Consider the following 72,089-nt stretch of genomic DNA (forward strand, 5'->3'; position numbering starts at 1 on the left):
CTGACTGCCTTTCAATGCTTCTTCTGACTGTTTTTCGCAAGCTCTGCCCACGCATCCCCAACGCTCCAATAATGATAAAGTTGATCGTGCTATAAATCCTCTGCATCCTACTTCCACTCGACAAAACCTAGCGTTCCATCCTCGCTGTTCAGTTTCTGCTGCCAAGTCTGCATATCTCAGCTTTTTCTTTTCTCTACTCCTCTACTGAATCCTTCCAAGGCACGGTCAATTCTATAAAGTAAACTAACCGCTGACTGCAATACCATAATACTAGGTCAGGCCTCAAGTTCTCTATCTCTCGTGGAACAACAAATTTTTCTCCCATTTACCTGCATCTCCCAATCAGTAGCTCCATTTAGGTGGCCTTAGGTGACATTTCTCAAACTCTCTGACAAATTGAATGGCTGCACCCTCCTGGTGTAAAAAAATACCACATGTAATTCACTTTTCTCTATCTTGGCTGATTGAATCTGGTGCCATATCATGCTTGTCTGTTCTATACATCCGGAAAACCCTGGGATTCTGCACTGTGGTGTCTGTTACCGGGCCGAGATTTATTTCACATCACAAATAGATCAATACAGTCCATATTAATTAAGCAATTCCTTTCAAGGTAGTTTGTTAGCCTCTGTGCCACTACACTAAATACAATCTTACCCACCTTACCTAAAAGTAATAATACGTCAGAAATGTGGGTATTTACATTTACATGTGGGTATATACATAGTTCATAATTAATGTCCAATATCAATAATAACCGGACAAAACTTTAGTATGATGGGGAGGTGTTTAATTTAATTCACAAGAACACAATTCCTCTGTGGAGAGAATTAATGTTTGTCCTCCACTGTTATCAAGAGTGCTCTTTTACAGTTTTATTGGTTGGAAAATGTGTGAAAATGTATCGTCTCTCAGCCATTCCACTATTATTACTATGTTCTACCCTATTATTATTATTACTATTTTTAGGATAATCTCTTCTGTCTCTACCTCCCCTCCCCCATGCTGCTATGACACCTGCATTTCCCCAAGTGGATTAATAAAGGAACACTTGACTTGATAAGATGGTTATCTGTTGTAGTGGTACTAAACAGTCTGAGTCCATCTGCGCTACATTATGGCTGCTGCTCTGGAAAGTTTCATTAAAAAAGCGTTGAAATTCAGGAGGATGAAAGACGATGTTCCGAGAGGTGACACCGGTCACAGATCTTGGAAGAGGATAAATCCCATTCATAGCTTTGCCCTTGGATCCAGCAGTCCAAGATCAAGTACATTCCTGGTTTATAACCCGACCGATAATGGATTTTTAAAAAAAGTAAAAAATAAATTGGATATCAATATATCGGCTGATATTCACACACATTTCTAGCAGGTATCCCTCAATGTTGGTTATTGAAGAGGTGCGACAAAGACGTGTACTGGAGGCAGGATGCTTTACAGGTCAACAAACTTTATTGTCAATAATTACTTGTTGAATCAATGCACAGGAGACATCACACTTCAACAGTAAACTTCACTGGAAATGTAATTATTATAAATAATAAATAACACTGTTTCTAATGACCTCAAACACCTTTTTCTGCATTATGTTCTCGTGAATTTATTTTTGCATAATGGACAACATGCACACTGACACAATATATCTGTGATAAGACAATATCACTCACTAGTTTATAACTGGAAAAGGGTGCTTGCAGATTTTAAGAATGGGTTTCTGTGCTAGATCGAGAGAGAGAGAGAGAGAGAGAGAGAGAGAGAGAGAGAGAGAGAGGAGAGAGAGAGGAGAGAGAGAGAGAGAGAGGAGAGAGAGAGAGAGAGAGAGAGAGAGAGAGAGAGAAGAGAGAGAGAGAGAGAGAGAGAGAGAGAGAGAGAGAGAGAGAGAGAGAGAGAAGAGAGAGAGAGAGAGAGAGAGAGAGAGAGAGAGAGAGAGAGAGAGAGAGAGAGAGAGAGAGAGAGAGAGAGAGAGAGAGAGTTCTCTGCCAGTATTGTGTGCCCCAAGGGCCAACAGGTCACGATCCTGCCAACCAGCCCACCATGTAACCTGCCAACTCTATTTGATCACACACCACACATGCATGCATGCACATACATATGCAGGGGTGTAGCTCCAGATTCTGCGCCCCATGAAAAAATTTATTTGTAGGCCCCCAGTGAATGCGAAACGCATAATATGGTTTTCACCTATACATTCGGATCAGCAGTTCAGCACCTGCACTGTTGGTGGGTGAGCCTAGTAAAGGATGTCGCATTGCGTTCATCTTCAATGAATGGACCAATGCAATAGTCTACCAAAGCCCCCCCTCTCTCTCTATATATCTCACACACACACACACAGACACACAGACACACACACACACACAGACACAGACACACACACACACACTTCAGAAAGAAACATAGTATCAATGAGAGCATCAATAATACACCTGAGTGACACCTGAGTAAAAAAAAAAAAAAGAAAAAAAAAGAAAAAAACTGGGACCCCCCCCCCAGTGCTGGGCCCTTGGAATCATCCTAAGCTACCCCCCCCCCCCAGCTACGCCCCTGCACATATGCATACACATGGGATTCCATTTACCACAGACAAGTATGCACACACGTCACAGACATACAGCCCCTCTATTATGTGAGCATGGTTGATGTTTGCTAATTAAAGAAATCACTTCTCTTAGAGTGTGTGTGTCTGAAGACGAGGTCTCAGTCTGGTTAATGAATTGATCCTGTGGCTGGCTGATAGTATGTCTACACACACTGTCTGATCAATAACAACACCACTTCTCACAGGACTCACACAATCAGCCTGCATTAAGGAACACTGACACAGAAATGATGCAGTTATGCTTCACTATTTATCTTTTTTTCATTCATTTACTTGAATTTTACAGTATCACAAAAAGTTTAAAGTCGGGGTAAAGTGAAAATAAATGTGTTCTGAGTTTGTCACCCCACAGAAAAATTTGTTATTAACCACCCAGCCAAATGTTTATGATTAAAACATTAATAACTATTATAAATCCCAGCTCCAAAATCAGCTCATCTGGCTGCACAGACCATTTCTCAGGATTGATGGGGCGCGGTCAGATCACACTTTTGACAGCTCCCTTTCAGCTTGTGCCATTTAAATTTTACATTCAATCACTAAAATATTTTGCTATAAACTTCCAAATCTATCAAATGGACCATACGTGGTTAGAAAGCTTGTCTAATTGACTAGCAAAGTAGGTTACTACCCAAATCTGTGTTTTTATGTTACTATACCTCCAGAGTATGGAGTATGGTGCTAACGATTATGTATATAACTTAGTTATATGAGTACTGGCTGAGCGTCCTGCTCTTCGCCATACCGAGATATACCTCATCTCATGTACCTACTGTACACCATCAACGAATAAAACAAATATACCGAGATATGGGGTAGAGCGGACGCGAGGCCCGACAGATGCACCCCCTGAGGACCCGTAAGCCCACATCAATGGGTTGGGGAGTCCCGTCACCCCATCCTTCCTAATGAAGAGGGGACGCAGTCAACTCCACCGAGTGCGAACAAGAAGGAACTAGAACCCCTTGAACACACAGCACAGGCGGAACCACGTGTGACACAACACACTGTGGCCCATACCCACACACCCCTGCTACCCCACCAAAGGACGGGAAGCAGGAGAGGCCACAGACCTCAGAACTGCCTGGGAGACAGAACGCCCGGTCATGTCCATGAGGTAAAACCTTACGAAGGGACCCGGGGAGGACCATGAAGCTGCAGCACAGATGTCCTCCACCGAGGCCCCACCCAGCAGAGCGGCAGAGGCCGCCACCCCACGAGTGGAGTGCGCCCTGACGCCCCCAGGGGGATCCAGCCCGGCCAACGTGTAGCAGAGGGCAATACCCTCGCACAACCAATGGGACAGGCGCTGTTTCGATAGTGACTTACCGGCACGAGAACCACCGTAACAGACAAAAAGCTGATCGGTAGCTCTGAGGCCCTGAGTACGGCTGAGGTAAATCCCCAAGCACGGACCGGACATGACAGGTGAAGGCCCGCCTCCAACTCACTACGTGAGGAGGTGGATGAAACGCCTGAACCACAATATCCCTGGAGCGGAAGGAACTCCGGATATTTCTAGGCACGAAGGCAGGATTAGGCCACAGAGTGGCACCGGAATCGGAACGAAAGACAGGCACTCTGGTCGTACCGAGAGAGCACAAAGCACACCCACGCGTTCAGCGGAGGTGACGGCCAGCAAGAACGCGGTCTTGAACGACAGCTGTTCCAACGGCGCTTGCTCAAGAGGCTCAAACGGGGCCAAGGACAACCGACGAGGACCAATTGAAGATCCCAACTCGGAGTCAAAGAGCGTTTTAATGGCTTAACACGTCGGGCGCCAAGCAGGAAACGCTTCACAAGAGGGTGGCTGAACAAAACATCACCCTCAAATCCCTCATGATAAGAGGATATAGCTGCTGCATATACCCTCACCATCGAAGCCGACAGTTTATCAAGGAGAGACTGGAGGTAACAAGGACAGTATCCAGGGGGCAGGACACCGGTCCCTGCCCCCCGCCTTACACCACTCTTGGAACATACGCCATCTACCCGCGTAAGCGCGACAGTGGAGGGAGCATGCGCATTCCGGATGGTATCAACCACAGAAGGGTCCATCCTCTCCAGACTTACCCTCTCACCAGCCAAACCATCAGACGTTGGCACAACACCGGGTGCTGAACAGCGACCCGTGGGCTTGAGTGAGGGCCTTCGCTGACCAAGGAAATAGGCCATGGCGGAGCTACCAGTAGCTGGATCAGGACCGGGAACCACACAGCTGCGCCCCGGTCCGGCGCAATCAGGATCAAGGACCTGCGCTCCTCAACGTACCCGCCCCAACAACTGACCTAACAGATGTATGGGGAAAGAATCCCAGGCGGCACGGCATCGGTCCCAGACCTGCCTGGCTATGTCCGGACGTAATCCCCACCCGTCAGGATGAGGACCGCCCCGCGACATTACACCTGTACCCACATTCACCCTGCCGGGGATGTGGGGAGCCCTCAGGCCGCGCAGATGGAGGACGCCCATAGCCAGCCGCCCGCCGCCCAGTGCAGACGGGGGGAGCGTACTCCTCCCTGTCTGTCGATATACGACACTGACGTCGTATTGTCCGTCCTGATCAACACCGTTTGAGGACCAGAAGGACTGCTTTCAATACCAACACATTGAACGTAGTGCAGACCGGGCAGCATGGTTTGCCAGCTGCCCCCTACTGCGTTGGCCCGACGCGTCTCCAGCGAGTGAGGCGTCGGTGAAAAACATGACGTGTGACAGCCTACTGCCCATGGGGACCCCCCTGGTGAGGAATCCCCCAGGGCGAGGTCCCCCAGTACTGACACAGGAACCTTAGCCGCTCCCACTTGCCTCTCACCGGGTCTATTTCCATACTGGAAAACCCACCTCCGTAACCCCCTCCTGGGGTGAAGAGGAGGCCAAGAGGGACCACGGAATGAGCAGATGCCATCATACCGAGCAGGCGTATCACGGACAGCGCCGTAACAGTCCTAGGACGGAACCTCCCGAGCGTGTCGACAACACGCTCTGAGAGGGATGCCCATAGCACTCCAACTGTTGACTGGGAAGAGGAGTACTCTACTTCCAGTCTACAGCAAACCCCAGGCTGGTAGGAACCTGCCTGGTACGAGACCCGACGATCCACCTTGACCACGATCAATCTAGGTGACAAAAGCCCCCCCACTGAACACCCCTCCAGAACATGCTGAGGAGTTGTTCTGCAGCCGGACATGCAAGGCGTGAGGACCCCATGGGTTCCTACACACCGTAGCCCTGCAGTGATATTACTACCACCTAAATCACGCGCACCTCTTCTTTTCAGACCACTGCCGATCTCGCGGGAGTGGGAGGCACCAACATGATACCTGGCCTGGCGAAGGCGAGGTCGGGGAAGACCGCACTGTGTGCCCCAAAAAGGTTTCGAGCCCCCCTGCTGACAACACTTATAGTTGACAGACGTAACACCAGGCTCAACCAACACAGCTTATGATGTGGGAGCCGTTTGACAGCACAACATTCTCACGGACAGACCCAGGCTCAGCCATCAACTGGGTGTCAGCCCCTGTCCCCATGAGAAGCGAAAAGTGGGGCCGCACGCGCTTCAACGAAGGCACGCGGCCCGCAGCCAAAGGAAACAATCAGAGCCCCCTTTTTCCGCTGGTGTTGGGGGAGGGAGTGATCGGAGAGCGGGCTGCTCGCGGCAGGACGGCGACGGCTTGTATATTCCAAACCGAGCCCATCCAACAAGGCCGATCCCTCGGCCGCCAAGGCTGTCGGCCTTGTGGACACCTGTCGATTCAACGCCCATTATACCTCTGGCGGGGGAAAACATGGCCGCCTGTCGAGGGCCTCGTCATTGCCGCTGACGAGGCCGTGCTCTCTCTTCTTCTGGCTGCACGGTGTGAGGCGGTGTGGGGCCTAGGACAATACCGCCCGCGCTCCAGCGGAAGACAAAAATCCTCTGCGGAGAGGGGAGCCCTGAGCGGTTATAGCTTGCGGCTAGGTCAAAGCTAATAACGTCAACAACCTCGCGCGATGTGTCGACGTCGGCTGGCCCTCAAGGCCCCGCCACCAGACACCACTTTTTCATAGAAAAAACAGCAATTCGAACACAGTTACTAATCGCTGCCAATTCCATACCGTGGCGGTACAGGCTTTAGCAGCCCACCAGCCACTCGCCGGGCCAACCCACCTCATGGCGTCGGCCGGGCGTGGCACTGTTTCAACATGTCAAAAGCAAAGGACTGATGCCTTTTCAACACGGAGCACCAGTGGTGGTTGCAAACAGCAACCTCCACTGTGGTGTGCACCATGAAGGGGTTAATGAATAAATGAACTAACACCACGAACATACTGTAGAATGGGCAAACCCATGCACACGACGTTAAGGGGAGGCGGACCAGAGAGAACCAGTCCTGCATTCATTCATAATATTCACAACAGCACACCAGCCCTAGCCCTCAGCTCATTTACCCATGAAGGTAAACAAGCCCCCCCCCCCCGCACTACTCCCCCAGTAGACACCGATTGACCGTCAGCATGAATGGTTGAGAGGAGAGAAAAACTGTAGTATAGACAGACATTCAGCGAGACAGAATAGAAACAGTAGCCCAAAAATAGCATAGCGTTAGCCGCGCGCTTCAGGATAACGGGGAAACAACAACGTTTACCCAGATATCCCGCCGCTTGCGCCAATACACACTCGGTTGTCTCTCGGGACAACTCGAGCACATCACAAACACCAGCATTTGTCATGCCTAGTGACATCCCACAGCGGGGAACAGTAGAACATTGACCCAGCATTTATAGCATTTAGTATTAGCAGCGCGCTCCAGAACAGCCTGGGAAACGTCCACCTCTTAGAGGGACGTTACCCCAAACATCCTGCCCCTGGCGCAAAATACAACTCACAACAAGCAGCATTTACTAACACCAGCGATAATGCCTAGTGGCGTAAGTCCTACCTTGTGCGAGGTAGCTCGATAGCTACACCTCACACGCTGTCCCCTGTCTGCTGTCAACAAGACAGGGAAACTACCGAACTCGACGCTGAGATGCATCGAAAATGCATCCCGCTGCAGAGTCGCAGAACCGCCAGAACATGCCGCGAAGATTTTAGGGGTAGGCAAATCTTCGGTAAGCACTCAATATTATCTAAACTTTTCGAACAGCTAGTTGCATAGGGCGACTTGCATCCGCTATGATGGAAACGAAATTAGAGGAAGAGTGAGTGGTGGCCACGCCCAGTACTTTATAGAGTACGGCAGTAGGGGCAGGGCCTGATAGGTGCTGGGTCTATTTGTTTTATTCGTTGATGGTGTACAGTAGGTACATGAGATGAGGTATATCTCGGTATGGCGAAGAGCAGGACGCGATTCGCCTGTACGAAATATAACTGTTTTAGCATTTTCTAGCACTTTTAAGCTACTATCAACTCTCTGAGAGAACCATGCTAATGTAGTCTAGTTTGTATATAATGTTAGGGGAGGGGTTATGCTAATTATGGCTCCAGTGTCATCTAGCCATGATTTCATGCCCGCCCCTAAAAGATCATGAACACAAAAATGGTAGAAATCCACTCCACAATTCAGTATGACATAGTTCAGTTTTTTCACATGTTTTCAGGAAAAAAAATTCTAACATGTATAATGTTTTTATAAACAAGTAGCAGCACCCATTGACAACAATAGTTCATACATCAAAATGAACAGACTGTGGTCTGCTTGTACATATTAACGCCGTCATGACATCATTACACATCTCTCTGTGTGAAGCACCCAAAAAAGACAATTATATCTATATCTATATATAATATATAGCCTTATATAGGTCTACAAGGTGCTATTCCTTTATTGTTTCTTCATGTATAGTTTACACACTAGATATCAGTGTTTCTGTGTGTGTGTGTGTGTGTGTGTGTGTGTGCTTTGTGCGTGTATAATGTGAATTTCCATCATTGTGTGTATCTGCGTGACACACACTTGTCATGCAGCAGCCTTCTCATAGTGACATCAGCTCGTCCATGGACCAGTTACCATGGCAATGGCTTTGTCAGACCACACCAAATTGACCTGTGTGTGTGTGTGTGTGTGTGTGTGTGTGTGTGTGTGTGTGTGTGTGTGTGTGTGTGTGTGTGTGTGTGTGTGTGTGTGTGTGTGTGTGTGTGTGTGTGTGTGTGTGTGTGTGTGTGGTTCAAGGACAGAAGCGCTTGCATTGTCACCTGACACTGGATTACTGGCAGACACTTTTATCTACCACACACACACACAACACACACACACACACACACACACACACACACACACACACACAATGACATTGGCAGCGACACAAACACACACACACACACACACACAGTGTGTCTCCCACAGTGTCAACAGGTGGTGTGCATGTGTGCATATGTCCATTCATGTGTGTGTTTCTGCAAGCTTGCTTGTTTATGCATTTATGTACGTGTGTACTGTATGTACGTATATGAGTGTGTGTGTGTTTATTTGCTTACCTATGTGTAGTTTAGTGTGTGTGTGTGTGTGTGTGTGTGTGTGTGTGTGTGCGTGCGTGCGTGTGTGTGTGTCCCACGTGCCTCAGGACCAGTTGGCTTGGAACAGGTGAGCGGGCCTTCCCGCGGTCGGTCGACGGGGGCCTCGCTGTCCCCCGCAGGACGCGTTGATTAGTTTGGCCCAGGCTGGGCCAGGAGGCCTGCTGGGTGCTCAGTGGACTGAACCAAATGGACACACGGGGTGACGCAATGTTAGCACAGGCCTCGTTGTCTTTGTAGAACACAGGCCCCTGCTGACAACGGCACAAGGATATGAGGGGCTATAAGGACATAAGGGAGAGAGACAGAGAGAGGGAGAGAGGGAGGGAGGGAGGGAGGGAGAGAGGGAGATAAACGAGGGAGAGAGAAGAGACGGTGGGATGGGGAGGGAGGGGAGTGGGATGGAGGGAGAGAGAATGAGGGGGATAGAGGGAGGGAGAGATCAGAGAGAGGGGGGGGGAGGGAGGGAGGGAGGGAGGTAGATAGATAGATAGATAGATAGATAGATAGATAGATAGATAGATAGATAGAGAGGTATGAGGGAGCGAGCTGGAGGTAGAGAGAGGGCAAATAGAGGGGGCAGAGGGAGATGGGGAAGAGAGAAAGAGAGAGAGTGGGGAAGAGAGAGAGAGAAAGGGGGAGAGAGAAAATTGGGGAGAGAGACATATGGAGAGAGGGGAAGAGAGAGAGTAGGGAAGAGAGAGGGAGAGAGAGAAATGGGGACAGAGAGAGGGGAAGAGAGAGTGGAAGAAAGAAAGAGAGATAACATCTGAGAAAAGGAGAGAAGAAAGAAAGAAAGAAAGAAAGAAAGAAAGAAAGAAAGAAAGAAAGAAAGAAAGAAAGAAAGAAAGAAAGAAAGAGAAAGAAAGAAAGAAAGAAAGAAAGAAAGAAAGAAAGAAAGAAAGAAAGAAAGAAAGAAAGACAGAAAGACAGATGGAGAGGGTGAATACTGCAGAGAGAGGGGTGAAAAAAATAACAGCGGGAAGAGAAACAGGAGAGAGAGAGAGAATGAGGAGGAGAAGTAAAGATGGAGAGGTGGTGAGAAAGAAAGACGGAGAGATAGAGGATGGAGGAGAAGAAAGAGGTGGGGGATGAGAGAGAGAGAACGAGTGTCGGAGGGAGGGAGAGATCCTGCAGGCTCTGTGATGGATGAAGCATGGCTCAGGTGTGACGGCGCAACCAAATTAAATCACTGAGCAGACAGCAATGAACAAGAGACAAGGTTATCACTTTCTCCCTCCCTCCCTCCCTCTTTCTCCACTCGCTCTGTCCACTTTTTACACGTCATCGACTTCCCCTCCGGTCTCTCCCTCCTCTCTCTCTCTCTCTCTCTCTCTCTGGAATCAATGTAAAAAATTATATTGCGCTGATGCCATCAGTCAGTGTCTTTGTACGTCTGTCTGTCTTTCCATCTGACTCTCAGATTGTCTGCCTGTCTGACTCTCAGATTGTCTGCTTGCCTGCCTGTCTGCCTGCCTCTCTGTCTCTCTGTCTCTCTCTGTCTGTCTGTCTGTCTGCCTGCCTCTCTGTCTCTCTGTCTCTCTCTGTCTACAGCAGTGGTTGTCACCCTTTTTACCTCCAAGGCCCCTTGCATCTAAGGATATAATCCAGGTCCCCGGACATGCTAAAATGTCTGCCTGTCATTATCGTGGCTCCATCTGTAGACACTCCAATACAGTTAGTCCATTTTATTATATTTAAAGATGAATGCCCTATATTTAATACAAATGTTGATAAATATGTTTTTTCCACCATATTGTTAAATGAATGACTGTAAATGGCTTTTTTACCCCTCTTTATCCTAATTGAAAATGCAAGGATCTATGAATATGCAAAATGGCAACAAGTACTCATTGATATTTGACTCCAAGTTGACACACTTTATATTCTTGTTAATACTGGAGTGGAGACATGTACAGTTACAGTTTATAGATAGAATCACAGATGCACTAGACAATAAGCAATTTTCAATTGGTATATTTCTGAATCTATCCAAAGCATTTGATACTGTGGACCATAAAATACTTATATCAAAGCTTCAGAGGTATGGTTTGGCTGGCGACGTGATTAAATGGCTCAGTGACTATCTTTATAATAGGGAACAGTTTGTTTCCATTAATAGCGATGACTCTGACAGGGCAAAGCTAGTCTGTGGGGTTCCTCAGGGCTCTATACTTGGCCCCTTTTATTTTTGATTTATATAAATGATTTTGCTTGGGTATCTCCTAGACCTAGAGTATTCTCGATCTTGTTTGCTGATGACACCAACATTATAATGTCACATGATAATTTTGCAGTATTAATTAGGGAAGCCAATGATGGTTTATCTTGTGTCTCAGATTGGTTCCAGACTAATAAGCTATCGTTAAATGTAGAAAAATCTTTTTGTATTTTGTAATAAAGGTAAAAGTTATTCGAAAAAGGAGGCAAAGCTATTAATCAGTAACACCGAAATCAAACAAGTAACTTCAGCAAAGTTTTTAGGGATCTTAGTTAACTCAATTGGAAAAAACACATTGATCATGTTTGTAAAAAAGCAATGAAGTCAGTAGGTATAATTAGGAAGGTGTGTTCATTGATAAATAGAAGTGTTTTTTTTAATCCTGTATTATAGTCTTATCTTTCCTTACATATCTTATGGGCTAGCACTCATTCATCTCATCTTCAAAAAAGTATTTTACTTCAAAAAATATTTGTTAGACTGGCAACCCTCTCAGATCGATTTGAACCATCTGCTCCTCTTTTCAAGAAAATAAACATTCTTTACAGTTATGTATATTTGTGTACAAATGCATTTATTATCATAATCTACCAAATGGTTTTAATAGTTTTTTTTCTTTTAATTCAGATGTTCATTCATATGTTACACGTCAGTCCAGGGACCTGCATACCTTATTGTGGTACTTCACTTAGGCAGTTCTCAGTGAGGTATAGAGGTTCAATCTTTGGAATACAGCTGATCCTATGCTGAGGAAATCTCCATCTCTGCTTATTTTTAAAGCAAACTACAAAAAAATGCTCATATCCAAAAGTAGTAGATAGATAAATAGGTCATACATGTAGGTATGCATTTGGTTATATGGGTGGGTAGGTTTGTAGGCAGGTGGGTGGGTTGTTATATATTATTATGTACGCAGTATACAGTATATGCATGTATGTACTGTGTGTATGTATGTTTGTATTAACACATATCTTTTGAATGTATTCTGGTATTTTATAATATGTATATTTTTGTATTTTTGTATGTTTGATTTTATAAAACAGGGGAAGTTCTCGATAAGCCTCTAGGCTTCTAACTTCTCCTTCACAATGGTTATAACTTAATTATGTATTGTTTTTACTTTTGTTTAACTGTGTTAATAAAAAAAAATACAAATACAAATACAAAATACAAGATAAAGGTGTCAAGTTACCACATATTGGACCACAGCAGGTTTGACCTATTATTAAGTTTAATGACAAGAGCTCCACTGCACAAGACAATATCAGAATGTCTAATACAAATTCCCGTGGAACTGGTCATCCTCAGTCAAGTCAAGTCAAGAGTTTTATTTGTCACAGCATACAAGCATACAGTGAAATGTGGGGGGTCTTGCCCGCAACGATTGTGCAATAATACAATAATGCAATAATACAATAATAAGAATCCAATAGGATGAGATTAAGACATTTGTGCAATAATACAAGTAATAAGAATAAGACATAACAGGTATATGTACATGAAGTTTACAAAAAGCATGGTCAAGAGAGCACTCCCAAATATGCAGCGCATATGCACTGTCAAACGGTGCGCATGCACATCTCGTGCCACTGTCGGTCGTTTCGGGAACGAAATGAGATTGTAGTGTGGAAGCTGGCCAGCGGGGGGAGTGAGGAGGGGGGGCTATCGCTCTCGGGATGGAACAGAGCAACCGTTCCTAATGAGAAAACGCCACACATTCAACTCAGATTTCAGGGAGGTTCAGAGAAGCTCTCCCTCTCCAGGGGAAGAATGTGAAAAATACGCTCTGGTGATGCACAAACAACAATCTGTATAGTTAAAGTCATGCATCCAAGAAGAGTTAACCATTAAAAAAAACACGTTTTTGAGTGGAAGGGAACTTTTTCTGCGTGAAGTGTGTTCTCCCCCCAACAGGCCCAAGCCATGATCCAAACCCAACCACCAGAAACGGTAGGTTATGTAGATAACCTAGTTATACTAGTATTGGCTGAGCGTCCCGCTCTGAGCCTTATGAGATATACTATCTCCTATGATACCTAATGTATCTCCCACGAACAAAAAATACATGCACCACACCTGTATGGGGCTCCGCCCCCATGGTGGCACCGCCCATATAGCAGTGACTCTACTCACCACACATCCTTCCTCGCCAAAAAACCCGTCCCAGGAAAAGATTCCTCAAGAGGGAACTCAGGGCCGCGCAGAGCGGGACACTCAGCCAATACTAGTATAACTAGGTTATCTACATAACCTACCGTTATACGCCGTATTCGCTATCGCGTCCCGCTCTGAGCCTTATGAGATATGGGGAAGAGCGGACGCGAAGCCCGACAAATGTACCCCCTGAGGACCCGTAAGCCCACATCAAGGGGTGCGGGGAGCCTTGTCACCCCATCCTCCCTAATGAAGGGGGGGCGCAGTCAACTCCACCTGAATGCGAACAAGAGGGAAACTAGAACCCCTTGAACACACCGTACAGGCGGAACCACGTGTGACTCAACACACTGTGGCCCATACCCATACACTCCTGCTACCCGACCAAAGGACGGGAAGCAGAAAAGGCCACAGACCCCAGAACCGCCTGGGAGACAGAACCCCCGGTCATGTCCATGAGGTAAAACCTTACAAAGGAGCCTGGGGAGGACCATGAAGCTGCAGCACAGATGGCCTCCACCGAGGCCCCACCCAGGAGAGCGGTAGAGGCAGCCACCCCACGAGAGGAGTGCGCCCTGACGCCCCCAGGGGAATCCTGCCCAGCCAACGTGTAGCAGAGGGTAACACCCTCGCACAACCAATGGGACAGGCGCTGCTCCGACAGTGCCTTACCAGCACGAGCCCCACCGTAACAGACAAAAAGCTGGTCGGTAACCCTGAAGTCCTGAGTACGGCTGAGGTAAATCCCCAAGCACGGACTGGACATGACAGGTGAAGGCCCGCATCTAACTCACTAATGTGAGGAGGAGGACGAAACGCCTGAACCACAATATCCCGGGAGCGGAAGGAACTCCGGATATTCTTAGGCACGAAAGCAGGATTAGGTCGCAGAGTGACACCGCAATCGGCCCGAAAAGACAGGCACTCTGGACGTACCGAGAGAGCACAGAGCTCACCTACGCGTTTAGCGGAAGTGACAGCCAGTAGGAACGCGGTCTTGAAGGACAGCTGTCCCAACGGCGCCTGCTCGAGCGGCTCAAACGGGGCCAAGGACAACCGACCGAGGACCAATTGAAGATCCCAAGTCGGAGCCAAGGAGCGTTGCACCGGCTTAACGCGTCGAGCGCCAAGCAGGAACACTTCACAAGAGGGTGGCTGAACAAGACATCCCCTCAAACCCCTCATGATAGGAGAATATAGCTGCTGCATATACCCTCACCGTTGAAGCCGACAGTCCATCAAGGAGAGACTGGAGGTAACTAAGGACAGCATACAGGGGGCAGGAGACTGAGTCCCGGCCCCCCGCCTTACACCACACTTGGAACATACGTCATCTGCCCGTGTAAGCGCGACAGTGGAGGGAGCATGCACATTCCAGATGGTAACACCATCAGGATCAAGAACCTGCGCCCCTCAACGTACCCGTCCCAACAACTGACCTAACAGATGTATGGGGAAGAATCCCTGGCGGCACGGCATCGGTCCCAGACCTGCCTGGCCATGTCCAGACGTAATCCTCACCCGTCAGGATGAGGACCGCCCCGCGCAGGACACCTGCACCCACATTCTCCCTGCCGGGGATGTGGGGAGCCCTCAGGCCGCGCAGATGGAGGACGCCCATAGCCAGCCGCCCGCCGCCTGGTGCAGACAGGGGGAGCGTACTCCTCCCTGTCTGTCGATACACGACACTGACGTCGTATCGTCCGTCCTGATCAACACCATTTGTGGACCAGAAGGACCGCTTTCAATACCAACACATTGAACGTAGCGCAGACCGGGCAGCATGGTTTGCCAGCTGCCCCCTACTGTGTTGGCCCGACGCGTCACCAGCGAGGGAGGCGTCGGTGAAAACGCGACGTGAGACAGCGCCGTAACCGTCCTAGGACGGAACCTCCCGAGCGTGTTGACAACACGCTCTGAGATGGATGCCCATAGCCCTCCAACCGTTGACTGGGAAGAGGAGTACTCTACATCCAGTCTACAGCAACCCCAGGCTGGTAGAGACCTGCCTGGTACGAGACCTGACGATCCACCTTGACCGCAAAAGACCAGAACGTCATCAGGGCAGAACACTCCGTAACCCCGGACGACGCAGAGGCCCCAGTGCGGCCTCCACGCACTTGGTGAAGATGCGGGGAGCCAGAGAAAACCGAACGGCAGCCTCTGGTACTCATACACTAACCCTGCAAAGGAAGCGTAGGTAAGCCCTAGGATGGAAGATCGGGGATGCGCATACGCATCCTACAGGTCTATGGAGGAGAACCAGACCCCCACCTGACAGTGTCCAACAGGTAGGAGACGATCCAAAAAATGCTGAACCTTCCCATGGGACAGGTCCAGCCTGGGTCTTACACCCCTCCCTCCAGACTTCTCGGGCAGAGAACACCGGGAGGAGAACGCCACGACGATGGCTTGCTTCGTCCACAGAGATTGGATCTCGTTGACCAGAGCTGTCCCTGCTGGAGACCCTGACAACAGGGTCTGTACCAAACCTGAAAACGGGTGGGGTTGTGTAAACACAAGTCCCCGCCTCAGCGTTCTCTCCATCCACCTCGACATATGGTACTGCCGTAGTCATATGTGACGACACTCCCAACGCACCCGCCGTCACGTGGCGCAGGTCCGCCAGGAACTGTAGATAGTTGGCCCGGTCCCCCCGCTGTGCGTAGACAACCCTGGAACCGTGCGAGGAGCGCGTTCCGTGTCGGAACACCTGACCCTGACACCACCCACGAGGCAATCGCACCCAAGGGGGAACCCCGACAGAAAGGGCCGGTCTGATACGGGGGGCTTCCGATGAAAAAAGCCCCCCCACTGAACACCCCTCCAGAACATGCTGAAGGAGTTGTTCTGCAGCCGGACATGCAAGGTGTAAGGCCCCCATGGGTTCCTACACACCGTAGCCCTGCAGTGATATTACTACCACCCCAAATCATGTGAGCTGCGACCACTTGCCAATATTTCAGGAGTGGGAGGCACCAACATGATACCTGGCCTGGCGAAGGCGAGGCCGGGGAAGCCCGCACTGTGTGCCTCAAAAGGTTTCGAGCCCCCCTGCTGACAACACTTAAGTTGACAGACGTAACACCAGGCTCAACCAACACAGTTCAAGGTGTGGGAGCCGCTTGACAGCACAACATTCTCACGGACAGACCCAGGCTCAGCCATCAACTGGGTGTCAGCCCCTGTCCCCATGAGAAGCGAAAAGGGGGGCCGCCCGCGCATCAACGAAGGCACGCGGCCCGCAGCCAAAGGAAACAATCAGAGCCCACTTCTTCCGCTGGTGTTGGGGAAGGGAGTGATCGGAGAGCGGGCTGCTCGCGGCAGGGCGGTGACGGCTTGTTTGTTCAAGCCGAACCCATCCTACATGGCCGATCCCTCGGCCGCCAAGGCTGTCGGCCTTGTGGACACCTGTCGAATCAACGCCCAGGATACCTCTGGCGGGGGAAAAACATGGCCGCCTGTCGAGGGCCCCGTCATCGCCGCTGACGAGGCCGTGCTCTCTCTTCTTCTGGCTGCGCAGTGTGAGGCGGTGTAGGGCCTAGGACAATACCGCCCGCGCTCCAGCAGAAGACCAAAATCCCCTGCGGAGAGGGGAACCCTGAGCGGTTATAGCTTGCGGCTGGGTCAAAGCTAATAACGTCAACAACCTCGCGCGATGTGTCGACGTCGGCTGGCCCTCAAGGCCCCTCCACCAGACACCATTTTTTTAATAGAAAAAAACAGCAATTCGAACACAGTTCTAATCGTTGCCAATTCCATACCGTGGCGGTACAAGCCTTAACAGCCCACCAGCCACTCGCCAGGCCGACCCACCCATGGTGTCGGCCGGGCGGGGCATTGTTTAAAAATATCAAAAACAAAGGACTGATGTTAACACGGAGCACCAGTGGTGATTGCAAACAGCACCCTCCACTGTGGTGTGCACCATGAAAGGGTTAAATGAATAAAAGAGCTAAACCACAAAATACTGTAGAATGAGCAAACCCATACACACAAAGTTAAGGGGAGACGGACCAGTCCCGCCTTCATTCAAAATATTCACAACAGGACACCAGCCCTAGTTTAGCCCATTTACCAAAAAAGGCAAACAAAGCCCCCCCCCGCACTACTCCCCCAGTATACCGATTGACCGTCAGTATGAATGGTTGAGAGGAGAGAAAACTGTAGCAAGACAGACCTTCTCATAGCAGAGTGACAAAACGAAACAATAGCCCCCTACACAGGGCCGCCTCAGGGGGTGGGGGGCCTCGCGTCAAAAAACGCACAGGGCCTCACATTTCTCCCAGGCGGCCCTGCCCTTATACTACTGCAGCTTAGCGCGAGGCGATGTGGGACCCAAAACAACAATTGCCTGCGCACAGACACGCAACATGTTTACCATGTCGGCTGGACCCATAGCCCCACTACCCGACACCAACCCAGATGGGAACACCGTTCAACAAACCCCGCCGGAACACAAGGTAAAATACCTGGCTAGGCAACCTAGCCACGGCCTACCCTGTTGTCAACCCATTTACCCGAAAAAGGTAAATAGGACTCAGCAAAAAAAACCACAACAGCTACCGACTGACCTTCATTGATGAACCGGGCAAGAGGAGGGAGAGTGACAACATCTCACGGCGGAGACATTAAAACAGCATAGCAATTAGCAGTAGTAATAGCATGCGGCATTAGCGATAGCATGTAGCATAGCATTAGATGTTTTAGCAGCACGCCCAAGACAGCTTGGAAACCGTTCCCTGCAGAGAACGTTCACCAAACCATCCTGCCCCCGGCGCCAACACACAACATGGTTGTGTTAACAAAACAAACCAGCATTACTAACACTAATACCCATGCCTGAAGACACAGGGCCTACCTGAGTACAAGCTGGCCCGACAGCCAGTCTTGTACAGCTGAACCTCGATGTGCTGTCATCAAACGAGGAACATCAACACAGGCCCGTCGTGTCGCCGAAAACATGCGTCGAAGATGCCAGGGGCCAGCAACCTCCGGTAAGCTTTCAAACATTATGATCTTTTCATCCTACTAGTTATCGTACGGTGCACGCATCCAAGTACGCTGGGACGAAAATAGAGGAAGGATGTGTGGTGACTAGAGTCACTGCTATATGGGCGGTGCCACCATGGGGGCGGAGCCCCATACAGGTGTGGTGCATGTATTTTTTGTTCATGGGAGATACATTAGGTATCATAGGAGATAGTATATCTCATAAGGCTCAGAGCGGGACGCGATAGCGAATACGGCGTATAACTATGTTTCCATTCTCTAGTTGATCGACTAACACTAGGTCAATGTGTTCATTGGATTTGCCGTATTTTGTGGCTGTAAAAAGGTTTGCTTACGTTGGTAATGCTTGTGAACACTGGAGTAAAACAGATCTACAGTATATTGCAATATGAAGTTCTCTATTGTTCATCTACAGACCAAAGTCTTCAAGAATATGATGTGAATATACTTGACATTGATGTTAAAAAGAAAAATATTAAAATAACACATATTTGCGATTTCAAATAAAGATATGAATGAAGGAATGAAATGTGGAGGAAATACATACCTTCATCATTGATGGGACCCCCCCCCCCCCCCCCCCCTCCTCCTCCTCCCTCCCCTCCGGCATATCCAAGCGTGTTGACAGAGGACCGTCCACTAATGATGACTGTCCCTAACCTACGACCTTTCCCCTTTGAACCAGACAGAATGATACAACCTCCCTCTATACCATGTGGCAGTGTTGACATCCATCCTCCCCCCCTCCCCCACACTCCCTCCACCCCCCATGTTCCCGTGTCACAAACACAATGACTGGCTTGTTAGGCGCAACAATGGAGAAAGAATCGGTTGTAAGAGGTTGTGACTGGGAGCCTTAAAGAGATGGATGGGACAGATAGAGAAGGAGAAGGAGGAGGAGGAAGGAGGATAAGGAGAAGGAGGAGGAAGGAAGGAGAGAAAACGAGAATGCTAAACGTTGAAGGTGAAATAAATCAGGTGAAAATCTTTTTTTTTCACTTCTTAGGAACTCAATCACTTGTCCCATAAACGCTTTACACCCATTCTGCAACTTTCAGATGGATGTTTTCTATGACACATACAGTATACATCCTGTAGATTTGTATGTCTCTCATGTGATCATCTTCCCTTCACGTTTCTGTTAAAACATTGTCGCCCCACTGCTCTGGCTTTGTTCATGTTTTGATTTGTGGATCATTAAAGATATATTTTCTTTCACTCTCAAGGTTGATAAACCGAGTTTTGATACAAGGACTGTGTTTCAAGGCTGTAAAAGATTAGTTTTAACATTTCTAAACATTGAAGACAGACCCCTAGTTTTAGTTGGGATGAGTCATGAAAAGAAAAGAAAAGTGTGTTTTCATGTACAAGTCATTAAATTGTAGATATACCTCACATTTATATGGTCACGTCAAAACTGGACTGGGGCTTTAAACTTGAGTTTATGGTGCTATTGGCTTGTGACTTCCATTCCAGAGTGTGGCTCAGTCCTCAAGGATATCTTAAACCCGCTTGACATGACATCAGGTTTTATGTGATGAGTAATCCCAGTGTAAGAACTATAAAAGCAACGCAAGACTGCAATGAAAACATCTGTGTAGAACAGGCTCCACAAGGAATGTAGTACCAAACCCAGCAGCATCATACCAATTTATTTTGTAATCATTGTATTTTCTATACCTTCTTTCTTTAACTCATTCCCCGCCAACAACGAGTTTACTCGTTATTGGGCGCCATGTGTTGAACGCCAATGTTATGCACCCCAGTAAGGGGACGCAACACAAGGCCACAGACAGGATAGGTGAGGGTGCAGTGACACAAAACCACAGAAACAATTAGCAAAATAATAGTATTTATTTCACAAAATCAAAACACAGCAACACAGAGCAAGGAGGACTTCCTAGTGGCACCAAATAAAATACAAAAGGAAATGAAAACCCAACCCACCCCCCCTTTACAGGCGCTGAACGCCCAAAAGTACAGGTGGTGGTGCTCACTCTAAAGCTGCGAGCCAGTCCGTGTTTTCCTTTTTACCCCCTTGAATGCCCAAATCCACTCCAATGTTAACGTTAATATCGCCTAATCTATGTTTTAAATTATGGCTATGTGTCTAATCTGCCCGTCGCTTATCAAAAACTCATTTCCCAGTCAACATTGTCAAAGCAGATTGTTTTTTTTATCGCTTCATTTCCGTTTGATAGCATTTTGAAAATCACTAGTTTTCGCGGAAAAAACAACCCATTCTATGATAATCCCTTTTACTGGAATATTCTAGAACGTTGTCATTTGTCGGCCTATTTATGAATCGTTTTCAAATAAACGCTAGATAATCGATAGTATATGTGTGCGCACGCACGCTCGTGCCGCGCGCTGATAATCGCTGCTCTTATTTCCTGATGGCTTTTACAGTCAAAACAGCCATATCACATATAGGGGAAATGCTTATATATCTGTGAAAACGAGTCTGATTATCCTAAGACTGATAACATAGATTCCTTACCTGAGATTAGATGGTATCCAAATGGATTATTCCGATTCCTGATCACCATTCGAAAAAATCAATCATTGTATTGATCAACCGTGTATACAGTAGAACACATAATCCCCGCTGCTCTTCAGGCTCCTGAGTGATGCCGGTCGATGCCGGCTGCGTGAGTGAGACGTAAAATGTGGAGTCAGAAATCCTTTCCCCCATTCACTTTCATTGAGTCCAATCCAAAAGGGTGATTTACCATCTGGGAGACGATAGGGGGCGCTTTTTTCACATCTGAGCGCCTGGGGTGACTGGATCTCCAACGGTAGGCTCGCTTGATGCAATATGATTTCAGATCGCTAATATAAAAAAAAAGAATAAAAAGAATATTCTCGTGAGTGGGCATTCAACCGGGGGGGTAATAACACAAGAAAACTCGTGGGTGGCATTCAAAGTGTTAACATCAGGTAGGGCTGTCCCTGACTAAGGATTTGGATAGTCGACTATGATTGGCCAAAATTTGACGTATAATATATATTTTTTTTTTTGTATCATTCCATTTGGGCTGTGGGATGCTTAATGTCTGAAGGAGTCGACTGAAGGCTTCTTGTCCTCTGCAAAAGCATGCAATTGGTCCACTGATGGAAATATCTTGATATTTGTCTAGTCTAGTGTGTTCATTAGATGGGCGAAATCCTCCTTCAGTGCCTCTGTGCCTGTTATCGTAGGCAGTTAGCCTCTGGTATGCGTGCCATTAGCGTTAGAGGCCTCTTTTCTTTTGGAAATAATGATTAAAAAAAAAAAAATGAAAATGTATAAATATTTTTATTTTAAATTTCTTTGTATTCGACTAAGAGGTTGGCAGTCGACTACGGCTCCTTTCGACCGATTAGTAGACTAATCGACTAATAGGGGTCAGCCCTAACATCAGGTCACCTACGTGATGCAAAATGTAGACCCAGGGTATCTTCCTGTCCTCAATGTCCCAGTGTGCGAAACAAAAGATTAATACACAAGAAAAGTAGTCACCATAGGCTGGGTGACACAAGGGAAACAAATATACAAAGGGTTAATACAGACATGTACACAAACTATAATGACCAGAGCTTTTACCAGCTTTACCAAATGTACCATGAACCGCTAAAGATATTTCCTATACTAACAAGAACCAGAGCTTTTACCAGCTCTACCAAATGTACCTCAAGAACCAGAGCTTTTACCTCTGAAGAGCCACTGCTCTATATCCTCAAGAACCAGAGCTTTTACCTCTGTAGAGCCACTGCTCTATATCCCCAAGAACCAGAGCTTTTACCTCTGAAGAGCCACTGCTCTATATCCCTCTAAAGAGCCACAGCTCTATACCAAACGACACAAAGACAATTATCACCAAAGACACAGAGAGACACCCACCACCACAATGAGCCAAAAGAGCTAACTAACACTGCCCACAATGGGATATATAAAGGGAGAGTGGATGTTGATTGTAGATCAGCTTCAGCTGCCGTTGCACTGGGGTGAGTTGCTGATTGACCAGCTAGCTGCTGGAAGCTGGAACTGGGAGACACCTGAGAAATAGATATGTAGGCACAAGAGGGACACAAAAGACAACAACAACCCAAAACATGCCTATATACAGATAACATAATATAACTCCCTAAATATATATATACATAAGGACACCGTCCGTAACAGCCAACAACGAGTAAACTCGTTATTTGATCCGTTCTTTTCAATTTTAATATTCTATTCAATGTCACGGACCTGTATGTTGCCGTTAAAAGGCATACTGGGACCCCGGTGCAGTACCGGCCAGATCCGGCTAGGTGGCAGTATTGAGAGTGCAGTAAACCCTGTTCCAGACCGTGTGGTACGTGTAAATCCCTCCGGGCGCTAAATTTAGACGGAGCAGAGTAAATCGCTTCATCCGACCACTTCGAAACGCATCTGGCACACTCGATCCATAAGTTGTGCAAAATTATGTCCGGGACCAGATGGACACCAATACTGGAAATCGCAATCAGATGATTGGAATATTCTTTTTGGAATACCCCCGACCAAAGGTAAGGACTATCTGACATTAATTTCAGCTTGATCCAACAATGTTTTCATATCGATCCAGCTGATCAGCGTCTGTAGTGTTCAACAAGAAAGTCATTACTGGCCATCAAAGCATAAGAAAACGACCCCCCCCCCCCCTTTCATGCATTCATGATGAAACATAATACCTATTATATACATTTGATTTGGAAATAGTAGCGTGTCCAGGCAAGAAACGCCAACGCTTATAGTAGAATACACGTAGCGCCCTATAAACCAGCTTTTCAGGAATTATCCCGGATCACTCCTAAACTATACTTATATTCACCACGGGATAACACGCGAACGTATGCCTGAAAAAATTATTTCTTTTTTGCATGTTCAACGGAAGAAAGTCACTGTCAAATGATTATATTGTCTCCATAGCTATAATATAGAATATAGATATAGCTCTATAAACAAGGTGATGCACTCCTATCTTTAAAGCGTGGCATAGATAGAACAGGACCAGGTTAATCCCTGGCACTGACACATCAATGAAAAAAATATATAATAATGAATTAATCATTTTATAAATGTTGGCGGGTCCAAAATAAATCTTGTTTTTTACATGTTGCCTGCATGTATCTCCTCTATGCTTCCCATTTCCCCACATAGAATACACCGGATTGGATAAGTTACATGGTGGTGCTCTAGTGCGACATCTAAACTGACTGTTATCTATAGCACCTTTAAACAAAGCATTGCAACCCAATATATAATGGTCTAAAGCTGTTGTTATCTTAAACAAAACATTGCAACCCAATATATAATGACCTAAAAACTGGAACAAGACCCGAACAAAACCCAATCTTCTTAGGATGCATGGCTCATGAATTATAAGGGGCAGTTCACCCAAAACACACAGAAAAAAACCCAGATACCCCTCCCCCGATAACATTGAGCACCACAAAAGAAGGCCCATTGACGTCCTTTGCATTGTGCTGACCGCATAGAACCTCGGCAGATCACACCATAGCACTCCAGGGCCCTATTCCCCGTACCTGGTTCAACTAAGTCGATCAAAAGTCCCATTATCCAGATTCAATTAACCCGATGTTTGAATCCAGGCTTTCCCTGTTCCTCGAACGCTGATTCAGTCTCGTTAATTCAAACAAGATTTGATACTCAGGATAATTCTCACCTGAAAAGACAGCAGGTGTCGATTGCAGAAATCCTGATTTTCTAACGGCATTGATTGATTGATTGATTGATTGAAAACTTTATTAATTAACAGATTGCAGAATGGGTACAATACAGTACGGCTCAATAGCCTCGCCGACAAGTTAAATGCATATCTATAGGCTAATTTTAAGTTCCTCATTACTCCAATAAATCAGATTATATTTCTTTAAATGTGCCTGCTGGCAGTAGGCTTAATAGAATGAATAATCGAATGAGATCTTGCTAGCGAAAATAATTAGTTCAACTGTTTCAGAATAAGTATAAAAACAAGCCCAAAGGGTATCTAATTGATACAAATTATATGATGAGGATATCTGTACTGTAGGCGCTCGGATTAGGTATCATGTACTATATAAATACATGGTTCCCAAAGTTTTCAAGGCGCGACCCCCCGAAATAACGTGTCAGAGAGGGAGTTGGAGGCTTGCAGTTTCACTATTAATCAGGTTTTAATCTGTTTCAGACATCATCCATACATGCATTGAATTGATTAACCTTTGGTTTATACCAGTGACACCTCATGTTCATCATCAGATAACAGTGCTTGAACAGATAAATGCATTTTCTCAAATTCATTCATCAAAACGTCAAAGGCTCATGCAATTTATCAAGTCATGTCGCGTCATCAAAATCCGTCAAACAGCGCATCTCCTCATATATTTTAAACCCAGTTACAATATCACAATAACGTGTGAGTGACAGTGATACAATTCAACAATCCACAGATTCACATTCCTCGTAATTCATATTCACAATCCACGCATATAAAGACACTTCAATTTATGCTTGAATGAAACACAATCCGGGCACTCCATTAAGCAAATATACATCCACAGCAAAGAATATGAAACTAATCAGAGCCAATAGCCCGATTCATTCATTAAAAATATCCCTGCGGGATTCACATTTGCAATACTCCGTTATTAAAATAACCACATAGTGTGTATCGCGATCGCGAGTGCTGTATCCGTATAACTATGATGTGCATTATTTAGGATAAAGTAAATCCATAGGCTGAATATGATTTATTATCAGCATTTTAGGTATATTATTTTACATTTCAAAAGCCCCCTCTAGAAAAACAAAGCACAAAAACATAATTCAGAATGGTATAATGGGATCTAGACTGTGAGAATTATTTCAGGAAGGGAGCTGGCATTTCTTTGCGAGGGCGTGGCCACGCAGGGAGCAGGTTCAAACTTTTTGATCTGTTGCCATAGTGATTTAGACAATGGCGCATCCGGGAACCGACAGGTCTAGCTTAAGTCCAGGGGCGTCATTTTGGTATGGCAAGGTATGGCACTCGCCATACCTTGGCGGCGGCCTGTGAAAAAATTATCTAATTTGCGTGACGCAGTGTATTCAACCCGCAATGTTGATCTCTGTCATAATTAGTACACCCTACCACCACCCAGCCTGTAGATGGCACTGCCGCGCTGTAGTTGAACGCCAGGTAGAGGCGGATGCTCTTTATGTAATAATAAACCACCAAGCGACTGACTAACGTTAACGCCGGAGCCTTCGCTGCCTAAACGTTTTCTAAAACCTTGTCCGAATTTCAGGTGGGGTTAAATTAAACAAACTGTATAAACGCCATAATACTGTTGATTCAAATTAATTAAGTCCATGTTATGTTGTGTCAATACGAACACGTTCTATATGTTATTTTAGTGAAGCTTAAGTGAAGTTTAAGGCAGCGGGAGTTGTATAGCTATATGTGTAACACTATATTTATCATTATGATCCACTCTAATAAAAAAAAATTGTTTACTACTTACATACTGTATTTGTCTCCTTTGTTCATTAATGTTACCTAAATGTCATATAAGTGAATTGTATAGAAACAACTCACCAAAAGTGCAGAACTGATTTGACAAAAAAAATTACCAAGGGGGGGAAACACCCCCTTGACCCCCCCCCTCCCTCCCCCTTGCCATACCTTGCCTTTTACTGAAATGACGCCACTGCTTAAGTCCAGTTATCCTGAAAATTATCCGGCTAACTCAGTTAGCCAGGTACGAGGAACAGGTAAGGGGGAAAATATCTTTGTTTGTTTTTGTGTATTTTGGGTGAACTGGCCCTTTAAATGCATCTTCTTATAAAATCCCTTCTCGTGAGTTTTAAGAGTGATTATAAGTAAGGGATAATCAACAAGTAGGTGTGTGTCTTTGGTATTAAGGCACAATGTGGAAGCGAAGGACAACCTGGTGCAAAGCGCTTAACACACACCTACAAGTTGATTATTCCACTTATATTTGACAAAGACAAAAGATATGTGCCACTTATTCCTATTTTCAACATTAAAATATAAAGAAATGTGTTATTTATGCTTTGCTCACTGCTGACTTTCATTATAGTCCCTCTGTAATACCTTAGCCTGTTAAGCCGTACGGTCCCCTTATAAGGGGACCCTGCTTTTCTTTATCATAAATCGATCAATAGAGATCGTATTAGATCCCCATGTGGGGTATCATTGCCACACTCATTGGCTACAACCCTGTCCAAACATTTTCAAGATTGCCTAATGATTGACGGAGCGAGAGCCCCGGGAGTCGGGGGTGGTATTGTGTACTTTGGCGCACGCCTCACATATCGCCATGTAACTCGAGAACCGCTGAACGGATCTTGTCACCTGAAAGGGCAATCGACAGGCAACAAATAGAGCTTTAATTCTATCTATATATTGTATAAAAACAAATGCACGCCCGAGCCGCTAGAGGTCGGCAAAGTGGCATCGCGAATCGTCCTCATGAGGGCCCACATGTGGGCCCTTGGATGTAAACGGTTTTAATGTTTTTCTTTTTTCTTTTTTTTTGCCAAGAGTAAAATACCATAACCCTATCAAAACAGCAGTCGAAGTGTATATTTTCATTTTTTACCAATGTTTTATACAATTGACCGAAAATAACAGATTTAACCCTGCCATTGGAAAGAGGAGCCTTTTCCCTATCCATATATGTATGATTTGGCCATAATAAGGTCAAGGTCAAGTTCAAGGTCAAATATGAATTTATAATTAAAATCGATTATCATTTATTACTGTATCTACAAATCCTTCTGTTTAATCATCTTCCCTTTATTCATTTGCTTAGATCTCAAGAATGTGCTGAATGAGCTCAGTGATCGAGCTCAGTTCCAGCACAATTGTAACATGGTGTTATTCACCGGCACAGATGCAAAAATAAATCATAATTTATATTCTCCTTTTTTTCATTACAATTTACTCAAACCTAGTAACAGACACAATATTTCTGACACTGAAAATACATACCCCCATGTCCCTAGATGTTCCTAGATACTGTACCAGTGTACCAAGAACATGCAAATTGGCCTTGTAGAAGTGGAGCAATCTTCCATTTACTTAGGCATGTACCTTTAGGCGAGATTTCTAAAAATAGGGCTACAGCTTAACAGGTTAGCAACTGACAACCACCTGTCACAATGAAAGCTAACTTTATGCTAGCAAGCCTTTCTGTCAATAACTTGGTTAACAAACAGTGAATATGATTTGACAGTATGTTTGAATAAAAGTTTAGCTTGCTTGCCAGACATCTCATTGTTCCCAATCCAATAACTTTTGTTCACGTCCAATATGCGTGGTCAGTCGTAGCCTCAAGTACAGTCATTGTTGCGAGTTGAATTGTGGCTATGCAAATCCTGGAAAAGAATGTCTCTCCACATGAATGAATTTGCTTTGCTAGCTTTTATCTTGGAAAAAGAATAATCGCCCAAAGGAATAATACTGTGTGCATAATTGCTAAATAACTTGTGTAACACAGCAGTGCAAAACAGTTCATGGTGTTTGATGCAAGTGCACATTCGGCCAGAGTACATTTGGCTGAATAACGAAATGAAGCACATCCTACCTGGTCAGCAACATTGTTGTAAACCTTGCCCCAGAGACAGTATACCAGAGTTAGTCTAATATACTATTGTATATTAACACTCTTTAGACAGATTGACTTATAGACTAGGCTACTAGGTTACATATATTTGTGCAATGATTTTTATCTCTGTGTACATCCCGTCTTTGGAATGCAACTCGCAACAAGGAATGTACTTGAGGCTACGACTTACAGGGATGCAGCTACCATGCATATTTGACGTGTAAGAAAAGTTATTGATTTGGGGACCATGAGATGTCTAGCTAGTGATGGGTTATAGGTTGGATAGCGATTGAATTTAGAACGGTGATTAATCTTGAGCTGAACTACGTGTGTATTAAACGGTTTTAATGCACACCTGCTGGAAAAGAGTATTCACCCAGGTCATGGTATGAGTTATGAATATACACTGGCTATGAATAAATAAAGATGTATTTGGTTGAATAATAGCAATGTTGGCACTAGGTCTCTTTCAATCAATCAGGCTGTGTTGCAGCTGAGCAAATCAGAACCTCATCTGAGCAACTCAATTCCAAACAACAGACCTTTCAGCCTTGGTCTTAAACACACACATATGCGCACGTGCGCACACACACACGTATACACATCCACGTGCGCCCACCCAGAGCTCATCATCAGCGGTCTCATTAGGCTGTTGATTGGGCTGTCCCAGCAGACAGTAGTATTTGCTCATAGTCTGGGTGCAGTGGGAGATGGTGAAAGTAATGACACTGATGTGTGCACGGGTGTGTTCTGGGTAATTAGTTTGATATGAGACCTGATGCGAAGTGAAGCATCAAAAGATTGAGACTTTACCTCCTCTTTTCCACCTTCACCTCCCTCCTCCGCTCCCAACTCAAAAACACTGGGCCTCATGCTAGAACCTGGTGTAGTTTATTCTCATGTTTTCTATTATTTTCTCTCTCCCCCTCTCTCTGTATCTCTCCCCCCCATCTCTCTCTCTCTCTCTCTCTCTCTCTCTCTCTCTCTTTCTCTTTCTCTTTCTCTCTCTCTTTCGCTCTCTCTCTCTTTCCTCTCATTACCTCCTTGATTAGGCCTTGTTTCAGCTATATTTGCATTCTATTCACACACACACACACACACACACACACACACACACACACACACACACACACACACACACACACACACACACACACACACACACACACACAGAGAGAGATACACATGCATACAAATACCACTGCATACAAGCACTATACATATCTGAATGCTTACTCTAACACATGAACACGTACGCCTACATACACTCAGCCCCCCCCCCCTCCCAAATCATACACACAAACACACACACTTACATTATTTGATTTGAATCCACTAACTATACAGGAGATACAGAGGATAAAGTTGTTTCAGAGGATCAATGTGTTTTTTTTGTACATTTATCGATTAAAAAGGGAAAAAGACACATGGGTGCTTGCACACACACACACACACACACACACACACACACACACACACACACACACACACACACACACACACACACACACAGGGCAGAAATGGTTCCATAGCAACCATCCCAAGGCAGTATTACTCACCCGTGACCCTGCATTCCCTCATTAGTTGGCTGTGACCTTTGAACTCAATACTCTATCTGAGACCCCGGCAGGTCAAAGCTCACCAAGCAGGTGGGCGGCTGTCAAGCAGGTGTTGTTTTCTAACCATAACCACAAACTTTACCCCAATGGACTCAGACAGACAAATGACCCATAACGTACCTCCGAACGTACCTCCGAACGTACCTCAGAACATACCTCAGAACGTACCTCCGAACGTACCTCAGAACATACCTCTGAACGTACCTCAGAACATACCTCTGAACATACCTCTGAACATACCTCAGAACATACCTTAGAACGTACCTCAGAACATACCTCAGAACGTACTTCAGAACATACCTCAGAACGTACCTCAGAACGCACCTCAGAACGTACTTCAGAACATACCTCAGAATGTAGCTCAGAACATACCTCAGAACGTACCTCAGAACGTACCTTAGAACGCACCTCAGAACATACATCAGAACATACCTGAAAACGTACCTCAGAACATACCTCAGAATGTACGTCAGAACGCACCTCAGAACATACCTCAGAACGTACGTCAGAACATACCTCAGAACATACCTCAGAACGTACCTCAGAATGTACCTCAGAACGTACCTCAGAATGTACCTTATGTGAATTGTTATTTTTGGAATACAACTGTAGCTGCCATAGCAATCTCACTGTTCATACTTCACACTGAAATACTGGTGAAGTAAACTCACAATTCAGACACTCGGGATAACGTATTAGTAAGTCCCCCAGCAGGGGGGTGTTTGGGGTCTAAAAATAAGATAAGATAAGATTCCTTTATTGATCCCCTTGGGAAAATTCAGGATGGGCAACATGGGGGAGAGGGGAGGAGAGGTAATAGTAGAATGTAATACAATTTGATCTTAAAATGAAAATATGAGGGAAAATAAACAGTGTAAACAATATAATTAACTCTGAATATAGAAATATGAGAAAAATAAACATTACAATAAATATAGGCAATAAAGAATTTGAATCTGAATATGTACCATGAGTAAGAGTACAAGCAAGCAGTATACACAAGGTGCAGTATACACAACAGGCATAGGTCTGTGGGTCCATAGTCCGGGCTGTTTTCACCCCTCCCCTTCTGAGAATTTTCTGATATTTTTCATTTTTTTACATAATATGAAACTACAGGTTCATAGCTTCAAAATAAGCCATCAATTGTAAAATTCTAGCAGATAGTTTTCAATCAATGTCCTATGAAACATTCTGGTAACATTCTAACCAAATCTCAGTTCAGGGCTTTGAAACAATGAAACACAATTCAGCTATTTGATGAAAGGACTACACGCCCAGAATTAAATTCACTCCACACCAATTAACACCTGAACAAAGGCCCAGCTTCCAGTCTGTTATTCCTTTGTTATTCCAATGACTGATGCTGCGGTTACACTAATGGCCAGTTTTCGTTTTGTTGTCAGGGTCAGTTTCGCTTTTCAGAACGCAACTTAATGGCAGGCAAGTTACATCGTTTTTGCCTCGTGAGCATACTGATGTATATACATGTAGTGCAATGCCAAAGCAGTAGGTGGCAGTAGGTGGCGAACATGAAGGCAATTTTCAACCAATCAGAAAAGTTGAATGTGCCAATACACTTCCTGCAAAAAATCAACAAGTCCACCATCTATAAATGCCTCGTGTGAGCCATTTAGCCAACGTAGCATTTATTTTTCAGCAAAGAAAGTGCAATAAAAGTGCAATAAACAAAACGGATACATTCACTGTGTGTTCTGCCTCATTTGTTGATGAAACAAAACTAACATCAACACAATTGACCACCAAGAGCGGATAGTTTAGTCTCACAAAAAGATCTCTGGTGTTGTTAGCTACATGCTAATGTGAATGGCATTCTCAATGTATATAGTTAGCATCGAGGCTATTAACGTAGTAACGTTAACGTTAGTAGAAATGGGTGAAAACTTTATTTAACAGATTGCAGAATAGGTACAATACAATACGGCTCAATATATTGTTAAGGGAATGCAGACTGTTGTAGCTTGGACTGGGCTCCTTATAACAATAACTTGACAACACGTTGGTAGCCACAGCTAACAGGGTCTGAAAGTAACGTTAGCTAGGTAGCTAACGTTAGCTCACGAGCGACGCTAGCCAGCCAGCACCAAACTGATGATATCAGACGTTGATATCAGGAGCTATCATTAGCTAGATAACATTAGACAACGCCTCATGTATTAAACAAAAGTGAATAGATGACTGGGCAATTTTGTTTAAAGGTCAACCTCCACGTTGTATTTTTGTTCAATAAACAATGTGGACTAGGCCAACAGTGGCTTTCATGAAGAAGGGAAAAAAAAGTATTGAAATTGACCCAGTTTTAGCGTTTTTATCAAACATTTTGTCTGCCCAACACAATCACCACGCACGTGCATATTTTAATCAATTGTTCATAACGTGCGTGTGTAATCGTCACAACAGGTGCAGGACAACAGGGGGCTCACCAGGGGGCGCTGAGAGTCACACAGCTAGTGGCAGGCAGAGAGCCTTGCTACCATAGATATGCTTGCTACTACTAGCCGAATGGAAATGTATCTGTTTCACCTCACTATTGCTCCGTGATTATAGCCATCCATCCATCTCTAAAGCTAACCACTATTTGTAAAAGCCACAACCACGTTACCATATTTGTAATAATGTAAATCATTGTGTCGTTGTACACATATTGTGTTTATAACGTTAGTAGCTAACATAGCTTAGCTTGGTAGCTATTGTGCTAACAACATATCCCGACATCCTGGCCGGCATCGCTGGCCGGCATGAACGGCCGACCCAAAATGGTTCTCTCCTCTCTGTACACCCAGTCCCCACGGATGCCCTGCGGGGGGGCCCATGGACGCGACGGCGGCAGCAGCCGCAGGGCGCCCGAGCCCGCAAAGGCTAGTGTTACATGATAGCTATGAGCTAACTAGCGCTGCGGGCTCCGGCGCCCTGCGGCCGCCGCTGCCGTCGAGCCCACAAGCTCCTCCGCGGGGACGGGGGCACACAAAGAGGAGAGAACCACCCGCAGGGATGGCGGGCTAATAGGCTAACGTCAGTGAGTGTAGTGGTCCCGACTGCGTGTAGCAGGGACGGCGGAGATATAGGCTAACTGTGATGCACCGAGTGAGCCACCATTGATCTAGTACTATGACCCGGACGGACATAAGGCATACGTTTCCTGGAGTGACGTCACGGCCGTGCTAGGTGCTAGCGTCTGATAAGCTTTTAGATTCGGCTCATTAATATGCACCTGTTGTCCTGTTGACCTGTTGTGACGTCGGCGTTTGATAAGCTTTTTTGATTCGCGCGTGCATGTTATTCGTGCGTGGACCTTTTTAACTCTTTCAGAGTGGCATTTCCGGTGTCAAATGGAAAAAAATAAATAATGAAATTATATACCAATGATGTAAACTACCCATAATTGATCAGTAGGGTTTAACCTAGAGGTTGGGCTTTAATGCTTGTTATGTTGAAAGAGGAGCTCTGAGCTGCTCATCCACTCGACTCTTGCGTGGTAAGGGTTTGTTGACATGACATGGGTTTGGGAGGGGGAGAATTTGGAACGTTGGTCTCTACTGCGCATGGGCATTGGGCAGAATGGCTCCGTATCCGGCTTGCACAGATTACATGGCACCATTGTCGGCGAGTTTTGGCGAGTATCCAAAATGAAAACACCTTTTCAGTGTTGCCAGTAGGACAACACGTTTTCCTGCCAAAGCGGGGTTTCTTTTTAACTTGGACAGCAAACGTAATCATTCAGCAACAAAAACGTTGCTCGATTCAGCAGTGTAACCATGGCCTGAATGTCTTTCTTTTGACGCAAGAGGCCCAGAGAGAGAGTTGTTGATAAAGCTAGGGTGTCATTAGAAATGTTATTTTCTATACCTTATATATTGTTATTTGTATAAGATATATAGTGAGGGGACCATAGCAACAGAGTGTTAACTATAGTGATGCACAAGAGAGAGAGAGAGAGAGAGAGAGAGAGAGAGAGAGAGAGAGAGAGAGAGAGAGAGAGATACCGCTATCAAGCTACAAAAGGTCCAATCAAAATTAGACCAATTCCTGTAAAGAAATTCCAACACAACAGCAAAAGCGTAACACGGGCGGTAGAAAACCTCAACAACATATTCGACATTACAGCCTCCTTATCCAACCTAAAGGCCTCAAATAGGAAAGCGAGAAAAAATAAAAATATGCATGACAAATGGTATGATAACGATTGTAAAAATCTCAGAAAAAGATTAAGGAACCTATCAAACCAAAAACACAGAGACCCAGACAACCAGAACACATGTCTCCAATACAGTGAAACACTGAAACACTACAAAAACACAGTCTGAAGAAAAAGGGACCAACACGTTAGAAACCAGCTACAAGAAATAGAGGAATCCATAAAAACAAACAACTTCTGGGAACACTGGAACAAACTAAATAAACAACACCACGACCCATCCAAAATGGAGATGTATGGGTAAACCACTTCTCCAATCTCTTTAGCCCAATACAAAATAATGAACAGCAAAAACACATACAAGATAAACTACAAAGCCTAGAGTCAACCATAAAAGACTACCAGAACCCGCTAGACTACTCAATTACACTACAAGAACTACAGGACAAAATAAAATCACTTAAAACCAAGAAGGCGTGCGGAGCGGATGGTATCCTAAATTAAATGATCAAATTCACAGACTCCAAATTCCAATTGGCTATACTAAAACTCCTTAACATTGTCCTTAGCTCCGGGATCTTCCCCAATATTTGGAACCAAGGACTCATACTGTAACACCGTTCCACAAAAAGGGAGACAAATCTGACCCAAACAATTACCGTGGGATCTGTGTCAACAGCAACCTTGGAAAAATCCTCTGCATGATCATCAACCACAGACTCATACATTTCCTCACAAACAACAATACCTTGAGCAAATCACAGATTGGCTTCCTACCAAATCACCGTACAACAGACCACATTCTCACCCTCAGCACCCTAATCAACAACCAAATAAATAAAAATAAAAGTAAAGTATACTCCTGTTTCGTTGACTTCCAAAAAGCATTTGACTCAATTTGGCATGAGGGTCTGCTGTACAAGCTGTTAGATAGTGGCATTGGAGGGAAAACCTACAACCTCATAAAGTCAATGTACACCAACAACACATGTGCTGTGAGGATTGAGGAAAACACACAGACTTCTTTCCTCAATGAACGCTGTGGGGTTAGACAGGGGTGCAGTTTGAGTCCAACCCTCTTCAACATATACATAAATGAACTGGCAAAAACATTGGAACAAACTGCAGCACCTGGCATCCCCCTAGCAAACACAGAAGTCAAATGCCTACTGTTTGCAGATGACCTGGTGCTGCTGTCCGCAACAAAAGAAGGGCTACAGCAGTACATTGATCTTCTGCACAAATTCTCCCAGACATGGGCACTGACAGTAAACCTAAACAAAACAAAAATTATGATATTCCAAAAAAGGCCCAGCCTACAACAACAAAAACACAAATTCCTCCTAGACATAATTTCCCTAGAACACACAAAAAACTACACCTATATCGGCCTAAACATCAGTGCTACAGGGAACTTTAACCAAGCTGTAAACGACCTGAGAGACAAAGCAAGAAGGGCTTTTTATGCCATAAAAAAGAACATCAAGTTAGACATTCCAATCAAAATCTGACTAAAAATATTAGACTCCGTCATAGAACCGATTTCCCTATATGGTTGCAAAGCCTGGGCTCACTTGCAAACCATGACTTCACCAAATGGGACAAACACCCAATTGAGACTCTGCATGCAGAATTTTGCAAATCCATTCTCTGCACCCAATGGAAAACACCAAATAATGCATGCAGAGCAGAACTAGGAAGATACCCACTAATCATCAAAATTCTAAAAAGAGCATTTCAATTCCACAATCACCTAAAAATTATTATTATTATTATTATAATTTTTTTATAAAAATAAAAATAAATAGAATGTTAACAATCACTTTCCATCACAGACCTAAAATCTAGTTTTGCTTACATGCTTACATATTTCACATTAGACACGTTTGTAGAATAGTGTAGACACGTGAATGTGTCTGACTTGTTGCAGGCTCTGCGGCTCTGCAGATATACTATTGGTTTCAATGACCCGTTTACTTTTGTGCAAAGCATCGTGGGAGGACTAACACTAGGGGGTGCTGGTTGGCGTCGGTCTGGTAGTCGGTAGAGAGATGTGAAGAAGACCGGTATTATCCACGAGGGGAGGGGGTACAGGTACGGGGTCTATTCGGCGCTATCCACGGGAGCGAGTGGACGTCTTGGCCAAGAGCATCCTACTTTTGAAAACCAAAAATGCAGCATCGGAGCAGAAGAAATAATGCTGTGTGCCGTAAGCTTATCAATACCAAGTATAGTGATTAGGTTATGCCAAGACGAAGAGGTTGAAGATGAAAGTTAAAGTGTTGCGTGTTAGAACGTTCAGTCGGGCTAGCCATGTTGGCTAGTAGCTTAGCTAAAGGCAGGGACAGCTAACTAGCGTTAGCTAACCTAGCTAGCTAGTTAGCTTTAGCTACGTTATCAAGTGCTAACGTGTGGTTCAGTCGGGCTAGCCATGTCGGCTAGTAGCTTAGCTAAAGGCAGGGACAGCTAACTAGCGTTAGCTAACCTAGCTAGCTAGTTAGCTTTAGCTACGTTATCGAGTGCTAACGTGTGGTTCAGTCGGGCTAGCCATGTCGGCTAGTAGCTTAGCTAAAGGCAGGGACAGCTAACTAGCATTAGCTAACCTAGCTAGCTAGTTAGCTTTAGCTACGTTATCGAGTGCTAACGTGTGGTTCAGTCGGGCTAGCCATGTCGGCTAGTAGTTTAGCTAAAGGCAGGGACAGCTAACTAGCGTTAGCTAACCTAGCTAGGTAGCTAGCGTCAGCTACGTTATCGAGTGCTAACGTGTGGCAGATAAACTAGGAACAGACTCCCAAGTTCATCCCAACGGGACTGGTGAACTTTGTCATCTCCACGGTAGGAAAATGCGTCGACGTCACATCGTCTCCTTCCTCTTGGACCTCAACATTGCCATTGATTCTGCGTTAGGGTGAGTTTTTAATGTGAAATATTCTGTTCCCGCCGTGGATCTCTCTCTCATTCTCTCGTTCTCTCTCTGTCTCTCTCTCGCTCTCTCTCTCTCTCTCACTCGGTGTGTTGCATGCAACAGGGTCTGCTCCGGTATCAATATTGAATGTGCAGTAGTAATGCTATGCACTGTTCTGCTGCCTGGACATTACTGCTCAACATGACCACTCCAGCTTTACAAGTTGCTCTCTGGGAACATTTCACACTGTGCTCGTGCAGTTTTTGACGTGTGTACACAGTAAATTCCGCAGAGTAAATTTTACTCAAACTGAGTACATTTGACTCAAACTGAGTAAAACTTTACTCAGTTTAAGTAAAATGTACTCAGTTTGAGTAAAATTTACTTTGCGAAATTTACTGTGTATTAAGCTTATAGAGTTATATTCAAATAAGGCAAAACTGCAAATCTGCATGTCGTGCTTGAAAAATTAACGTGGCTTTAAGCTTGTTTATCAGGTTCCAGGGGTGTTTTATGCATTTTTTACTGTTACTGCCAGGTGTACGACTTTTCACTTCAGATTACATCTGTTGCATTGCCACTAAGCCTCGGGCAGCGCTATTATTTAAGAATACGTTGACTGTATGCCTAGCCTCGGGCAGCACTATTATTTAAGAATACGTTGACTGTATGCCCAGCCTCGGGCAGCACTATTATTTAAGAATACGTTGACTGTATGCCTAGCCTCGGGCAGCACTATTATTTAAGAATACGTTGACTGTATGCCCAGCCTCGGGCAGCACTATTATTTAAGAATACGTTGACTGTATGCCCAGCCTCGGGCAGCGCTATTATTTAAGAATACATTGACTGTATGCCAAAAAAAAAAAAAAAAATCAATTAATATATATATATATTTTTACCTTTAAAAAAGGGCCTTGCGTTTAAATCTCACACAGGGCCTCGCATTTCTCCCAGACGGCACTGCCTGCAGGGGTGGTAGTGCAATACCCATAGTAAGCTCAGCTGAGCGCACCACTCTCTGTAGGGCCTTCTAGTCCTGTGCCTTGCTGTTTCCTACTGTACTGTAAAATCTACTGTACTTTATTATTTTCACCACAGTGCAACCGTTTTGAAAAGAATTTCAGATCTAATTGTTGCTGCATGCTAACAATAGGGAAGAGAAACTAACTGCGTTTCAATATTTGTCTAAAACTACAATTCCCATGATTCAAGGTTTTACAAAATGGTCGCCTCTCGCGGAATATACAGACATTTCTAAGAGGAAAATCTATCTAATACACACTTTAACCTATTCCTAAACTAATGTATTGATGATAATATAAATTCAAAATGCTGTTGTGACATGGTTATGATGTTTATACTTGAATACGTTTGAAAAAAAAATTGCTACTTTTATAGAACAGTCTGGAAAATATTGATTTATGACCAGATGTCATTTGTGGTCCACCGACGGATTGCACGGGTGGAAGAGGTTATGTAGTTCTGATACATGAATCACGTGTTTCCAGTTTGCAGAGTAGATTCTGCAATTGATGTTTGTCATTCCCGACCAGAAGGGTACAGGCAAGGCCGCCTCAGGGGGTGTGCGAGCAGTGCGGTCGCACAGGGCCTCGCGGGAAGGGGGGCCTCGCAAAAAAATAAAAATAAAAAAATAAAAATATTATTATTTTTTTATAATTTTTTTTATTTTCTTTTTCTTTTTTTTTCTTTTTTTTTGCGAGGCCCCCCTTCCTGCGAGGCCCTTTTTCATCACAGACCTAAAATCTAGTTTTTCTTACATGCTTATATATGTCACATTATACGTTTGTAGAATAGTGTTCCGGTTTCTGCGGCTCTGCTGCTCTGCAGATAGACACGTTTGTAGAATAGACTGAATAGTGTTCCGGTTTCTGCGGCTCTGCAGATAGACACGTTTTTAGAATAGTGTTCCGGGCTCTTCCCGGACCCACGAGGTACAGGATCTATTCAGTGCTATTCAGAGGAGCGAGTGGATGTCTTTTGAAAAGCAGCATGGAGCAGAAGAAATTACACCGTGTGCCATAAGCTTGTTATCAATACCAAGTATGATGGTTATGCCAACTTTGCCAAGACGAAGAGGATGTTCGGCAGATGGACTGAAGATGAAAGCTGTTGCATGTTAGAACCTTCAGTCAGGCTATAGCAGTGGTCACCAATCCGTCGATCGCGATCGACTGGTCGATCTTTGAGACCTTCCCTGTAGATCTTTCCCTGAAAAAAGAAATGTAATTTTTTTTTTCTTTTTTTTTTTTTAGATCTTTCCTGAGAGTCCACATTACAGTTCTACTTTTGTTTTGATGTGAAAAGTGATGCTGCATAAGATTACTGCACTTAGCACTGACTGAGAAAGTACATATTACAGCTCTACTTTTACAAACATATTTACAATTAGCATTTTCTAATGTTAATAATATGAGAGTCCACATTAAAGTTCTACTTTTGTTTTGATGTGAAAAGTGATGCTCCATAAGAGGAATGCACTTAGCACTGACTGAGAAAGTACATATTACAGTTCTACTTTATAAAATGCTAATTGTAAATATGTTTGGCAATGTTAATAGGAGAAGGTCCACATTACAGTTCTACTTTTGTTTTGATGTGAAAAGTGATGCTGCATAAGATCACTGCACTTAGCACTGACTGAGAAAGTACACATTACAGTTCTACTTTATAAAATGCTAATTGTAAATATGTTTGTCAATGTTAATAATATGAGAAAGTCCACATTACAGTTCTAATTTTGTTTTGATGTGAAAAGTGATGCTGCATAAGATGACTGCACTTAGCACTGACTGAGAAAGTACATATTACAGTTCTACTTTGATGTTTTAATGTTGGACCAAAGCATTGCATGTAATTACAATACAGGCAAATAAAAGTAATTCAGTTTAAAGTACAGTATTGGCTGTCTTTTTCTCTCAACGCTTCAATAGGTAGATCTTGCCTTCACCAAAAAAAAAAAGTGATCTTGGGCTTAAAAAGGTTGGTGACCACTGGGCTATAGCTATGTCGGCGAGTACTAGTAGCAATTAGCTAACGCTAGTTACGCGTCCCTGCCTTTAGCTAATTGCTAAGTTATCGAGTGCTAACGTGTGGCAGATAAACTAGGACTCCCAAGGGACTGGTACTTTTCATCTCCACGGAAAATGTGTCGATGTCGTCTCCTTCCAACTTTGCCATTGATACTGCGTTATGGTGAGTTTTTCATGCAACCTATTCTATTCCCGCCGTTGAGCTCTCTCTCTCTCTCTCTCTCTCTAAAACTGAACACACACACATACATGCTCTCTCTCTAACACACACACACAGACATGCTCTCTCTCTCTAACACACAAACACACATGCTCTCTCTCTCTCTCTCTCTCTTTCTAACACACACAGACATGCTCTATATCTCTCTCTAACACACAAAATGACATGCTCTCTCTCTCTATCTTTCCCTCTCTTTCTAACACACACACACACACACATATACATGCTCTCTCTCTAACACACACACACAAACAGACATGATCTCTCTCTATCTCTCTCTTTCTAACACACACAGACATGCTCTATCTATCTCTCTCTTCAATTCAAAGGGGCTTTATTTCACATTCTTGTATTTCTCTTCCAGTAGGTATGGGAGTTTTGAGTTATTGTCCATGTTTTCAGAGTCTCTTTGGGTGTTTGCAATTTGTGGGAAGTATATGTCTTGGTATAGTGGGCAGGTTGTTAAGAAGTGGAGCTCGGTTTCCACCTCATCTTGTGTGCAGTGGGTGCATAGTCTGTCTTCGCTTGGGAGCCAGGTCTGCCTATGGTGGCCTTTCTCGATGGCTTGGCTGTGCTCGCTGAGTCTGTACCTAGTCAAGGATCTTCTTAGTATTGGGTCAGTCACAGTGCTCAGGTATTCTGCCACTGTGTACTCTCTGTTTAGGGCCAACTAGCATTTCAATTTGCTCTGGTTTTGGGTTGTTTCTTTCCAATGTCTCTCTCTCTCTCTCTCTCTCTCTCTCTCTCTCTCTCTCTCTCTCTCTCTCTCTCTCTCTCTCTCTCTCTCTCTCTCTCTCTCTCTCTCTCTCTCTCTCTGTCTCTGTCTCTCTCTCTCTCTGGCCTTGCTCTGGTGGAGGGTCAGGGGCATTGCCGGGTCTGTGCAGCAATAACACTGTATATTGACTGTAGAACGGGAGCTCTCTCTCGCTCTCTCTCTTGCTATATGTTGACTGCATCATGCCCAGCCTCGGGCAGCGCTATTATTTAAGAATATGTTGACTGTATGAAAAAAAAAAAAAAAAAAAAAAAAATATATATATATATATATATATATATATATACATTTTTCTTTTCTTTTTTTTTTACTTTTAGGGGGGGGGGGGGGGGGGGGGGGGCTCGCATTTAAATCTCGCACAGGGCCTCACATTTCTCCCAGGCGGCCCTGGGTACAGGTTCCACTGGGTTTCATGAGTCGCTGATGGGAGAGTTTTCTCTTGTTGAGCCCATAACGTGATGTAAAACCTCAGAGTAGAGTATAGAGGTAATATTCTTCCATGAACAAAGTACAGATTTAAGTGGCCACTGCTGGACATATGCAAGAATGATGACTTCTGTAATGGGTGCCACTGTAAAAGCTATTCGCACTAAACAACAAATAAAACACTAATGTAGCTGCAGCAGTTAAGCTGTATCGACCAGCACGTGACAGCAGCAAGATGCCTGGTGATATCTGAACGGTATCACATTAAGGAAATGCACCGGAAAACATTAATTCAGTCTGGTTAAAAGCCTTGTTAACATTCACAGCCCCAGTCTGAAGGTACAATTATGAGAGAGAGAGAGAGAGAGAGAGAGAGAGAGAGAGAGAGAGAGAGAGAGAGAGAGAGAGGAGAGAGAGAGAGAGAGAGAGAGAGAGAGAGAGAGATGAGAGAGGAGAGAGAGAGAGAGAGAGAGAGAGAGAGAGGAGGGGGGGGGGGGGGGGTGGAGAGAAAGAGAGAGTAACAAAAGCAGACAAGGGAGGTGTAGAGAGAGAGAGAAGGGGTCGGAGAAAGAGAGGAGGAGGTGTAGAGAGAGGAGAGAAGGGGTCGGAGAAGAGAGGGAGTCTTCATGTTTCCCTTGAGTTGGAAAAGGGCTTCCTTTCATGTGAACATTTGTCATCTCTTCTCTCTGTTCTCAATCCATCGCTCCACTCTCTCTCCACGATAGAGACATCACTCCAACAGGGGTGGAGGGAGTGTGTGTGTGTGTGTGTGTGTGTGTGTGTGTGTGTGTGTGTGTGTGTGTGTGTGTGTGTGTGTGTGTGTGTGTGTGTGTGTGTGTGTGTGTGGTGTGTGGTGTGTGTGTGTGTGTGTGTGTGTGAGAGTCAGATATGAAAACCAACATGTTATGGAGACCAATTTAATTTGAGTTGAATGCCTGTGTGTGTCTGTGTTCTTTTGAGCAGGTATACAGTAGGTTCATGTATTATATGTGTGTGTGTTGCTAATGAGCAGATATGTGTCATTGTATTATATGCTAATGAGCAGCTATATGTCCATGTCGTATATGCTGCAGAGTGCAGATATATGTAGTACACTGAAGTAGACCACTGAATTGAGATCACTCGTTCGGGTTAGACCAGTAAGGTTCAGCTACGGGAGCATTAGGATAAATAATGAGACCAGACACATCAGAAGAAGCTAGAAGGTATTAAATAAACCATTTGGATATATTGAAAGGGGAGTGGTACCATACAAATATATACAATGAGCTCAAGATAAAAGAAAAAGAAAATGTGAAACAGAAATCACCAATAACCTCTAGTTACACAATTAATTACACAGTCACAATCAATACAATCAAATTGTTGTATAGGGAAAATAAATAAGATTGTAAAGACTTTTACAATACACTACAATCCAAATCAGTAAACCTACTGTTGTAAATTCCCCAGTATCTGTTATGCTGTATTATTATTATTATTATTATTATTATTATTATTATTATTATTATTATTATTATTATATATTATTATTATTATTATTATTATTATTATTATTTCCAGTCAGGCAATTCTTTGGACAGCCAAGGTGTCCTAATAGTTTCTAGTCAGGCATCTCTCTGGACAGCCTGGGTCCTTAGTGTGGTGATTAAATGCAGGGGCCATCTGGCCGCCACATGTGTTTGTGAAGAAGTAAGTCATCAATAGCCTCAAAATGTAATGTCTATGGTTGTATGATAGATAAATGTCATATGTAGCCTATATAGTGTCGCTAAGTGACTTATATATGACTATCGCTTGGGTTTGCTACTTGGTGCTATGTTTGTTCAAAGCTGGTAATTGAGCTAATGCTATGCTAATGTGAATACGCTATTAGCATTGTTTCAGTTATGTGTATATTCTAGATGCCAGCATGTTATGACTACTAAGTATGTATTCTGCTAATACCTTGTATATTCTGCTTATCTGTTGCAGAATACCACTTGCGCAATCACTCTGAAATACCACTCACTCAATCTCTCACTGTTTCATCCAGCCTTACAACCTGGATGAAAATCACTCTGAAATACCATCCTCTGATCCTTGATACACCATTAAAGTACAAAGACTGTTCTCTGTCTCTGTGTCCACTCTCTGACCGGGTGTGCCGTTCTGATGAAGTGGCTCCAGCAAACGTTAGAAAACAAACATTATATCTTCAATACCCACCAAGAACCCAAGGCGAATGGAATGTGGGTGAGGAAGGTCAGACTGAAAGTCCAACTACACCGTAAGGTATTGTATGTATAGGTGTATGGTATGTTAATATGCAAAGTTCTGTCCAACCATACTGGTAAAAACCAATAGGCTTGAGGTAGAGTGAAGCTCCAAGGAACAAAAAGGAAGTCTTCACATGCAATCTTCTGGATCAGTGGCTCGCCATCCTTGGTAGTCCTAGACTCTGGCCTCTTCCAAATACCTGACCTGTTTGATGCACAAACAGGACCATAAAACACTACTGTATACGTATTTACAGTATTTATCAGTAGTTGTTAATAGCAATAGTTTACATCTGTATAATATGTTATAACAAACACTATTCTTCAGTATTATAAACAAACTATATATTTCAGTATCAAAATGATAAACATCTGAATATGAAAATAAAATGCATCTGAATAAAGTGCTGTTTCTCACCAAATGTGTTCAATTGCCACACACTCCTCTAACCACCAGGAATTGTGGTAGTAATTCCAGAATTTCCCCAAGGGGATCAATAAAGAAATAGCTTATCTTATCTTATCTCTAATCATTCATATTTTTTATAGTTTTTGGAACAGTGTGTGTCTGGAGAAAAGACTGGCAGAAAGAAGAAAAAGGTTCCAGGTTCTGAAATAGGTCTCCAAAGGTGCACACAAGAGGTGATACATAATAATATATTAAATATATTTGACATGCACAACTCATGATGATCAGTTAAGACAATCTTATGACAATCTTTCTCTAAGCTTTTGTGTGTACGGGGGACCTTGCTCATCATGGAGAGGCTGAGATACATGAGAAAACTCCAAATTGCAAGCCCCAGCAGGGGCTCTCTTTTGACGCACAACTTTCCAAAAAGCTACTAATATTTCCCAGTCCAAAACGAAGAGACAGGGCTGTCCTACAGGTCATTTTTGACAGCAAACACAATGGTGGTCAATGGAGCTCATAACATACAAATAGAGATACATTTAAACTCTTCACACTGAACTTTGTAAATACATTCTAAAGGTTCAAAGGAAAACTTGTATTACGTTCCACCTGGTCCTGTCCTCTCCCCCTCCTATTCCTGGAATTATCCCTTCTGCCCACTTCCCCCCGCTTTCTCATGGACAGTTCCCCTCACATGCCCTTGGACTACCCCCACCTGTCCCAACACCTTTCCCTCCACTCATTCATGGGCCTCTTCCCCCACCTGCTGGACAATACCCCTGACTACCTCTGGGACTCCTTGTGCAGTTGTGTGTATTTAGATTATCTGTATTCCTCTATGTTCTCCCCCTTTTGCTGTCTCTTCCTGTCTGTCTGTTACCCTTTGTGTTTCACTGTCTGGTTTAGAGTATTCTTCTTGTCTTGTTAGTGTGTTTAGTCTATCTTGTATTTGTTATCACTTTAGTCTGTGTCCTCTAGTTTGTCAATCTGTTTTCCCCTCTCAGGTGTTCCTTATTGTTAATCAGCCCTCATGTGTCTTGTGTCAATCATCCTGTGTATATTAGTCCTGTCTGCCCCCTTCGCTGTGTGGGTTCATTATTCCCTGTTAGTGGTTTGTTTCCTGTTTGTTTTGCTATCTTCATTGCCCCTGTGTTCCTTGTGCTCCCTGTGTTTCCATTCCCATTATTCCTCCCATTTGTGTTATTTTGCCAGGCCTTCTAAGTAAGTGTTTTGAGTTTTAGTGTTTCACCTTTTCTTTCGTTTTCCCTCTTTCAGCATTGCTGAGGTTTTTGTTTGTAATTTTCCAGTGTTTATGTTTTAAGTAAAGCTCTTTTTGAATCACTACCTGCCGTGTCCTGCCTGTTACCTCTCTGCCCTGTCTGCTACTGGGTCCTACCACCACCTCCACACCCCAATTCCTAACAACTTGGCCACATAAAAAAATAATTTGTGACCCGATTCAAAGCTGGTGCATAAAGCTCTGAAACTCAGTTTGGTATCCACAGAGGATGCGCAATGGGTGAAATGAGGTGGGAACTGCGTTCCATCAGCATTGCATCCGGTGCAATTGGCGCGTATATAAATGAGGTAATATTGGCGGAACATGTCCCCTTTCTATGCTAATGAGCCTCGTCCAAAAATGCTCCGAATCCACAAAGCCCGGCAACAATTGCACCGAGCAGTTAATGCTACGCACCCAGACCCGGCGCCATGGGCGGGCATTAGGGGGCCGGGCCCGCCCACTGAGTCGACTATCCAAATACTTAGTCAGGGACAGCCCTAGTGGGCACTGATGTCAACAACAAGTTACAACACTACTGAAGCTAGCACGGCACTCTGTGAGAATTTGTTTTCTACCCTCAAGAACGTCTTTACAGAACATCGCCTTGGTATGCTTTATCGACGCAAGGCCAATTTAATTCAGTTGGCATTTGAGAAGGACTTAACAAAAAAGTTCAGAATGAGTGGAGGGGCAGTGTTTTAAGAAGATTTCACTGTCCCCAAACGCTACTTGCCACTCTACTAATGAGTAGCCTGTGGAGGAATTTTGTTAGCTTTTTTATGCACCTTATTTTTGTCAGTTCAGTTCAGTTTGTCAGTGAATTCAGAAGTGTTGAATAAATGGAGACTTTTCAAAGATATAGAATAGAATAGAATAGAAATGTATTATCCTGTGGGAAATTTGACACTGCAAATCACTCAACATTAAACATTGTCACGAATAACAAAACAAATGGCCTAAGAATAGAAGAGAATAAAATTAAATAAAATACAAATAGAATAAAAGATACAGTAAATAAATACAGTAAAAATATACTGAAGTCTACAGTAGGTGTAATATTGCACAGTGCTGTTTAAAAAGTAAGAGTCCAGGAAGATGGTAACTGTCACTCTGTGCTCAGTGATGCAGTGAGGCACAGTGATGCATTGTAAAGTCTGATGGCTGTCGGAATGAAGGACTTCCTGTGCCGTTCACTGCTGCATTTAGGTAGTGTGAGCCTATAACATGCTCCTCCTGTCAGCCAAGTCTGTGTATAGTGGGTGGGAGGGGTTTTCCCTAATGGCCTGGAGCTTAGCAAGGTTCCTCCTCTCCACCACCCTCGCTAGAGTCCAGCTCCACCCCAACCACGCTACTGGCCTTCCTGACCATCTTATCCAGCCTGTTTGTGTCCCCTGCTCTCAGTTCGCTGCCCCAGCAGGTCTGTTATATATATCCGTTCAGTCTGTTTTTGTATAAGTGAATGTTCTTAAGATAGAGAGAAATTAGATTTTTCAATTGCCTCTCTGCTGTTTAGTTCAGCACCGTGGGCAGCACCAAGCAAGCCACGGCGCTGTTGTCCCAGCTGAAACGTATAAAAGGGAACCTGTGTTGAAAAACCATTATGCCCCCCCGAGAAAATGTTATGCCCCCCCACTAATTTGTTTCTGCAGCCTGGTCTGTACGCACCTACCGTCTTCACAGACATGGTGGTAAATAAGCACAAATCCCTAAGAGCTATAAAGAGGCATCATGCCAGCGTCACTGCCAGCATCACAGGTGATCATGACAGCAGTAATTGTTGCCAGACGCAGGCATCGTAATGCCAGGCGTGGCCGTGAAAGAATATTTCGAAGGAGAATATCACTCTCAAGGATGATATTGAGCCAGCCCATGCAATCATATTTATTATTTAAATATTGTTATTTAACGTTGTTGGCTTTCCCAATGTTGTCGGCGTTATTGATTGATTGATTTTGATTTTGCATCATGATGCAACTTTTATTTGCTACTTGTTTTATTATGTATTCATTATATAAAGCACTTTCAACTGCAATCTGTGTATGAAAGGTGCTATATAAATACGTTTATTATTATTATCATTATTGACTGCACTCACGTTCCAATTGTATCACTGCACACTTATGCTCCAGAATAAACGTTTCATTTATAATGTGTCATCGGGTCCATGAGGAGTAGCCACTGGAAGCAGGCCAATGAAATGTTTCAAGCTCAACTTCTTTCATGCAACAGTTGCGTCTGTCCTTTTGTATGGCAGTGAATGCTGGACCTTGAAGCCCACCCTGCAGAAGTCCTTGGATGGGTGCTACACCAGAATGATGCGTGTGGTGCTCAACATCAACAGGGATGAGCATGTCACTAATGCAAACTTGTATGGGGGGGTGCTAAAGGTGAGCGATAAAGTGGCAGTCAGGAGAATGAGGCTGGCAGGTCACTGCCAGAGACACCATGAGATGCCAACCAGCAAACTTGTGCTGTGGGAACCAACACACGGGCATCGATCACGAGGACGTCCCACGTTAACCTACGTGGACGTACTCAGGAGAGATGTGGGAACAGAAAGCACCGGCGAGCTAGCCAGATGCATGGAGGATCGGGATGACTGGAAGCACCGATGGAGGGCCCGTCCGAGGACGACCTAGATGATATGATAATGCAGGTTCTATTATCCTAACTAAACATTAAATAAATACAACTTGCTCACTCAAAATATTCATCAATTATAAAATATATTCACTGGCACAGTGCCTAAATTGTCAAGAGGGGTGTGTTGTTGCTGGAAAAGTTACAGTAGAGTACAGTAGTAATTATGCAATAAGGACACTCCCTTACATTTCGTCCTGTACAGCCAGAATCAATGCACGGATTTTGTTGATTGACGTTTCCTTGGAACACCAGAAAATATATCTTATATGATTTGTTGAAGAAATATGCAGCCCCAGGCCGAGATAGCCTTCGTGAAGTGGTGTGACTTAATTGCTCCAAGTCTGGCAGTGAACGCTATTATAAATAAGGCTAAGCACTAAGCCATGTAATTTCAAATGCTTGGTTCTGAGATTATCATACAGTAAACATTTATTTCTGATAGGCATGCTGATCAGCAGTAATGCAACGTCATGATTGTCGATTGATGGGAGTATCGATAAATAGACAGATTTGTTCGCAATATGGACAGGTCTGCAAAAAATATTTTATTCGTGGATGACAAACAAATGCAATGATGAAATAAACTAAATACAACACGGAATAAACAAAATAAACACATTTGGCATCTGGATCGCGACTTGGAGGTCCTCACGGATGAGGTCCAAACACATCTTGCCCACCTGAACAAGAAACCGCCACATCTGGATATCCCAACGGCACTCACAAACTGGAATATGAGATGCCAAATGTGTTTCCTGGCTGCAGGTGTCGCGTTCTTGCCATTCAGTTGGGCAAGATGTGTTTGGACCTCTTCCGTCAGGACCTCCAACTCGCGATCAGAGAAGCGTATTTTACATTTCGATTTCTCGTCTGCCATTGTCCTAAGAAAGAGGACATGCATACTGTTGTTTATACTGTAGCGACCCTGGGATTTGGGTCGTTGGTCGGCCGGGCTGTCGCTCTGCGCTCGTTACCATTATCAGGGGAAATTGCCATCACCTGCTCCGTGAGGCAACAGCGCTGTAGCAGATCAGGAGCAAACTCCACACATAATGGGCGTGTCTGCGCTGGTATCTCATCCGTGCAATGTCCTTAGTGGATAGCTCACAAAGACGGAGCAGATACCACATGCAAACCCCGCGCAGTTAACCCTGTAGAGCTCAAATATAGAAAAACTTTAGCAAATTTGTTTGACCTTACATATGTTGTTGTAGGAGGCCTCTGATGCAGAAATGAAAGGGTTTTCAAATGTTTTACATATTCGTAAGTTTTTAGGGAAATGTTGTGTAACATGGCAACATTGGTCCTACTGTAGCTGACAGCAGAATTTCTGTCTGAACAAATATACAGAACAACTAAAGGTTATTTTGCAGGGTTGATTGCTTACTTAGCCCCATAACAGTATACAACATGAATAATAATCACACATCAGGCATATACTTTTATGAATAGACATAAAAAAAGAAAAAAGTTATAATAATAAAAAAAAACAGGATAAGATTGTATTTACAAAACTGAATTTAGTCTTACTCTGTGTTCAGCCATGTTCTAGCCTACTAGCCTCATTCTTTTTATTCTTGTTCTGTTCATTTCCAATGATAGTCCCAAAAACAGTTCTTGTCCTCAAAAAAGAAAAGTAATGATAATAAAAAAAAAAAAAAAGAATAAGATTGTATTTACAAAACAGAATTTCGTCTTACTCTGTGTTCAGCCATGTCTCCTACTAGCCTCATTCTTTTATTCTTGTTCTGTTCATTTCCAATGATAGTCCAAAAAACAGTTATTGTCCTCTGAAAAGCAAAGACGGACATCACACTTGCTGAACTGTTGGTGTATCCTTTACTGCAGTGTCTGCAGCGTCCTCTCGTTGTCTTCATTGGGAAATGTGCCATTAGGTCCTTGTGTACATCAGTGGGGGGTCTCTCTTAGCAGTCAAAGGGCTCCTTGTTATTGGGCTCCCATTGCCTGAAGGTGGTCGTCTCTTGTTGGTTTGGTTGGTTGGAGAGTTGTGTTCACCTGATTAGAACAGAATCAATTAAGATAAATGTCAGAAATACATTAAGATACAAGTAAAAAAAATATTACAAACAGTGAAATATTTAACCATATTGCAAAAGGTAAATAGTATAAATGCATTCTCACCAGGATGAGAGAGAATGCTAGCTGTGCCTGAAACAGTCTCCTGTTCTCCTTACAGGGTTAAGGGTGCAATTTCCACCGAGCAATCCATTCTTAGTGGATCCCGCCCTCAGTGATCACTGCCTGGCAGTAGAAAAAGGCAGACACAGACAGACCTAGCTGCCCAGAGAGGACAGGCTGTGTTCATTCTGCTCCCAAAGAGAGGTGGAAACAGAGCTGGCTGTCCAGAGAGGACAGGCTGTGTTCATTCTGCTCCCAAAGAGAGGGTGGAGACAGAGCTGGCTGCCCAGAGAGGACAGGCTGTGTTCATTCTGCCCCCAAAGAGAGGTGGAGACAGAGCTGGCTGTCCAGAGAGGACAGGCTGTGTTCATTCTTCTCCCAAAGAGAGGTGGAGACAGAGCTGGCTGTCCAGAGAGGACAGGCTGTGTTCATTCTGCTCCCAAAGAGAGGTGGAGACAGAGCTGGCTGTCCAGAGAGGACAGGCTGTGTTCATTCTGCTCCCAAAGAGAGGTGGAGACAGAGCTGGCTGCCCAGAGAGGACAGGCTGTGTTCATTCTGCTCCCAAAGAGAGGTGGAGACAGAGCTGGCTGCCCAGAGAGGACAGGCTGTGTTCATTCTGCTCCCAAAGAGAGGTGGAGACAGAGCTGGCTGTCCAGAGAGGACAGGCTGTGTTCATTCTGCTCCCAAAGAGAGGTGGAGACAGAGCTGGCTGTCCAGAGAGGACAGGCTGTGTTCATTCTGCTCCCAAAGAGAGGTGGAGACAGAGCTGGCTGTCCAGAGAGGACAGGCTGTGTTCATTCTGCTCCCAAAGAGAGGTGGAGACAGAGCTGGCTGTCCAGAGAGGACAGGCTGTGTTCATTCTGCTCCCAAAGAGAGGTGGAGACAGAGCTGCACTTTCTGTTACACTGTGACAAATATAAAGAAATTAGAGCCTCATTCTCCCCCAAATGACCCAGAAATACAAAGAAATTGAAAATATCCCAAATATATCCTCATTGCAATATCTTCTAGGAGATACATCTGAATGAACCATTATAGCTGCACATTATGAGTGGAGCTGCCATCAGTTGAGGGACTGTAACTGTTCCACATGTGTTTTATTTCACTTGTATTATTATTATTATTATTATTATTATTATTATTATTATTATTATTATTATTATTATTATTATTATTATTATTATTATTATTATTATTATTATTATATTCACTATCATCTTGTTTATTCGTTTGCTTACCAGTTGATGACAATTGACAATGACAATTGATATTTATTGATATTGTGATATTGTGACAGTTTATGACGAGAGAGAGAGAGAGAGAGAGAGAGAGAGAGAGAGAGAGAGAGAGAGAGAGAGAGAGAGAGAGAGAGAGAGAGAGAGGAGAGAGAGAGAGAGAGAGAGAGAGAGAGAGAGAGAGAGAGAGAAGAGAGAGAGAGAGAGAGAGAGAGAGAGAGAGAGAGAGAGAGAGAGAGAGAGAGAGAGAGAGAGAGAGAGAGAGAGAGAGAGAGAGAGAGAGAGAGAGAGAGAAGAGAGAGAGAGAGAGAGAGAGAGAGAGAGAGAGAGAGAGAGAGAGAGAGAGGGGGACTAGGACATACAGCAGCTGTAGTTCTTTTTATGGCCGCTTCAACTCCATCTCCATGGTCTTATGGGCATTGAATTGGTCTGATTGGCTGAGGTTTACAGTGCTGTAAACTGGAGGTCAGGCATGTAGGTCTACAGTTGGATGCTTTGGTTCAGATACACACACACACACACCACACACACACCCACACACACACACACAGACAGACAGACAGACAGACAGACAGACAGACAGACAGACAGACATGTAAACACATATACATGCATATACAGTACTGTACATGCACTCATGCATATCTCTTCTTTCAAAGACATACACAAACAGACACATACAAATATTCTCTCTCTCGTGCTCCCCCTCCTTTCTCTCTCTCTCCTCTTCCTCGCTCTCTCTCCCCCTCCATCTCTCCTCCCCCTCTCTCTCTCTCTCTCTCTCTCTCTCTTCTCTATCTCTCTCTCTCTCTCTCTCTCTCCTCCCCTCTCTGTCTCTCTCCTCCCCTATCTCTCTCTCTCTCTCTCTCTCTCTCTCTCTCTCTCTCTCTCTCTCTCTCTCTCTCTCTCTCTCTCTCTCTCTCTCTCTCTCTCTCTCTCTCTCTCTCTCTCTCTCTCTCTTTCTCTCACACACACACCAGTCACACTTACGACAGCCCTCGTCCCAGATTGAGCAGGGGGGTGTTTTATTTGACCCGGTTCCTTGCAGTGCAGGGCCAAGTGTTTCACAAGCCCCTCTTTCTGCTCTGCATAGTGCTGGAGGGGTGTGGGGTGTGTGGGGAGGGGGGTGTGGGGTGGTCCGCGAGGGTGTCGCAGGTTACAATAAGTTCCCCCCACTGATCTTATTGGACCTGATATGTTGTTGGGCTCCCAAGACGCTGTTGGGACCGGTTCTGTTCAGCTTCATTGTAAAGCGGGCCAAGAATTCTTGGCAGCCGCCGCGCCCGTAAAACACTTAGAGCCGAAAGCCCGTAAAGGAGCTGGCGGAGGAGAGAGCGGGCCTAAAATAACTGTTATTGTTTTGGACTTTTTTTTTTTAATCATTCGTTTAGTTTTAGAGTTCCTTCTCGCCGCCGTAGCCGTCCGCACGTGCACACGCATGCGCACGTGCACACACACACACACACACACACACACACACACACACACACACACACACACACACACACACACACACACACACACACACACACACACACACATCTGTTATGCGGGGCATATTCCCAGGAGCCGTGATATAGTATGTTTAATATTTTTTTCTGCTCAAGTTTTCTTTGGAGTGATGTTTTTCTCATTATGGATGTCATTTGAAATAGCTCCAGGTTTTAATTTTGTGAGCGCTTTTAAAGGATTACAGGGCTAGAGTCCCGGGAAATGGCCTGCTGAAAAACTGTTTTGATATTACACCACACACACACACACACACACACACACACACACACACACACACACACACACACACACACACCACACAACACACAAACACACACACACACACGCACGCGCACACACACACACACACACACACGCACACACGCACGCACGCACGCACGCACACAAACATGCAGGCAGGCACGCACACACACACACACACACACACACACACTTCACGGCGGGCTCCACCCATTCCCTGCTGTGACGGTTTTCCCAGGAATGTCCCTCTCTGGTGTGGAAAGGCTTTTGGAAGGTCTTTGGACGTGGGGACGGCCAGCTGTAGGAGGAGGGAGGAACGGCCACGTCTCTTTGAAGCTCCATGTCTTATGACTTAACCTCTATGTGTGAGTTTTCTTTTGTCATTTATATTTTTTGGGGTTTAGTTTAGACATTTTTTGGCAATAAATAAGGCAATCAGACAATTACATCACGGCTTAGACTTGTCAAGGAGAAGCACAAAAGTCTCAGACTAATTTCCACTGTGGTGTCGCTTTCTAACCAACTACTTTGTCATGTAGGGGACAAAAGCTAAGCAATCAAAGATATGTGCAAAGCAAAAGACACCCACTGTTCTCTCTTTGAAGTCGATGCAGATCAAATGCGATGACTTAGAATAAACGTGGTTTTGGTCATGCTATATATGCCCGCCTGGTGATCCCAAGGAAAACATGAAGAGATTTGGACAAACAATGCAACACGGCCACAAAGTTTAACACAATTATTGTTGACATGAATGTCATATTCATTATGAAATACCGTTCAAAATTATAAGCTATCCAAAGACACACCACAGTCGGTGAAATAACAATATCTGGATTTAGAATCACATTATTTATAAAATGTCAGGCAACTTTCTTCCACTTCAAACTAGATATTGCTTAAATAGTTTTGTTATGAAGCTCTTCACAATTTCTGTTTACATATGGGGGAGGCAGGGTGGCCTAGAGGTAGAGAGGCCTGGAAGAGGTTCGATCCCCGGGCCCCTACAGAGGGTGTATTGCTACTGTGAGCTGGTGACTGGAGGGGGATTGGCTGGTATTAAATCTACGGTGCCCACCTTCCTGCCTAAGTGCCCTTGAGCAATGCACTGAACCCCCAAACTGCTCCAGGAGCGCTGCACTGCGTGTGACCCTGTGCTCTGACCTCTCTGATGCATATGTGTGGTGGACTGTGTATGTATGTAACTAGGAGGGATATGCGAAAAAACAAATATGATTTGCCTTGTGAACATTGGACCTCATGATCGAAAGTGTACGTAAGTGTCTTCATAAGTATAGTTTGTACGAACAAATTTACGAAAGTCGTAAATGGCCAGAGTGTTCTCAGCTGCGATCCCCTGAATAAAGAATGTCACTCATTCTTAAACTTAAAGCACGTTCTTGTACACCTGCATTTGCATACAGAAACGCCCCGCCAGCCCCTTATAAGGTGTGCAACACTGGACCATGTGCAATAATTTGATTAGATTAAATGCACATTTATTGTCATTATACATTAAGTACATTCCAACACAAATAAGTTTGACATCTAACCAGAGTACAAATGTAACAGTAAAGTGCAATAGTAACATACAATGCACAGGTGATTAAACTTGGTATAAAATATATAAATATTACTGAGTAATAGTGCTGATCAGATGCATGTACAGTGTTGTAGTATTAATATGTACAGTGATACAGGTATAAAAACCCTATAGTAGTATGTCATACTGTAGAACATGACATCTTAGCGCACAGGTCGGCAATAGGCGGCCCGCGGGCCGAAAGTGGCCCACCAGCAATAATATCTGGCCCCCCAGAATATTAAAAAAAAGAAAAAAAATGTTTAAATTGTATTTATTTGTATTATATATCAGACCAACTAGGCTAGGCTACATGTTAGCTATAATGTCCAAATAGATAAACTACCACCACCTAAAGAATGCTTATTATACTTTGTTTTATCCATGTTGAGAGTGAATAACAGGTAGGCATGTGAGGTGCAATGTAGCGCTTGCTCAACATGAAAAAAGTCTGTGGACAGCGCCTGATGCTGAAATAACAAACAAGCAGTGTGGTGTGAAATTAAAACACCAGTTCAGTAAGTCATTCAAACTTTATCTTTACTAATATATATATATATATGACTGTGACGGCACCACACATGTGAACAGTAACAATGCAATATTAAACTGAAAATGCTGAATCTGCTTCAAGAAGATGCGCTACATTAGGTATATAAGGAATTACAAAGACATTTATTAACTAAATAAAAAATACAATTAGGCTTTTAACCCTCTAAAGCCGGGCGCAACACTAGACATTAAATATTATTTGGATTTGTTTGTGATAAAGGCTTGCTTTATTCTATCGGAATCGATTGTGATCTAAAAATGTTGTGCATCTCTCAGAGAATGCGCGGATGTAAAGCATAGAATCTTGAAATATCTAGATTGGTTGTTTTCCCTGGACTGCATCTAATCCGCTGTATCTATCCATTTATCATATATCTATGTCTGTCACTATAGCCAATGGAAATGCTAGAAATGGTCACGAGGACTGGGAGAACCAATGGAAAATTCCTATTGTTTCTCAATAGTCCAGTGCGCTCCACAGAAAGGGCTGTCAGATAGACGCATTGGTTGCGCGTAATGTAAGATAGACCAATAAGAGAGAGGCGCTTGTCTCTGGTTTTATAATAAAATGGCAAAAAGACAAAGGTATAATGTTCAGTGCAAATGTGTGCAGTTTACAGTTTATTATGTCACCTATGCAGCTCGTTTATTTTGTCCATGCTCTGCCTCTGTCACAAATGTATGTCTTAGTTATAAGGTGGTCTGTCACAGAGTTAAACATTTTCACTATCAATATATTAAATTAGCCATTGTTTTTGTTCCCGGCCCCCCATACAATGGCTTGGAAAAAATTTGGCCCTCGGCCAAACTTAATTGCCTACCCCACTTAGCGTGACATTTTATTTGTGTCAATACGGGTACAATGACACCCAAAAAAAGCGGAATGGGACGAGATAACAGGTGAGTTTAACGTGGTGTCAGGAGAGGAGTGCACAGCGGCTGAAGTGAAAAAGAAATGGGCTCATGTGAAATCAGAGCAAAATAATAATAATAGCAAAACACAGGAGAGAGATGCTGGCCACTGGAGGAGGAACAGCAGGCTCAGGGTTGTCTGATGTGTGTCAGTTGCTCCAAACACATCCAGCATCCGATGATGCTCTCGACGCATAGGGGTTGGTGAGTGGGGTCATCAATCAGGGGGCATATCCGCGATCTCCTAATAAAAGAAGTCATTATAGAATAATAGTCATTAGAATAATAGAATAATAATAGATGTAGAATAACTACTTTCCAAAATAATAGATTGTCCAAACGTCGGGTTCCAATACGCTGTCCTTTATATAGAAGCTTTCGGCGCACGTTACATTGCAGTTCTTGTCATCAGTTTCATTCACAAAAAATGCTCGCTCTAGTCGGCAATTTAATCACTCTAAATGGACACAGCTGGTTACTAGGCGCAAGGCATTCTGGGACTTGTATTTCTACCAACTAATGTGGCGACTAATGTAAATAATAGTATCTCTTGGCTTAAACAAACACTCTTCCAACCTTGCTTTCAAATGTAAACAATAATCGATATTAACATATATGAAATATAACTCATTAATCATGTAATCTGGCCTATTAAGTTACAACAATAGAAGCTGTGGATGCACATCAAGGTAAACACATAATGTACGATGGCTCACAATGAACCAACTGTGCCTTTTCAAGCATTACCTACAAGCTCCGCCCTCTCAGCTCGACCAAGGAAAGCAACGGTTGTGATAGGATGGTCACGAAAAGAGGGCAGAGTTCAGGATAGGTCAATTCCAAAATTTGTCCCGGCAGTTTGGCATGGTGGTGGTAAGAGAAAAGACCACCCAGTAATCCGGAGGTCACAGGTTTGATCCCTATGATCAAATACACTCACAGCACACACATCCACACGCACACACTCACTTTAAACAAACAACTCACTGCAGCACCCACTTTACCCACTTAACACACTTTATATTTATTGGTAAAGAATTTGCACTACAACTCATACCTCATTACACCTTATTGTAAATTGTACCTAAATTGTACCTCATCCCATTTCTGCATTGTACTGTATATTGTATTGTAACTCAGTTACTTTTCTACTCTGCATTGTATATTGTATATATGTATATTGAACAAATCTTTGTCTACGTACTTGACTTCTATTTTATACTTATTATACTTATTTTATACTTATCTATTTTTATCTAGCACAATCTCTGGAGCAAAACAGAAAGAAGCATTTTATATAAAAGTATTCTGTACTTTTGTATGACAACTAATAAAGAAACTTGAAACTTGAACTTGAACTATGACAGCCGACTTGTCCATCCTGGTTGAAGTGCATGCGTGAGGCTTTACCTGCCCCAGACACACTACGGATGGCTGACCCTACGCTACGGCTCCTCTAGGGACACGCCTCTGGATCTGTTTTTCAGATGAATGTAAGAAGAAATAAAACATAATCCTAATCACACTTGTGTAACATATGGCTATTGAGTACACTATAAAGAAAGTATGTACAACTGGAGAACCTTGAAGGTAGTGCACTGGCTCTGATACAACACGCTGGAGACCACCAGACCACCTTTGAGCACGGTGGAAAAACACATCCCAGAAAATAGAATTAAACAACCCCACGTCGCCCCTTGCTCTCTATCTCTGCCCCCCCCCCTCTCTCTCTCTCTCTCTCTCTCTCTCTCTCTCTCTCTCTCTCTCTCTCTCTCTCTCTCTCTCTCTCTCTCTCTCTCTCTCTCTCTCTCTCTCTCTCTCTCTCTCTCTCTCTCCTGACTTCTCTCCAGGTTTTCCTCAGGGAGCCATCAGGAGCAGGGGGAGGAGGAGGAAGTGAGGAGAGAAGAGAAGCTGTCCATGGACCCGTTAACACATCTCTATGGGAAGCCAGCGATGGGCTGCGTCAGCACAACGTCTGCACTCCTGCTCTGAGAAAAAGGGATGAGGGAGAACGACGAGAGGGAAGAGACAGCAGAGGGAAAGGAGAGACACCTTTACTATATAATATATAGTTATATATTATGTTATATATATGATATATTATATCATATATATAACCTTTGTACTGTCTTTTGCTACTAAGTAATCTACCTTGCCTATATTACTACCTACTAGGCTAATACTGTATGCTTATACTACTATGCACTCAAGACTGTAGTGTAGCGCGCAAGTTCAACACTGTTTGATGAACAATATTACTTAGCTGCTAGAGTTGTACTGTACCCTTCCTGCTGACCTGTTGTACATAACTTGTAAGTCAGCTAAATTACTAAATTCAAATGTAAATGTAGAGCGGAAGAAGGGATGGAGAGAATGGCATCAGAAGTACCTGAAGAAAGAGAAAAGCAGCAGAGCCGTAACAAGAAAGTCAACCTGTGTATTGTCTCCATCAGCTATGTTTAGCCTGGCTGGGGCTAGCCATGGCCTACCATGGTATGGTATGGTTGGGTTTGTGTCTCCATTGCGTTTCTTGTAAACTCTCCGGTCGCTAGGCAACCTTTCAAAATTCACATCACCAACTCTGCTCTGACCAGGTCTGGCCAGGTTGTGAAAGTAGCTGTCTCAGCCTGTGTCGATGTGTCCTTGACACTTAACCCCTAATTGCTTCCAATGAGCCTGGCTAACTGAGACGGATTTTCAGGATAACTTGACTTAAAGGGGAACTATCTTATAAATGGCCTTTTTCAGTGTTTAGCATTGTTTCCTGGCTATGTGGACTCATAGGATCTATGTCTCTAATTCTCATATTGGCGCATTCTTCCAATTCTCCTCTCACAATATTCACCCTAGCTGAACTGAGTCATCTGAAAATGTGCATATCTGTGATATCAGAGATTTCTCAGCTGCATAATAATGTGGCAGTTGGTGTGGCAGTTGCCACCAGGCCACACAGTGGTTGGAGCCCAGCCTCAAAACGGCTTAAGATCTTGAGGTAGAAAAATGCTGTTTTTGAGTACTTGATTAGAAATACAAAACAATGAATTAAAAAAAATTAAAAAAAACCTACAGAGGTGTTCCATAGACTCACAGGAATTGTGTAAAAGTGCCCAAATAGTGAAAGAAATAGTAAAATAGTTCCCCTTTAAGCTAGACCTGTCGGTTCCCCGACGCACGATTGTCTAAATCACTATGGCAACAGATCAAAAAGTTTGAACCTGGTCCAGCGCAGGGTTAAGTTCAGTTAGCTGGATAACCTGCATGGCCACGCCCTCGCAAAGAAATGCCAGCTCCCTTCCTAAAATAACCCTCACAGTCTAGATCCCATTATACCATTCTGAATTATCTTTTTGTGCTTTGTTTTTCTAGAGGGCGCTTTTGAAATGTAAAATAATATACCTAAAATTCTGACAATAAATCATATTCAACCTATGGATTTACTTTGTCCTAAATAATGCACGTCATATATACGGCGCTCGCAAGGTGCGATATACACACTATGTGGTTATTTTAATAACGGATCATTGCAAATGTGAATCCCGCTGGGATATTTTTAATGAATTAAACCTAAAATCGGGCGTTTGGCTCTGATTCGTTTCATATTCTCGGCTGTGGATATATTTGCTTAACGGAGCGCCCGGATTGTGTTTCATTCAAGCATAAATTGAAGCGTCTTTATGCCTGGATTGTGGTTGTGAATTACGACAAATCTGAATATGTGGATTGTTGAATTGTATCACTGTCACTCACGTTATTGTGATATTGTAACTGTGATTAAAATGTTTGAGGAGGAGATGCGCTGTTTGACGGATTTGATGACGTGGACGGGACTTGAGAAAATTAATGAGCCTTTAGCAAGCCTTTGACGTTTTGATGAATGAATTTGAGAAAATGCATTTATCTGTTCAAGCACTGTTATTTGATGATGAACAAGAGGGTGATTAACATGACTGGTGTCACTGGTATAAACCAAAGGTTAATCAATTCAATGCATGTATGGATGATGTCCGAAACAGATTAAAACCTGATTAATAGTGAAACTGTATAGCCCCCAACTCCCTCTCTGACACGTTATTTCAGGGGTCGCGCCTTGAAAACTTTGGGAACCATGTATTTATATAGTACATAAGCACATACAGTACAGATATCCTCATAAGTATCTATTAATTCGTATCAATTAGATACTCTTTGGGCTTGTTTTTATCTACTTATTCTGAAAGAGTTGAACTCATTCGATTATTCATTCCATTAAGCCTACTGCCAGCAGGCACATTTAAAGAAATATAATCTGATTGATTGGGGTAATGAGGGATTAAAAATTAGCCTATAGATTATGCATTTAACTTGTCGGCAAGGCTATTGAGCCGTACTGTATTGTACCCATTCTGCAATCTGTTAATAAAGTTTTCAATCAATAAATAAATCAATGCCGTTAGAAAATCAGGATTACTTCGATCGACACCTGCTGTCTTTTCAGGTGAGGTTTTCTCAAGTCTGGTTCGAATGAACGAGACTGAATCAGCGTTCGAGGAACAGGTAAAGCCTGGAGCTCTATATAAATACAGCCATTTGCCATTATATGTTGGTGAGAAGGCTCATGTATTTATTTATTTATTTATTTATTTATTGTATATAAATTTCTGTCTATATTTGCAGGGTAAGTTCATTGAGCACGGGTGCTCTTTTTCAGCAACACCCTGCTTCACACTCACATAGTTACACACATTCAGACCTGGGAGCTGCGCAGTACAACCATAGTCTGACACTGTTGGCCACTAGTAGCTGCCCAGTACAATCATAGTGTTACGTGCCCCCGTGGGGAGACGCAACACTAGGCCACAGACAGGATACAGTAGGTGAGGATGCAGTGACACAAAACACCATAGACGGGTTGTAAAATAACAATATTTATTTTACACAAGTGAGGATCAGCAACACAGAGAGCAAAGAGGACCTACCAGTGAGCACCAAATAATATCAAAATAAAACAAAAGCCCCCCCCCCTTTACAGGCGCGGACGCCCCAAAGTACAGGAGGTGGTGCTCACTCTAAGCTGGTGTCTTTAACAGTGGTTCTCCTACGTGATGCAGATGTAGACCCCAGGGTATCTTCACTGCCCTCAATGTCCCTGTGTGCGAAACAAAAGGTTAATATATAAGAAAAACAATCACCATAAGCTGGGTGACGAGGAATACATAAATACAGAAACAGGTTATGGGTAAAACAGAAATGTACAACAGGCAGGATCACAAAACGGTACAATACTATAGGGAATTGCTAGAAAACCAGAGCCTTGACCAGCTCTCACACAAACAACAGCTCCACAGAGCTTTCTACTAGCTCATGCACCAAAACATGAGCTCAACAGAGCTTTAACTAGCTCATGCACCAATCATGAGCTCAACAGAGCTTTAACTAGCTCATGCACTAAACATGGGCTCAACAGAGCTTTAACTAGCTCATACACAAAAAACAATGAGAGCTCTACCACAACACCACCAGATATAATTACCCACATACACCGACAGAGCTCTAGCTAACAATGCATACACAGGGATTATATGAAGGGATGTGGAGGCCAATTAGGCTGATGAGCCTCAGCTGTGGTTGCTGCTGCTTCTTCTGTTGGCTGGAGTGGAATGGTGATTGACCCTGAGAGGTAGATAGATTATATAGGAGGGAGACAAGAAAACACTACAACCTGCCTAATAATAATAACCCACACAATATAATATTACATGCATACATAATACATAATGAAATAAGGAATGAAATAAGGACAGAGTCCGTAACACTTCCCCCCCCAAGGAGTCAGCCCATGGCCGACGAACACACACTCCATCAGTCACCATAGAACAAATAAAACAAACACCCAACCATCCCGAATAGCAAAACACCTGTTCCAACAGGCTACCCCCGAGAAAGGGCATCGGCAAACACATTCTCTGTGCCCTTCTTGTGCCGGACCACCACGTTATACCCCTGCATAAGCAGAGACCACCGCATCAACCGCTGGTTGTGGTTATACATGCGGTGCAAAAAAACAAGCGGGTTGTGGTCTGTGTGGACCACCACAGGCTCCACACTCGATCCCACATAGACCTAAAAAAATTGGAGCGCCAGCAGCAATGCCAACGTCTCCTGCTCTATTGTTGAGTAGCGTGTCTGGCTGCCACTAAACTTCTTTGAGAAGTAGCCCACAGGATGGACCAAACCCTCGGAATCCACCTGCGTCAGAACCGCACCAGCACCCACACAACTCGCATCAACCTCAATAGAAAAAGGCTTACTGAAATCAGGAGCATTTAGAACCGGAGCACTACATAAAAGGGCCTTACAGCTCTCAAAAGCCGCTTGACACCTGGCCGTCCACTGGTATGGTACCAAGGGACTGATTAGGTCAGTCAGAGGGGCTGCAACCAAGGAAAAATTCTTACAGAACCCCCTGTAGTAACCTGTCATCCCAAGAAAACGACGTAGCTCTCGTCGTGTGGTCGGTACTGGAAACATGGTTATGGCCTCTATTTTGGCTCCTAGAGGACGCACCTTCCCACCGCCCACCTGTTTCCCCAGGTAGGTCACTGTCGCTTTACCGAACTCGCATTTTGCCAAGTTCAGTGTCAGAGAAGCGTCTGCCAACCGCTGGAATACGGTTCTCAATGAGCTCACATGAGCAGACCAACTCACTGAATGCACCACCACATCGTCCAGATATGCTGTGCAGTTGGGCACATCCCCCAACACTATGTTGACCAGTCTCTGAAACGTAGCCGGTGCGTTACGCATCCCGAACGCCATCACAGAATACTGCAGGAAAGCATCGGGCGTAGCAAACGCAGATATTTCAGAGGCCCTTGGCGAGAGTGGCACCTGCCAGTACCCTTTTAAAAGATCCAATTTCGTCACATACCGGGCTGACCCAATGGTATCTACACAATCGTCGATGCGTGGCATAGGAAAAGAATCAGGAATGGTTACTGCATTTACCTTTCGATAATCAGTACAAAACCGATGAGTGGTGTCTGGCTTCGGAACCAGCAGGCATGGTGAGCTCCACGGGCTCAAACTGTGATGAGCCAACTCATGCTCCAGTAAATATGCCACCTCCTGTTTCATTATTTCCCTTTTTACCGCATTTACCCTATAAGGATGCTGTTTGACTGGCCTTGCATTACCGACATCAATGTCGTGTTCCAGAACGGTAGTGCGGGTTGGGACATCCCCAAACAAAATGGGATAACTGTTAATGAGCGCCACCATGTCAGCTTCCTGCTCCTTACCCAAGTGTGGCATCAGGGAGGGAAGGATCAACAACATCTCTGAGTTGCATAAACGAGGAGTCTGCTGCTGGACCTCACAACCATTTAAACCATCCTCATCACTTATTGGCAGAGTAGAAGGAACAGCAACCACAGTCACTGCTGGAACAGCTCCCACAGCGGCCCCTGGGGGCGTACTTTGTTTCTCCAGCTGCAGGTTGTCCCTGGGAAGATAACGCTTCAACATATTAATGTGACAAACACGGGTTTTCTTTCGCCTGTCAGACGTCCTGACTACATAGTCAGTATTGCTCAATTTCCGCTCGATAGCATAAGGGCCAAAAAAACGAGCACTCAAAGAAGAGCCAGGGATGGGGAACAGAACTAAAACCAAGTCCTCAGACTGGAAAGAACGTGGAACCGCTTTTTTGTCAAACTGCCGTTTCATTGAACCCTGAGCAGCAGAGAGACTCTCCTTAGCGATACTACACGCCTCATGCAGCCGCTCTTTAAATCTACACACATAGTTCAAAACCCCTCTCTTTGGAGGTACGGTGTGCAGAGCCTCCCCCATTAACTGATCCTTTAATACTCTCAAAGGACCCCTCACTGAATGCCCAAACACCAGCTCTGCTGGGCTAAAACCCAGTGACTCCTGAACTGTTTCTCGCACAGCAAACAGAGCTAGGGGAACACCTTCATCCCAGTCTCTGCCGCTCTCCATACAATACTTGCGTAACACCGACTTGAAGGTCTGATGCCACCTCTCCAGGGCACCTTGTGACTCAGGGTGATACGCACTTGAGATCCTGTGAGAAATAGACAATGATGATAACACCTGCTCAAATATTCCTGAAAGGAAGTTAGTACCTTGGTCCGTTTGAAAGACTTTTGGCAGCCCGAACGTAGAAAAAAACTTGATCAGAGCTTTCACTACAGACTGAGATGTTATCTTTCTAAGAGGAATAGCCTCAGGGTACCGAGTCGCTACACACATAATTGTCAAAAGGAACTCGTTACCAGACTTCGTTCTCGGCAGGGGACCAACACAATCCACTAGCACATGCTCAAACGGCTCCCCCATCGCTGGGACTGGGTGAAGCGGGGCAGGTTTAATAACCTGATTAGGCTTCCCTGTAACTTGACACACATGACAAGAATTACAGAACCTGGTCACATCCCCCTTTAACCCGGGCCAAAAAAAGTGTTTCAAAACCCTGTCATTGGACTTGGTGATGCCTAGATGTCCCGACCAAGGATGATCGTGAGCTAAAGACAAAACAGACTGTCGATACGGTGTTGGCACAACAATCTGGGTAACATAACTCCACTCATTACCAAAATCCATCCGTGACCTCCACCTCCGCATTAGCACATCATTCTCAACAAAATAGGCTACCTCCTTGTTCTCAGCTGTCTCTGGGGCAAGAGCAGCAGCAAAACATTTTGCTAAACTAGCATCCTCCTTCTGAGCAACGATCAGATTACCTCTAGTCATGGGTAAATGCGTTGTCTCAGAGGTGAGCGTATCCTGCTGAAGCGCATTACTGTCACTCGTCTCTATAGCAGGTGGAACAAACACAAGTGGGGAAATAGGCGCGCCAGACAACTGTGTAGCTAGCACAGACTCCGACAGATCAACTACCTCACCCAACTTACGTGCTTGAGCACGGGTGACTGCACAAACTGTAAACACCTGGGGAAACTGTTGCGCCAACACATCTGGACGCAAAACCTCAGGGCGCTCTAAAACCTCCAAAACGGGCATAACTCTGCCACCCGCGATGTCGTTACCCAACAGGAAAGTGACACCCCGTACCGGTAACGACGGGCGAATGCCCACTTTGAACACCCCCTGTGCTAAACCACAGTTTAAGTGTATCAGATGGAGGGGCACCGACACAAAACCCATCTTGATCCCCTGCACCAACACACTTGAGCCATTTGATGACTCATGATTAAACGGTAGCACGTCCGACAAGATAAAAGACTGCGCTGCCCCAGTATCTCTCAGTATGTGCACCGGACGCTGGTCCAACTCACTACCACTGAGAGAAACCATGCCGTCCAACATAAACGGTTCGTAACTGGGCTCCAGGTCACCACACATTTTCGTGGGGACTACTGACTGTGGAACTATCACCGTCTGCACCAAACCAACCTCCTTTGGCCGACCACTTGGCGTAGACTGTGTGCGTTTATACGCTTGACAGTTCTCTCTAATATGACCCACCCAGTGACAATGATAGCATTCCCGCTCCTCCCTGTAGCGGGGAGATAACAAACGTGGTGGGCTAGTGTGCACTTTAGCTGGAGCCCGAGCAGAGGGATAAAAACCTCTATCCTCCTGTCTTAGTGTACCAAATGACTGTTTATGAGTAAGCACAAACTCATCAGCGAGCACCGCCGCCTGTGCCAACGTCTCAACTTTATGCTCATTGAGATAAGTCACTAAACGGTCATTTAGGCTATTTTTAAACTCCTCCAGTAACATTAATTCAGACAGAGAATCAAAATCAGCTACATCACAAGCCCTGCACCACCGATGAAATAGGGATTCTTTCTCCCGAGCAAACTCCACAAAAGTCCGGCCAGGTAACTTTCTGTGAGTTCTAAACTTTTGCCTGTACGCCTCTGGCACTAACTCATAGGCTCTAAGCACAGCCGTCTTGATTAAGTCATACGACAAACTGTCAGTCAGAGGGAGGGCAGACAGAATTTCCTGGGCTTTTCCCGTTAACTTACATTGCAGTAAGAGAGCCCAGACCTCTTTAGGCCACTTTAAAGACGTAGCCACCCGCTCAAAAGCATTAAAATATGCGTCTACCTCCGCCTCACGAAATTGAGGTACAAGAGAAATTAGTCTACTCACGTCGTAAGCCCCCACAGCCGTGGAAGAGGGTTGAGCAGGACTCCCAATTTTAGCAGCTTCAAGCTCCAGCTGCTTCATTTTAATCTCGGCGTCCACCCGGTGGCGGTCAGCGTCCAGCCGGCGGGTTGAGACCTCAGCCTCCAGCTCCATTTTCCTAATAGCCAACCTGTGACTATATTCCCTCTCTTCCTTCCTCTCCTCAAACTGCAACCGTGCTAAACTCAATTTCAGACTGGCCTCCTCAGCACTCCCACTAGGGAAAGATGCTGCACGTCCGTGCACTGGAGACGTGACACCCGAAAGGGGAGGCTTATCCTCTACCCCGTCTTTAACCGGGTCTACCACCGGAGGTTCCTCGCCCTCCTCCTGCTCCGTGTCCGAGGCCGACTGAGGGGAAGAAATAAAAGACGCCCCCTCACCCATACCGAGCACCTTGTTCCACACCAATATGCGCACCACCTCTTCTCTCAGGTCAGCCTTTGCCAAACTTTTAGAAAGGGCGACCTGAAAATGCGAGGCGATGGCAAACAAGTCTTCCCTCCTACACTGATCCAAACGATCAACCGAGGGATCACCCAGGAACTCCTCCACCCCAAAAGACGTCATCCCTACCCAGACCAGTGCACACACACACACCAAAAACACACCTAACAAATTACCACCCAAAACCAAAACCAAGCAACGTGCCCACCGCACACCAACACCAAATGTCTGTCGCCCAACTACCGAGCCCCCATTTATGTTACGTGCCCCCGTGGGGAGACGCAACACTAGGCCACAGACAGGATAGGTGAGGATGCAGTGACACAAAACACCATAGACGGGTTGTAAAATAACAATATTTATTTTACACAAGTGAGGATCAGCAACACAGAGAGCAAAGAGGACCTACCAGTGAGCACCAAATAATATCAAAATAAAACAAAAGCCCCCCCCCCTTTACAGGCGCGGACGCCCCAAAGTACAGGAGGTGGTGCTCACTCTAAGCTGGTGTCTTTAACAGTGGTTCTCCTACGTGATGCAGATGTAGACCCCAGGGTATCTTCACTGCCCTCAATGTCCCTGTGTGCGAAACAAAAGGTTAATATATAAGAAAAACAATCACCATAAGCTGGGTGACGAGGAATACATAAATACAGAAACAGGTTATGGGTAAAACAGAAATGTACAACAGGCAGGATCACAAAACGGTACAATACTATAGGGAATTGCTAGAAAACCAGAGCCTTGACCAGCTCTCACACAAACAACAGCTCCACAGAGCTTTCTACTAGCTCATGCACCAAAACATGAGCTCAACAGAGCTTTAACTAGCTCATGCACCAATCATGAGCTCAACAGAGCTTTAACTAGCTCATGCACTAAACATGGGCTCAACAGAGCTTTAACTAGCTCATACACAAAAAACAATGAGAGCTCTACCACAACACCACCAGATATAATTACCCACATACACCGACAGAGCTCTAGCTAACAATGCATACACAGGGATTATATGAAGGGATGTGGAGGCCAATTAGGCTGATGAGCCTCAGCTGTGGTTGCTGCTGCTTCTTCTGTTGGCTGGAGTGGAATGGTGATTGACCCTGAGAGGTAGATAGATTATATAGGAGGGAGACAAGAAAACACTACAACCTGCCTAATAATAATAACCCACACAATATAATATTACATGCATACATAATACATAATGAAATAAGGAATGAAATAAGGACAGAGTCCGTAACACATAGTCTGACACTGTTGGCTACTAGGACCTGCCCAGTACAACCATAGTCTGACAATATTGGCCAGTAGGAGCTGCCCAGTACAACCAGTCTGACACTGTTGACCACTAGTAGCTGCCCTGTACAACCAGTCTGACACTGTAGTGTTGACCACTATAAGCTGTCCAGTACAACCAGTCTGGCACTGTTGACCACTAGTAGCTGCCCTGTACAACCAGTCTGACACTGTTGGCCACTAGTAGCTGCCCAGTACAACCAGTCTGACACTGTTGACCACTAGTAGCTGCCCAGTACAACCAGTCTGACACTGTTGGCCACTAGTAGCTGCCCTGTACAACCAGTCTGACACTGTTGGCCACTAGGAGCTGCCCAGTACAACCAGTCTGACACTGTTGACCACTGAGCAGCTCCACTGGAAATGAAGTGCCTTGGTCTTGAGGGAGAGGAGAGCGCTATTCCTTCACTTCCCACTCCCAGATGTTCCCTGCCGGTCCAGGGGATTGAACCGGCAATCTTCTGGCCTGCTTCTCTAACCTTTAGGCCATTGGTCCTCAATCAGGGGGTCCCCAGAAAAGTAAGTAAGTCACTATTCTGATTATAGGTTTAACTTCTTCCACTGTTATCTAAGCTACAGAATCCTGGACTATGTCACATCTAATAACAAACGTCATCTTCAATGGGGGTCCCTGTGACAAGATATAAACAAAAGCCACATTTGTATCAACTTGGGTCCTTAACATGAAAAAGGAGGAGGAGGAAGTGAGGAGAGAAGAGAAGCTGTTACCCGTTAACACATCTCTATGGGAAGCCAGCAACAGGCTGCGACGCGTCCAAATTAAATGCATATTTTTACAACCATACCTGTACACCTCTACATGTGTATTTGTACAGCCATACCTGTACACCTCGACATGTGTATTTGTACAGCCATACCTGTACACCTCGACATGTGTATTTGTACAGCCATACCTGTACACCTCGACATGTGTATTTGTACAGCCATACCTGTACACCTCGACATGTGTATTTGTACAGCCATACCTGTACACCTCGACATGTGTATTTGTACAGCCATACCTGTACACCTCGACATGTGTATTTGTACAGCCATACCTGTACACCTCGACATGTGTATTTGTACAGCCATACCTGTACACCTCAACATGTGTATTTGTAAAACCATATATGTACACCTCTACATGTGTATTTGTACAACTATATATGTACACCTCTAAATGCATATTTGTACAACCATATATGTACACCTCTACATGTGTATTTGTACAACTATATATGTACACCTCTAAATGCATATTTGTACAACCATATATGTACACCTCTACATGTGTATTTGTACAACTATATATGTACACCTCTACATGTGTATGTGTACAACCATATATGTACACCTCTACATGTGTATTTGTACAACTATATATGTACACCTCTACATGTGTATTTGTACAACTATATATGTACACCTCTAAATGCATATTTGTACAACCATATATGTACACCTCTACATGTGTATTTGTACAACTATATATGTACACCTCTAAATGCATATTTGTACAACCATATATGTACACCTCTACATGTGTATTTGTACAACTATATATGTACACCTCTAAATGCATATTTGTACAACCATATATGTACACCTCTACATGTGTATTTGTACAACTATATATGTACACCTCTAAATGCGTATTTGTACAACCATATCTGTACACATCTACATGTATATTTGTACAACCATATCTGTACACCTCTACATGTGTATTTGTACAACCATACCTGTACACCTCGACATGTGTATTTGTACAGCCATACCTGTACACCTCGACATGTGTATTTGTACAGCCATACCTGTACACCTCGACATGTGTATTTGTACAGCCATACCTGTACACCTCGACATGTGTATTTGTACAGCCATACCTGTACACCTCGACATGTGTATTTGTACAGCCATACCTGTACACCTCGACATGTGTATTTGTACAGCCATACCTGTACACCTCAACATGTGTATTTGTAAAACCATATATGTACACCTCTACATGTGTATTTGTACAACTATATATGTACACCTCTAAATGCATATTTGTACAACCATATATGTACACCTCTACATGTGTATTTGTACAACTATATATGTACACCTCTAAATGCATATTTGTACAACCATATATGTACACCTCTACATGTGTATTTGTACAACTATATATGTACACCTCTACATGTGTATGTGTACAACTATATATGTACACCTCTAAATGCATATTTGTACAACCATATATGTACACCTCTACATGTGTATTTGTACAACTATATATGTACACCTCTACATGTGTATTTGTACAACTATATATGTACACCTCTAAATGCATATTTGTACAACCATATATGTACACCTCTACATGTGTATTTGTACAACTATATATGTACACCTCTAAATGCATATTTGTACAACCATATATGTACACCTCTACATGTGTATTTGTACAACTATATATGTACACCTCTAAATGCATATTTGTACAACCATATATGTACACCTCTACATGTGTATTTGTACAACTATATATGTACACCTCTAAATGCATATTTGTACAACCATATCTGTACACATCTACATGTATATTTGTACAACCATATCTGTACACCTCTACATGTGTATTTGTACAACTATATCTGTACACCTCTAAATGCATATGTGTACAACCATATGTGTACACCTCTAAATGCATATTTGTACAACTATATCTGTACACCTCTAAATGCATATGTGTACAACCATATCTGTACACCTCTAAATGCATATGTGTACAACCATATCTGTACACCTCTAAATGCGTATGTGTACAACCATATCTGTACACATCTACATGTGTATTTGTACAACCATATCTGTACACCTCTACATGTGTACTATTACCACGATATCTGTACACCTTTACATGTGTATCAGTACTGCCCTACAGAGGCACACTAACTGAAGTCAGGGTAAAAGGCTTTTTGCCTTTGTAAGGCAGCATTGCTTTAGGCCACCGCTGTCAAGTTGCAAAACTGGAAATAATAGCCAGCTGGAAAAACAGTGGAAAATGAAAGGACATATGAGTGGATGGAGGGGGGTTGTAACACTTCTTATCAGTGAGATTTGAACTCACAGCATGATACTCGAAATGCTGGTACCTTAAAGAGGCCAACAATATGGGAAATGCGCTTACCATCTTCTCCAGAGTCAAACAATAAGATAGATACAAATTTCCTCTCTGTGTGTTCAGTAGAAAGCTATCCGGCTGCAAGCTAGCCTAGCTTGGCACAAATTAATAGAAGTGGATATGAACAAGCTAGCCTAGCTGTTTCACTACCGGAGTTTTAAGATAGGCTAGTGGTCCATGCAGGGTCATCCCTATGTTCCCCAAGTTCTATGTTCCCCGTAAAAATAAAATAAAAAGGGTTCTAAGTTCCCCATTCCCGAAAAAAAGGTTCTATGTTCCCCGGTCCCGCCTGCTCCCAAAAAAATAAAAGGGGTTCTATGTTCCCCGCTGAAAAGGGGTTCTATATGTTCCCCGGCCCGCAGACCGCTCGTAAAGGCCTCTGCATGCTACAGAAACTTCAAAGCAACTGCAACACAACATCGACAAAGCAACGGTGTTTTAGACACTCTGCCTTTATGCTTCTGCAACATCGACGCGCAAAGTTAGTTTAACTAAAGTTAGTTTAGGTTCGTGTTAACGTTAGATAATGTACAAAATAAACGTATTTCTGGTGATTTTAGACGTCGCTCTTTTATTTTGAAATCCCCCGACCGGAAGTGTTATAGTGTCTGTTGCTAGCAGCTTAACTTTCTGTGCTTTTCGAGCTAACGTTACCGTAACATCATTAGTTTCCAATGGAGAGGACCTCGGCTCACATGCAGCTCAAACTACCTATTGGAATAAATTAATTGATTGATGTTTAACTTGTCCCTGTGTGTGTCCAGTCATTTCGACTAGCAAACGTTGTATTTAACGTTAAAGTTACCTCAGGATACCATTGTATTTAGTTGGTTAGCTATGTAGCTAATGTGGATAGCATTTTGTATAGCACCAATGCTAGCTGGCTGGCTACAGCTTTATTTACTAAATTATGGAGGCTTTTTAATCGTCAAGGTAAGAGAGGATTTGTCATGATCAACTGAAGGCGTATGCTATGGAA

Source organism: Notolepis coatsorum (genome assembly GCF_963971535.1).
Source record: "Notolepis coatsorum genome assembly, chromosome: 1".
Lineage (NCBI taxonomy): Eukaryota > Metazoa > Chordata > Actinopteri > Aulopiformes > Paralepididae > Notolepis > Notolepis coatsorum.